The sequence below is a fragment of the Haliotis rubra genome, unplaced genomic scaffold (assembly GCF_003918875.1).
Source record: "Haliotis rubra isolate DU_JTF1 unplaced genomic scaffold, ASM391887v1 Scf185, whole genome shotgun sequence".
In the NCBI taxonomy this organism is placed as follows: Eukaryota; Metazoa; Mollusca; class Gastropoda; order Lepetellida; family Haliotidae; genus Haliotis; species Haliotis rubra.
Genome location: NW_025765836.1, coordinates 1229212 through 1301300, shown reverse-complemented (window position 1 = coordinate 1301300; position 72089 = coordinate 1229212). Strand labels below are relative to the sequence as shown.

The 72089-nt window shown below is 40.6% G+C and overlaps 1 protein-coding gene and 1 pseudogene across 20 annotated transcripts; both read left to right on the top strand.

Annotated features, from left to right (window-relative positions):
* The first annotated feature begins 20648 nt into the window (after nt 1–20648).
* LOC124273868 (collagen alpha-1(I) chain-like) lies at nt 20649–45682 on the top strand. Of its 20 annotated transcripts, none has more exons than XM_046709196.1 (57): nt 20649–20903; nt 23336–23542; nt 24797–24819; nt 26131–26569; nt 26700–26717; nt 26832–26918; nt 26949–27026; nt 27063–27179; nt 27210–27270; nt 27343–27638; nt 27869–28012; nt 28064–28602; nt 29560–29622; nt 30095–30139; nt 30346–30399; nt 30746–30799; nt 31107–31160; nt 31498–31551; nt 31712–31765; nt 31986–32084; nt 32240–32338; nt 32547–32690; nt 32894–32992; nt 33148–33255; nt 33605–33658; nt 33974–34081; nt 34349–34393; nt 34853–34906; nt 35131–35229; nt 35612–35719; nt 35911–36063; nt 36331–36429; nt 36740–36793; nt 36992–37045; nt 37284–37499; nt 37896–37949; nt 38117–38170; nt 38444–38605; nt 38791–38898; nt 39087–39194; nt 39349–39456; nt 39782–39889; nt 40010–40063; nt 40259–40312; nt 40641–40694; nt 40925–40978; nt 41276–41329; nt 41660–41731; nt 41947–41982; nt 42228–42272; nt 42729–42788; nt 43018–43032; nt 43334–43472; nt 43734–43837; nt 44008–44085; nt 44650–44853; nt 45077–45682. In XM_046709196.1, the coding sequence occupies exons 1-57, from the start codon at nt 20846–20848 to the stop codon at nt 45227–45229; spliced, it is 5916 nt and encodes a 1971-aa protein (XP_046565152.1). In that variant the 5' UTR covers nt 20649–20845; the 3' UTR covers nt 45230–45682. The 20 variants fall into 20 exon arrangements, with proteins under 20 accessions (XP_046565152.1, XP_046565150.1, XP_046565149.1 ...); XM_046709194.1 differs by having other exon boundaries at nt 27343–27752; nt 27956–28012; nt 28073–28602; XM_046709193.1 differs by having other exon boundaries at nt 27343–27752; nt 27956–28012.
* Nucleotides 45683–49243: 3561 nt separating this feature from the next.
* Nucleotides 49244–70004, top strand: LOC124273870 (annotated as a pseudogene).
* The last annotated feature ends 2085 nt before the right edge of the window (nt 70005–72089 follow it).

Genomic DNA, 72089 nt, shown 5'->3' with positions numbered 1-72089 from the left:
TGTTGGATACTATGGTAACGTGAATGCTACCGTTGTTGGATACTATGGTAATGAATGAATGCTACCGTTGTTGGATACTATGGTAACGTGAATGCTACCGTTGTTGGATACTATGGTAACGTGAATGCTACCGTTGTTGGATACTATGGTAACGTGAATGCTACCGTTGTGGATACTATGGGATACCGTTGTTGGATACTATGGTAACGTGAATGCTACCGTTGTTGGATACTATGGTAACGTGAATGCTACCGTTGTTGGATACTATGGTAACGTGAATGCTACCGTTGTTGGATACTATGGTAATGTGAATGCTACCGTTGTTGGATACTATGGTAACGTGAATGCTACCGTTGTTGGATACGATGGTAACGTGAATGCTACCGTTGTTGGATACGATGGTAACGTGAATGCTACCGTTGTTGGATACGATGGTAATGTGAATGTTACCGTGAACTACCGTTGTTGGATACTATGGTAATGTGAATGCTACCGTTGTTGTTGGATACGATGGTAACGTGAATGCTACCGTTGTTGGCTACGTTGTTGGCTACGATGGTAACGTGATAACGTGAATGCTACCGTTGTTGGATACGATGGTAATGTGAATGTTACCGTGACTGGATACGATGGTAACGTGAATGCTACCGTTGTTGGCTACGATGGTAACGTGAATGCTACCGTTGTTGGCTACGATGGTAACGTGAATGCTACCGTTGTTGGATACGATGGTAACGTGAATGTTACCGTGACTGGATACGATGGTAACGTGAATGCTACCGTTGTTGGATACGATGGTAATGTGATACTTGAATGGTAACGTTACCGTTGTTGGATACTATGGTAATGTGAATGCTACCGTTGATACTATGGTAACGTGAATGCTACCGTTGTTGGATACGATGGTAATGTGAATGTTACCGTGACTGGATACTATGGTAATGTGAATGCTACCGTTGTTGGATACTATGGTAACGTGAATGCTACCGTTGTTGGATACTATGGTAACGTGAATGCTACCGTTGTTGGCTACGATGGTAACGTGAATGCTACCGTTGTTGGATACGATTATGTTATATTAATGGTAACGTGAATACCGATGGATACTATGGTAACGTGAATGCTACCGTTGTTGGATACGATGGTAACGTGAATGCTACCGTTGTTGGATACGATGGTAATGTGAATGCTACCGTTGTTGGATACTATGGTAACGTGAATGCTACCGTTGTTGGATACGATGGTAATGTGAATGCTACCGTTGTTGGATACTATGGTAACGTGAATGCTACCGTTGTTGGATGCTATGGTAACGTGAATGCTACCGTTGTTGGATACGATGGCAATGTGAATGTTACCGTGACTGGATACTATGGTAACGTGAATGTTACCGTTGTTGGATACTGATGGTAACGTGAATGCTACCGTTGTTGGATACGATGGTAACGTGAATGCTACCGTTGTTGGATACTATGGTAATGTGAATGCTACCGTTGTTGGATACTATGGTAACGTGAATGCTACCGTTGTTGGATACTATGGTAATGTGAATGCTACCGTTGTTGGATACGATGGTAACGTGAATGCTACCGTTGTTGGATACGATGGTAATGTGAATGCTACCGTTGTTGGATACTACCGTTGACTGGATACTATGGTAACGTGAATGCTACCGTTGTTGGATACGATGGTAACGTGAATGCTACCGTTGTTGGATACACGTGAATGGTAATGGTAATGTGAATGCTACCGTTGTTGGATACGATGGTAACGTGAATGCTACCGTTGTTGGATACTATGGTAATGTGAATGCTACCGTTGTTGGATACTATGGTAATGTGAATGCTACCGTTGTTGGATACGATGGTAACGTGAATGCTACCGTTGTTGGATACGATCGTAACGTGAATGCTACCGTGACTGGATACTATGGTAATGTGAATGTTACCGTGACTGGATACTATGGTAATGTGAATGTTACCGTTGTTGGATACGATCGTAACGTGAATGCTACCGTTGTTGGATACGATGGTAACGTGAATGCTACCGTTGTTGGATACGATCGTAACGTGAATGCTACCGTGACTGGATACGATGGTAATGTGAATGCTACCATTGTTGGATACTATGGTTATGTGAATGTTACCGTGACTGAGTACTATGGTAATGTGAATGCTCCCGTTGTTGGATACGATGGTAACGTGAATGCTACTCTGACTGGATACGATGGTAACGTGAATGCTACCGTTGTTGGATACTATGGTAATGTGAATGCTATCGTTGGATACTATGGTGATGTGAATGTTACCGTGACTGGATACTATGTATTGTGAATGTTACCGTGAATGCTCCTGTTGTTGGATACGATCGTAACGTGAATGCTACCGTTGTTGGATACGATGGTAACGTGAATGCTACTCTGACTGGATACTATGGTATTGTGAATGCTACCGTTGTTGGATACTATGGTGATGTGAATGTTACCGTTGTTGGATACGGTGGTAATGTGAATGCTACCTTTGTTGGATACGATGGTTATGTAAATGTTACCGTGACTGGATAAGATGGTAATGTGAATGTTACCGTGACTGGATACGATGGTAATTAATGTGAATGTTACGCTGGTAGGATACGATTGTAATATGAATGTTACCGTTGTTGGATACGATGGTAATCACGGTAAAGGAAATGATCACATTTTCTTACACGTTAATTATTACACATGTTCTTATATGCATGTTACAGTAAAAATAAACCACACGTTCACAGAATTAATATTACCCGGTGAACCTGTGCAAGACATACCCGCTCAGATATTTGAATTACTCGGAAATCAGATCAAGGGGTATGCATTTAACTCGGGAACACGCATAATGCATATCGCAAGCTCAAATGTTTATAACCCTTTTGGGGGAAATAAGCACGAGGTGTATCACACGTTCACAGATTTGTAGGAGTGAGTGAGTGAGTGAATATTGCTTAACGCCGCATCAGCAGTGTTGCAGCTATTCGCGGCTAGAGATTTGTAGGCTGGACCACTGGTTTGAATAGAACTGGGCATTTTTCACATTCATTTCTTCTTAAACTTTTGAAAGTACCCACGTTTGCATTTTGATGGTTTTGTTAACATGGAGACAACAAACATGATCACATTTTTCAATATGCACTTCGTGTTTTTTTTTAATAACAGGATGAGCACGTCGAGTTGCGGTCAAAGGGAGATAACCACAAACGATCTTCAGGTATGTTCGGTCATTTCCTTTCAAAAGACAACGCACATTGTTTTTCCCCAGTGTTTCTTTGGAAGGAAGGGATGGAATGGATAGGACACGGTTACCACAAGTCTACAATGCCACTGGCCCTAAACCGAGTGGGCTTAAGTGATAACATTGAGAAACGAATCAAGCACTGTTCGTTTGGGCTTCGTTCGCGGTCAAAGGGAGGCAACCATGAAAAACTGTTAAAACTGGTATTCGTTGTCTGTTGGGTATAGTTGCGGCAAGATGACGGGAAACCAGTTTAATGCAGGCACAGTTATGTCCCTTTATTAGGTAAGCTCCAAACAAGCGGCTCTTCACATTGCGTGCCACGAATATCCAAGGGAGATAACTGCGACACGCATGTAAGAGTTATTTCCCCTTGATGTAGGTAGCACACAGTGTACAGAGTTTCGATAACTATACACTGTTTGGAGCTTTTAAAGGACTCTGACACGTAGCATGCAATGAAAGGAGTTTGTTCTGTGAGACCCTGTTTGGAGTGTCTGATAAACTGGTTTTCTGTCGACAGCTGAAGAAAACCTGACCGCTTTTATCAGGACAGGACACCAGTCGGCCTTTTGAAGGGACATAACTCTTAATCCATCCGATTATCTCCCTTTGACCGCAAAATGAAAAGTGTGATTTCAGGTATTCATGTGATTACACCTGATTCCTTCGGTGAAGATAAGGTAAAGGCTAAGAATAGTATAAGGTTTGAGAAATAAAATTTATGCCACATAACGATCAGATATAATTCCATTTTTAAACCCTGAAAATCAGCCGAATATAATCGGAGCATGCATACACTTCTGGAACAACGTCTCATGTCGTGTAAAATAGTTCCAAGGGTAAAATGTAGTCGTGACCCAACAGACAGGTGCATCATGGCACTGGTATTGAAGTTATGACTTTTATTACGGTTTGATGGCAAAACAATTTTGGGTATTATGGTAAAATATCACAATGCACCTTGACCAGTGTGTAAACCGAAAAAAACATTGTCAAGGGGGATAACTCGTGCAACCTTATTGTTTCCAGATCACAGAATTCAGGGCTCAGAGTTCGGCAGACAGAATATCATGACATGTTTTCGTGTAGATATCATGACATGAGACCGATACATGTGAGTTACACCACCTGGCGACCCCGTCGCCAACAAAGTAACATGTTTGATCTGTAATGTAGCGCCCAGTTAGCTCACAGTGACTTTTATTACGGTTTGATGGCAAAGCAAGTTGGGCGAGTGATTGGAAGGATTTCGCCCGTCCGTCCGCTGATCTCAGTGAGGACACGTTTTCTCAAAACACCTGTTTAAGTCAGAGAACTGATATTTTACACACTTACGTGTACTTGTCACGATCACAAATGAAATTAGTATCTTAAATTATTTTACAGTGGTTCAGTTTGGTATATACATGTACTGTGTGAAATTGGAACAAGTTTTCTCAGAAACATCAATTACATCACTGGAACTTTGCAATCGTATCTGAGTAATACTTATCAAGGCCGACTGGGTGGTTGAGTCGGGGTAGGGGGCTATTAAGGATTAAATTGATACAAAACGAGCTCACACCTACAGACAGTTTCCAGTGGGTATAGAACCTGCCCCCAACACTCCATCTTGTCTCTCTATACTACCCCGGTGGCTGGGCAGGCGCCTATGTCAATATTCGATAATATAGCACTAATATTATGTATCTGTTTCCTAAAAGAATAAACGAACAGGGACGGATGTGTATGTTCTACTTAAATCAGAAACATAACACTGGAATCTGAATCCAGCAATGAAATCTTTATAAACAGTTGTCCCACATCCCATGATTTACATATTGAAATTATTGTTCGTTTAGGAAAGGGCAATGCTTCTACCATAACAATTAGCTCGCTCAAATGTTGTTTCTGAAATGGCCCAGTATTTTCGAAGATTTACTTATCACGAGATATGATAAAGATGCGTTACAGCAGATTAGGTGTTACCAGATAACCTTACTTCCTGTTGAGATGGGCTGAAGTTTTCCTGGAGTTATACAGAACGACACTACAAATAAATAGCAGATCTTTACGCCCCCGTGGATGAATCACCCGTGTCCTTACATATGCTTGAAAACAGTGACAACTTTTGTCGCCTCAAAGTGCACACTTGCAGCTGCACATGCACATGCATGTACTTGCGCATGGTCCTGGTTACTCTGTGTTTTCACACAATGAAAGTTGCAACCACATTAATAACTACATATGGATATGTCGGATGCACTCAGTATTAACACCTCAACTATATGTGAAAATATGACCGTAGGGTTACATGACCAGCACCCAAAATATATGACTGACATATACTCTGTAAATATATGGCAATCACACAAAATATCAAAATGTGGCACGCACTGAATAATGCGAGGCATGCACCCAGTTGAGTCTGTCTCCCAAGCCCGAGATGTCAGGGATGATTTGGCAAGTCCAGATTGCCTCAGCTCTTGGCTAGACATTTAGGATCGTCCTTGGCTCCATTTGGATTTGTTTTATTGATGAATGTATCTTTCAATATTTCTTTTAGGTAATATAACTTTATTTCTGGGACTAAATGTCCTTCGGGCCCTCGGTGTCACGATCCACTTTTTACCTATAGGAGACTTTAGACCTTCTCTCTCAGCCTACTGACGATATCCTTAGTCAGCATCTTGGAGAGTTAACCAAACCCTGAGAAAAGTGCAGACACATGTCAGATACTCAAAACATTAACATGTTCTTAAACTTTGTATCGTGTAAAATATAACTAATTCACAAGATGTACAATTTCCATGACCCGAATATACGCCAAAACAATTATATTTTTCAAGCCAACAGTGTTATTTAAACGGAACGGGCGGTACCAGTGCACACACACATACCGCATTGCTATTGTAGAGTAAAACTTAGGAAATGGTTTTTAACTTGCAAACTCATCAAGATTGAAATGTCCAAAATATTGTCAGCAGTAAATTGTCCCCAGGATAAAGTCAACATATATCTCAACCTACCAGATGACGCCCAGACCTAATGCTGAACGCTAGACAAAACCCCTCCAGATGCCGAACCTGGCGTAAGGTGCAGGGTGTACGTCTTGTGACAATACTAATGCTATGCCATCTGTAGTTTATTACAATTGACTGGTATTCACCAGCGTCAGGTTATGTATGTAAAGCGGGATGACCTTCGTAGCGTTTCATATTTGGAAGACAAACACTTAAGATGAATCCGCCCCCAGTTCAATTCCAACAATGTCGTAGGACGGGAAATAGTTTAGGATCACGATAGAACTTATTCACAAATCAATTGAGTTATGGGTATTCATTAAAATCGTTTATGTTGTATCATTATCTCAGTATGTTGCAGGTTTTAATTTGTATCGGTATTTTTAGGAGCATGCAAACCAACGTGTTTTTAAAGTTGAGCACGCACAATTGCAGTTCGTCAAATATGTGCATGTTTTCATTCAACACGTGTTTCACATGAAAGCAGCTGAATCCGTTCAGACCTCGCGGTCACTTCGACCCCAGACACAATGCAGGTATTTCCACTATTTCAGTTCAGCTACGTCTTCTGGCCGGGAGAAAAAAACAAACAAAATGAGTAAATGGTTCAAAAAGTTTACAACCCACAGCCCTCCATCTCCAAACTATACATTGTACTTAGTACAAGAGTGTGCAGTGTGCAGGGGCAGCCATCGTATGTTTAACGATATCAAGATGGCATCAATGAAACCAGTTATAACCCAGGACAATTACGTCATCATATTGAAATGCTTTCAAATTCTCCTTCACAGTTCGAGTTGGGAGTTCTCGAGTCATTGTGGTGTCTGGTAAAGGAAGCGATTAAAACACTAGAGTCTTTACCGAAATAAACAGAAAGGCCGTTGCCTGCACCATGCCCATGACGTCATAGGAAGTATCCAAGACGTAGACAGTCCGCCGACTTCGTTAGACCGTTGCGTATGTACTGTTCTTTCTTTTAATCATTGTAACGTTGTGTTGCATTTATGTAAATATTGATAAGTTCGTGTAAACGGTTGCCACTGAATTTAGTTCGTGGTCGTCAGAGGCTGAGGAGAGAGAGGGAGGTGGAACATACACTGTCCTTTAGAAGGCTGCTGACACGACAATGTCCTTTGAACCTCTGAGAGTGAATGTTTGAACCCTGTAAAGGACACTACGTAATTAGTCCAGCTAGTGAGTGTGAGTGTCAGAGAGGAAGTTCCAAGTCTTAGACGTTTACCGTCTTGTCGGAACCCACGTCTACTGTTATCATTATCAAACCTTCGGATTCTGGCACACCCAAGGCACGCAACTCTGCACAACAGATTGCCGATCTTAGGCGACTTGACCACCCATGTTCCTAAATAAGGACAATTAAATCAAATTGCAATTCTTCCTAAAATGAACACATTTGTTATCTGTATACAATGTCCTCAATAGATAATCCTGTAATTTGGGTTCGGTGAAAAGCTTGGGATCGTGAAAGTGAATTTTAAAATGTAAACAACTGCGAACCCTCGTTACCCCAAACTCCCTCCACACGTTGTATTGTTTTAGGATGAGATGAGCTCGTCAATAAAGCTTTCACTTGTCAGGCCAAATACCCGGATTTAATCTCCTCGTGGACCAATGTGAAGTCAATTTGTGGTTTTCCTGTCGCGACACTGCTGTATTAATGCTAAAAGCGGTGTAAGACAACACCGACACAGTCACTGAGGTTGAGATGACCTAAGGTTCCGGCCGAAATGCCTCTTGGCAACATGGTCTAAAATCAAGACTTTTCTCAAAGTACTTCACTTCTCTTATATAAATATTGAGGCGTCACTAGTCATGCATGTACATATTACCTCTACTTAACGGTTAGTCGAGTCACACGTATCCACGTTTGTTTATTTGACATGACCGTGATAGATTCATAGGGTCCTTGCACAAGAATCTCGGTGGAAACGCGTTGAAATGGTAAACCATTGTGCCATTCTTCAGTATTCAGTTTTAGTTTGATGATGCATAAGTGGTATGATCCTTATTAGTGTTGGTTCGATTAATTATTAGATTTCAACCAATTCTCAACCCTCACTCTTATTCTCTCTGGCAATGGTGATGTTCCACTGTATCGTTGGTTAGAAACAAACTCACAATCAAACTAAAATTTGTTAAAGTCAGTGCTATGCCTTCATGTCACAAAGCCGGCTTTGGTTCGAATTACGCGTGGGAATCGTTTAAGATCGATATCTTCTTGATTTTATCGTACTTGAAAGCACTTGAGTCAGTTATAACTTGAAATAGCATATTCAGCAAAATGTGCTATACTACCCATCAGAAGTTTAGACTCACTTAAAGCACTCACTATATGTTATGTATATATATATGGTTACATCGAAGATGAATTTCTCTACTAACTTGGGGGAACCACCTGCAAAGCTTATGCGGATGAATTGCACGAGGATCATGTATCAAATTGCTGAAAAGCTTGTGCAAATATCGTGCATGTGAACAGTTGCGTTTTAGTGTAAAGTTTTGTTAAGAAATCGCCAATTTTCACTGATTTTTATCATTTATTGAACCCATGACAATAATCTTTTCAACGTTACAAATTTGTTTTACAATACATCAATTCATGTGTAAACAGTACCTTTAAACAGTGTGGAATATTTTGCAAAATCTAGTTTCGAACAGGTGACTGAAGTAAGTGGCTACATTTACACTAGTGAGTCTAAACTTTTGATGGGTAGTGTATATATTACTTTGTATGACATTGAGTTGTCCTCATGAACATCACCATCTTCCTGGTCTGGTGGATAGACTGTCTGTCCGGAGAGCGGAAGGTCCATGTTCGAACCCCGGCAGCTCGGTTTCGAGTCAGTTGAGCTGCGGCATGGTAATCTCAAAGCAGAATGATATGATCAAAAGGTATATTGTGATAAACAGATGCAGTGATGAATTCTTAAACGCCAGTGCTCTCCCCTTGATTGTTACACGTCTTCATGTTGTTCCAGTAATCAACGCATGGGTTCGATCCATTGAGTGAGTGCGTAAATGTTGCTTTAGTAACATTGCTGCTTGGTTAGGCGCCTTGACTGTCACGCCAGTAAACACGAACACGTGGTAAGTGTTGTGTCTCTGCCTGGCGCTCAGTATACAGGGCATAAAAGCTGGTCACTCTCATTTGTCTGAGTAGGATACCCATGTTAATCTCCCGCATGGTATCTCAGTGTGCTAGCACTATAATGCCGGTATTATAGTCCGAACTCAGACAACCACACACACGTACGCACGCACACACACACACACACACACGTGCATCTACAATGCAGTGATGAAGTATGTTCATTATCATTTATTTTTGCATGCATCAATACACGATTCTCTGCAAATACCTTCTTGAATCCTCTTCTTTCAGTACGTGCTATTGATATATACTACCCATCAAAAGTTTCGACTCACTTAAAGCACTCACTATATGTTATTTATATGAATGGCTACATCTAAGATGAATTTCTCCACTATGTTGGGGGAACCAGCTGCATACCTTATGCAGATGAACTGCACGAAGATCATGCATCAACTTGCTGAAAAGCATGTGAATAGCGGCGTTTTGGTGTAAATTATTTTTAAGAATTCGCAAATTTTCACTGAGTTTCATCATTTACTGAACTCATGACAATAGTTTTCAATGTAATAAAGTTGTTTTACAATACATCAGTTCATTTGTAAACAGTATCTTTAGTACGGAATATTTTGCAAAATGTAGTTTAGAACAGTTGACTGAAGTAAGTGGCTACATTTACACTAGTGAGTCTAAACTTTTGATGGGTAGTATATACCCAAAGATATACGCACTGGTATCTCTAGGCCTTTACAGTGACAACTTGTCTAGACGCGGCAACATTCGACTGAGTTTTTAACACTCCTTATAGTCAATCTTTGTACAGAAGAAATTTGGATTTAATTATGCATAAGCTGGGCATGTGTGGGTTGTTTGTGAAATCAAGTTGTCGTTTTCAAGGTCAATGCAAAGTGCAAATGGAGCCAAATGATGCTTACATTCTAGGAGTGTTCTTTAAAAATGTTTAAGTGATTAGAATTTTACAGCAAAAGAAATAAATGACCACCTGTTAATGACTTCAAGCCCTGCTACTCTTGGGTAATTGCAGAGTCATCAAATCTGTTAAAGCGACCCTGCACCAGTTTAAGACCAACGAAATGTCTCCAAGTACCAACACATTAAAAACCAATATCGCGGTTTTGGCCATCGACAGGTGCGTCTCCAGGTGGAATATAAACGTTTCCTATTTATTGGACAGAATCCATGGCTGCACAGTGCACCGAACAGTTCACGTACTGCAAGTTACATAAACACATAAGTGATGTAATCGAGTACAAAAATATAACCTTGATTGCGCAGAATGCAAAACAAATATCTTGGGATAGGAGCTGGATAGACACAGTTACGTATTTTTAAACGGTAGTGCTCTCCCCTTGATTCCTGAAAGCCTTCACATTCAGCAGGATTAGGGCGCACTTCTCTTTATTAGGCCGACATGTTTATAGTGTTTGTGGTGTAGTGGATGGAGTCTTTGCCCAGAGGACGGAAGATTGATGGTTCGATCTCCGACTCTGTTAAATGATGGCACTTGTTACTTGCTTGATTCTAGGCATTAAGCAAGGCATTTTGAGTGCAATGGGTCTGTTTGGTGTGTCCTTGTTAAACTGCCGCATGGTATCTCAGTGAGCTAGCACTTTTGGGCATCAGTCCCAATTGCACACACACACACACACACACACACACACACACACACACACACACACACACACACACACACACACACACACACACACACACACACACACACACACACACACACACACACACACACACACACACGTGTGTGTGTGAATGCACATGTGTGTATAACACACATCCTGACGTTAAACTGCATTTCAGCTCACCTTAGTTATTTCAAGATGGCGTCTAACTAACTTTGGGCATGTCTTCACTGTATAACAGAGACCAAACTACCTACACCTGATTTGTAACAAAGTATGATAATAACTCCTTGTGGTGCACTACACGTACATAAGGTATTACAAACACCTGTTGAAATTGTCATCATATTGATATGAAAGACAATTACACCTTATCTGAACGTAATGCTGTGTCTTAATGACACAAATTGCAGTGCTTTGTGACAGGCTCTTTTTAAACAGGTTTTATAGGATACTGTTACCATGGTAATTTCTAAAGCTGGCTGTCTTATTACACGAAAGGGCTATTTTGTATCAGCAATCCCTTTTGTTCATCAGTGCAAGAACCACCTTTGAGATTTCTTCTCTTTGAACTTCAAGACTTGTAAAATCAAGAGGTAGAGGCCATAATGACTTAGCAACATTAAATATGCCCATTCTTTGTAATTCGTTATTCAAACGTAAGTTTCAGTTGAGCAGTACTGAAAATAGGCCATACAAAAAACTGCGGATTGTTTTTGCCATCTGGTGCTTCATCGTCTCAACGCTGAATGGCCTTGTCGTATATTCAAGGCCGCAGGTTGGCAGCCATGGTGACACGTTAGCGCTGTCGCGACAGACACATAAAACAACGTCTGATCACTTCTACAGACAGCTGGTGAAACTGCTGACGACCTGGGAATAGTGCACATTCGTCAAGAATTTTTATGCGCTGTTTTCTTTGTTTTTTCGAAGAGCTGACAAAACCAGTGAGACATGGAATCTTATCGGTACTGCTGTTAGAAATAAAACAAAGTGGCATTAAAAGAGTTTAGGAAATTTTATAAAGACACTTTACTTGACTACCCTTATCCAAAACAAGTATATCACAACTACTGGTGAGATAAAACTGACGTTTGGTAGAAGACATTCCCATGAAAAAAAATGACATCTTAGAAAAATGTCGTTTGTTTTCTCGAATAACAGTTACTAAACTTAACCAAGCATAGATGACCTGCTCGTGTCTTTAGTAGAAACCAACACTGTGGGAATAGATCCCAGTAGCCCCAGTTTCCCACTGAAACAGATGGTAAGATGGCTTAATCTGGTAGAGTGTCATCATACGTACCCCGACCATATGGGTCGTTGCTCTTTCTTACCATCATTGGTACTCTACTAACTTGACAGACCTCAACCAGGACCTAGTAAAAACAAAGTAACACTCTGTCCTCGAATCTGTTATCTGTATTGAGAATCCGTATTCCATTGATATTTGAACACAAAACACGATAAATGTAAATAGATTACATGGAACCCCCTCCAAAAAAGCAACAAAAACCCCAAAACAACAACAACTGTAACAACACAAAGGAAGAGAAAACAGTGAAAAAGACCAAACAAACCAGAAACAAAATAACCCTCAAAACAACACATCATTATGCTTGAACACCCGGTCAGTCATACCACAAATTAGATTTAATGTCATCCTAAAACGTGCCCTGTGGGTCCTGGTTCTGACCGACTTTCTCGATGGTTCAGTACATAACCAACGCCATTATTACAACATGACGCTTCTTATGTTGCATGCAATATTTGTTTTATTATCCATAAGCAATTTGTTCCTGGGCCACTTTCTGACACTGATTCTAATACACCGTGCAGATGGAGTGGTTCTTGTCGGTTTTTAATATAAAACAGACTCAATACAGCCCGTGATCATAGTGTGTTCTGATTATTGCAGGTTGTCACCTTCACCAGACAGTAATGATGGTGGTTGAGGTATTGAGAAAGGTGTTTTTGGGCGGAGTTTGACAGACATTTTTGTTGATACAGGAGAATACGTACTATGTATGTCTGGTCTGGAAGGTATTTGTTGATGTGGAGGAGACGTGGAGAAATGTTTGTGGATGGACGAAGTGATATAAATGCATGTTTAGAGACATGAGATGGGAGATACATGTTTGTTGTCGGTTAGGGATATGGAGAGATATGTTTGTAATTGGTTTAGGAGATAGAGAGAGACATGGTTGTTATTGGTTTAGGAGATAGAGAGAGACATGGTTGTTATTTGTTTAGGAGATAGAGAGAGACATGGTTGTTATTTGTTTAGGAGATAGAGAGAGACATGGTTGTTATTGGTTTAGGAGATAGAGAGAGACATGGTTGTTATTGGTTTAGGAGATGGAGAGAGACATGGTTGTTATTGGTTTAGGAGATAGAGAAAGACATGGTTGTTATTGGTTTAGGAGATAGAGAAAGACATGGTTGTTATTGGTTTAGGAGATAGGGAGAGACATGGTTGTTATTGGTTTAGGAGATGGAGAGAGACATGGTTGTTATTGGTTTAGGTGATGGAGAGAGACATGGTTGTTATTGGTTTAGGAGATGGGGAGAGACATGGTTGTTATTGGTTAAGGAGATGGAGAGAGACATGGTTGTTATTGGTGTAGGAGATAGAGAGAGACATGGTTGTTATTGGTTTAGGAGATAGGGAGAGACATGGTTGTTATTGGTTTAGGAGATGGGGAGAGACATGGTTGTTATTGGTTTAGGAGATGGAGAGAGACATGGTTGTTATTGGTTTAGGAGATAGAGAGAGACATGGTTGTTATTGGTTTAGGAGATGGAGAGAGACATGGTTGTTATTGGTTTAGGAGATAGAGAGAGACATGTTTGTTATTGGTTTAGGAGATGGAGAGACACATGTTTGTTGTTGGTTTAGGAGATGGAGAGAGATATGTTTGTTATTGGTTTAGGAGATGGATAGAGACTTCTTTGTTATTGGTTTAGGAGATGGAGAGACACATGTTTGTGGCCGGTTGGTGAGATGGAGACATAAATGTTTGTTTTTGGTTTAGGAGACACGGATATAATATAGAAACAGAAGTCCGTCTATATTCTTGGACTAACGTCATCATGAGACGATCATTGCTTGTCATGGACTGTATTTGAAACTTATAACGTCTTGGCTTGAAGAACCACTGGAAGAACACATGTTGACATGTGCCATACGATACGCCGATTACAAACCTACAAGTTTTGGAATTCTAAACATCGTTCGAAACACAAGGCGATTGTCAGTTCAATTTCGAATTCAATGCATCAAGATACCCCGATGCACGTTGCGCATATCTATGTCATGTTTCGTTTAACTGGAACGTGCATAGTCCAGAGCATTCAGAACGCCCCTTTGTAGAGCGGTAATTTATCGTGTGATTGTTTTAAACCTTGCATTGTTTCAACAATATCTTTTCCTGCGCTATGTGTTCTTTTAATGGAATCTGCATAAGTTGAAAACTTGAGCAGACTGAATTCCATGCTCTCAAGCTGGTAAGGTGAAGGTCAGAAAATTGTTCAATCCCTACTTATGGTTTCTTCATTGAACTTGCTGCAGATGTATTATCAATGTGTCTAATGCCATTTCTCCGAATGCTTCAGTTCATAGAATCCCATACAACCCGTTTGTGGCACATCTGATATTTAATCGCTCTGGATCAGTGCCCCTGTAAGGAACCTTTCGTTATTTCACAAATTGTAACCAAATTATTTCTATTCTAAAGCGCTTCTGTCGACATATCCAAACTGCCCATTCTTCAATGAATTATATGATAGGGAAAGATGTGATGATTAGAAATTGCACGGAGAACATACACTACAAATGTTTACATGAAACTTGTATGTGGTCAGTTCTACTCAGTTTTAGAAACGTAAGCACTCACACAAGCAAAAACGTATGCACACACACGCGCGCACATGCACACGCACACCAACATTAATAACATAATGTTACGCAGTAAACTAAAAGTAGTCATTGCAATAACAACATTATTTGCAAAAAGGAGTACTCAACAATCTCATTATTTGTATAGATTATTGTCAATTGTACTATCCACTCTTATATTTCACGACATCAGTATCGTAGGGTAATACAATTTTTACAACTGTGTCTTAATAATCTTATACTGCTAGTATGCCAGTTACGAACTCGTGTCCACATATGAGAAACATTACCGAAATCATGATGGGCATTACTGACCACAACCATTATGTTAGACGTGTGAACTCCACATCATTGTCTCTCTATCAAGTAACGTTAAGGATGCATATGTGTAATGTTTGGTATTTGTAAGCCTTAAACAACGACGTTTTCCCTGTCACCGTGAAGGTGGCACGGCCTTCTCATAAACTGCACAACTGTAAAATGGTGAGAAGTGGTGCGATATTCTCTTTGTGGATTTTTCCATGTTGTTTTTATCCACGGTCTCGATTGCAGATATTCTGATAAAATATTTAAAAGGCGATCAGCCATCCAAATAGGCAGATACCGATGATAGAAGAGAAACTTTCAACACGATGGTTATGAATACACAGTACAGTTCCCACGATGCTTTGTCTGTTTTTGAAAATATGTGCCCTCGCCGTTCGTTGTGGAATAACTTCGTGACTCGTTCATTCGGGTTTCCTGCGATTCCAGCCTAGTCCTCGACATGTAGATACTTTTTATGTGGTTTTTGAAATGAAACTTAAGCATTGTTTGACAGCTACACCCCAGTCACAATAGTCGCGTGATGCCGTACAAACGTTTAATTACCCACAAGAGGGACAGATCCGTTTCAAGGTCTGCACCACAACGATGTGCATGTTAGAGCGACATTGTATATTTTGCCCAGTCATATTTACTGCTTTCATTTCTGCATTAGCAATCAAATGTTTGGCTGATGAGCATGTGAGCATTGCTTGATGCCAGCTGGAGAAATGTTAACAATATAAAAATATTCGAGCTTTGGTTAAATTCTATTCCGTTAATAATCTGCTTTTTCGGGAGGCATGCAGTTCCGAGGGGAAAATACTATTTCATTTCCCTATGTCGCTTCTTGTTAGATTTATGAATGAAACAGCTGCTGGGTTATATACAGCTATTGTGACGTGTTCATAAAATATACCAGTAATAAATGTGTCATGCATGACACAAAATGGTAAACGTATTGGACCGTTCACTTTAGACGCCTATCTAAGCTAGCAGGCTCTGATTTTGCTGAGGTTCTGTTGAAACATGCGTTAAATCAGACTGACTCTTATTTCGGTAACAGACCGTACTACTTATGGATGTTAATATACCGACATGAGATATATGTTTACATCCTTGCACATAATACTATGCAGCATTTCCTGAAGCTTTTATGTTGCAGGCGGTTTCAGTTCCCGAATGGGTACAAGGTACGAAACCCATATGTGACGTTCCCCGTCGTAAAGTTGCTGGAATAAAAGCGGCATAAAACCATACTCACTCTGTCAAGGTTAGGATATTATCAGTCTATATAAAACAACTGATAAAAAAGGTATCTAATCTGCACGCAAAAGGTGGTCCTGTACGAACATCCGGTTGGGACCTGTAAATGGTGAACCCAAACGTGGAGAGGCATTAATGGCTGTCTGTTAGATACTTATGGTCAAGTGTTTATCGCCAGGGCGAATTCATGTTTACACCGACTAATCGCCTGACCATTGCCATGGATGCGTAACCACTCTCCGGTCAAAGTTCACGGGGGCATGTATAATTAACTCTGCTGACTCAGCACATCTGTTTCTGTCTGTTGCTCCTCGCGGTTATCTTTCCTTGGCAAAATAAACAAAGGTTTAATCAATTGGAATTGGTAAAAAGTCTCCATGATTCTTCAAGCTGAATAATTCTTTAAAGGGATGAAAATACTTCAACTGACGTTCAACCCACGTCCAAATTTCTTAGGAACGAAAATAAAGATGCGTAGTTATATGTTTATGTTATGCCTATGGGGTCAAGCGGTCTGCATTGAGATAAGTGCCTTTGGTGCGCAGATAAATAAATTAACAGTTCAAGGGGATATTCTGGTTCTTTTACGCGAGACATATGTTTTATAACGCTGAATACAAATACACATCACATGAATAACACAGCTATTACTTATGCATGAAGATACAATATAACTGTACGCGTTCTTTCAATCATGTTAATCTTTCTCCAGCAAACCTGCAGACTATGATATGAAATGACTATGAAGATGTATCTCTATTTCAGTTGGTCTGCACCACTGGCTACCTTTCACCGATGTCACAAGTGTCCTAAATACTAATGCAACTAATACTTTTGTCCCGTCAGCGAGATTCTTTTTATGACTGTTTTCTTCATTACCCTGTAGCAGAGTGACAAAACACGTGCTTAGTACATGCTGCAGGTCAAAGAAAGCATAGACTTGAAAGCTAGATTTGACCGAAAACTTACAAACGTCATCAAAATATCACTAGGCTGAAAGACTTCAAACTCACTTGGTCCAATGGTCCAAAGCGCAACTATGATAATCGTACCAATTATAGCACAATCAAATAACAGTTCTTTGCATGTTTCAATTAAGCAAAAATGAAACATCCGCCTTTTGAGCGGCAGATGATCCATATAAATCATACTGATTAACGTTCGCTGTATATATCCATGGCATGATTATTAAGAAATGTAAATGCTACTATTTTAAGTTAACAATTCCACCTTCTAAAATACAATCAGATAAACAGATGGGATTAATGGAATGGTCATATAATGGACAATATATACTTGGTCACTGGGTCAAGGTTGAGGTATCTGACCAGCGGTACCCACTATCATGGGTCTTTGTTCCTCTGACCATGTTCGAATTCCACAAGTGATTTGTGTCTTTAACACGATAACAAGTGTCGCTTGGGGGCCTTCAAAACGTCCAGCATGGCAGGGTCCTCGCCTGGGAACAGCTACATATTGGATCCAGCTGCAGGTTTTCTACGGCGGACCAACCGGGCCATAATCGCTGCTGTGCAGCGGGTCCCGTGACGGCACATCTTACTTTCAGAGGTTTTAGGAAAGTTTGATAATAATAGAGCAATGTGGTTGAGGAAACAAAATAATGCAAATTTTACACACAAACACACATTAACAAATCAAGTTACATATACACAATATTGTATATTACATAAAAAACTAACACACATACACACATGCACACACACACACACACATCCATCCTCTTATCCATCCCTCAATACACACACACAAATACATACATACATACATACATACATACATACATACATACATCCATCCATACATACATACATACATACATCCATACATACATACATACATATAACATACATACATACAAACATACATACATACATATAACATACATACATGCATGCATACATACATACATATAACATACATACAAACATACATACATACATACATATAACATACATACATGCATACATACATATAACATACATACAAACATACATACATACATATAACATACACGCATGCATACATACATATAACATACATGCATGCATGCATACATACATATAACATACATACATACATACATATAACATACATGCATGCATGCATACATACATATAACATACATACATACATATAACATACATACATACATACATACATACATACATACATACATACATACATACATACATACATACATACATACATACATACATACATACATACATACATAATGATATAATATGAACACATATCTTCACACTTGGGGACATCCTAACATGTTTTGTGTGAAGGTGATTCGTGTTTGCACTCGGATGTGACAATACTTAACACGACATTGAATACAGTACTGACGCTAATCACGCCAGGAGTGCTGCTCTCCATCTGTTTCACATTCATCATTATATGTCATTTTCAGTCAACTACAAAATAATATATTTAACTTTTGATGGTAAAAGTTATCTCCTGCAATTGTTTGTCGATATGTGGTGCAGCGGGGTCAAGTAATTACCCCAGTGTGACCTAGCTGTGACCTGAACTAGAAAGGAGAATAGTCCATACAGACATGCAGATCTTGCAGTTTCTTCAAGTCATGCTAAAATCACATACTAAAAGTCAATTCATGTTATCAGCCAGACAGTCACTGACTGTCTGGTCATTGACCGGGATTTTTACAATGATTGAAAATTATATTCCATTTGTAACATTAATAACCAATATAACTACTCTCCTCTTTATCCATATCAGTTGGTCCCTTTGTACAACATAGTTTCAAAACGTTTTCTTTCAAATAACACTAAAATATTACAACCCTTTGCACAGTGTGTTCAAATGGTTCGATGGTTTTCTTGCCATCTTGAATGATGAATCCTCATTTGCAAATATTAAAACATTTAGTTATGCACTGTTTAATGGTTATTAGCGTTAGAACAGTTAGTAAAAGACCACGAATGAAACATACTTCACAAGTGACGCTATATCTTCCCATGCTTGCTTTTTCTTACTTGGTATTCAAATATATTCACACATGCATACCACATATCAAGTTTACAAATGAAAAACAAAGTATACCCATGCCAATAATGGTTGTCACCCCTCCCCACCCCACACCCCACCCGCTCTCCAATAAAAAAAATTGAAGGGGGTGACAACCATTATTGGCATGAGTATATTTGGGAGAAAAAACACATTCTGTCACAATTAGCCTTTCACGACACATAATTGAATGTGCATTGCTTACTCAGCGAAAATTAAATGGAATTGTTTAGTCAGTAGAAATAAAAATATGAACTTGGTAGAACTAGTTCTTCGATGAGAGGATGGTGTGAAAGTAGGACGGTATCATGAGTCGTATTGCGGACAATTATAGCAACGTTTGATGGTCACAGGGGGAGGGCTTTAGGCTTCTCAGGTCACCATGATAGATTTGCATGATGCTTAACATACGTGACCCAGATTTTGTTTCAGGTCAAAGCAAGACATTACTACTCGATAAATGCTTAACACTTAAAGAAACTCATTTATGTTAGTGAAAATATTGAAATAAAATTAACTTTATAATGCAATTAAACATTGCTTTCAAGAGAGAATACATTGTTCAATATTATTCTGTTTTAATAAATGTATTCCCGTGTTTTGACTTTTGGTCTTGGCTTTTTGTCAGTATTTGAAGATTTATGTTAACAAATACAAGTGAATACGGGTGTTTCTGGAATAAATGAATTAACTGCATATTAAACATGACTTTGCATTTAAATTGGTTGGTCGGTGAAACAAATCAGAACTTTTTAAAATATTTTAATAGACATATATTTTAAATAATATATAAATGAATAATTTAGAAATATGAAAATAAGTTTTCTTTTTTCAGAGATTGTGCATACATTCTTATTCTTGTTCTTATTATTCTGTTATTCAAAGTACATTATCGTCAACAGTTGAAAGATGCTGAGGCGAGAACAATCCATTGTTTAGGTATCGGGTTACATTTAGGCAGAGCTGCGGAGTTTGGAGCTGTGTGGAGGCTGGAGTTTCCAGGCTTGCACAGAGAGAGGGTCAATTCTCGCCTTCCCGATTGGTCCATTTTTTATGCACGCCATATAAAATCCCTGGTCTGGCAGACCGGGTTTGTTGGCAGCTTTCACAAGCCTGCCAGACAATATTGTATCCAAACTTCCTAGGAATCCGTTGTTGAGCTCCAAGGAGTTCAGGCTCGGCTCTTCCTAGTAGTAGAAGCCATTTTCTGGCTTCTAAAACAATCTTGTAATTTTAAAGTTTGTCTGTGAATGTCTTGACGTTTTGTCGGACTACACATCAGGATGTGGAGAGAGGCTTTGATAGCCCTATTGGCTCTTGCAGCCGTGATACACGCTCAAGGTGGGTTAATTTCAATTTCTGCACGTTTTGATAAGTTTTATTTCATAGAGAGGTCTTTAAAGTAACTGTACACGTCGAAAAGTGACAATGCGGCAAACGTATTTTGTTGCCGTGGCAGGTTTCATTCAAAAGTCAAAAGATATGTTAATGTAGTCAATTATAAATGTCACCTCTTCGGGAAGATATTGGTATCTATTACTTTTGCGTTTCTTGACATATGCCAGAGTATTTAGCAGCTTGTAAAATGATTTTTTAGAACAATTTTCAATTTCTATTTAATAACTCAAAGGAATTTTTAAACAATAGACATAACTATTTTAGGATTGAAAAGAATTGTCCGTGTACTTGAATTTCAAATGTATGTCGAACCTTTTGCAAAGCTTGCTAATCTTACTTCGCTTAACTCTCTTAGAACCAAAGCGCGGCCCTTGAACGTGAAATGTAAATTAGGATTGCTTATTTTACGCAGGGCTTTCACCATGCATGCTCTCTCCTAGCTGGTGCCATAAAGCTGCTGGTGCCGTGATGTATATATGAATAGTCATGTCACAGAAATATACTTGGGTCAGCAACCAGCTTTCAGTGCAACAAGTTGTCAGTTTAAAATATTGACAATAGTTCACGTTAGGCAGATCACATGGGACTTAAGTGGACCAATGAGATTTCATGACTTCGAAAATTTGCATAATGGCTGAGATGAAGGTCATGACACGTTGCCGAATGACACGTTTACTATGCGAGCTTTCATTCTGCTTAGCTTCCCTTGCTTGCTTGGTAGGGTGGTAGGTCTTTTTAGGGTTTTGTTTTATCTGCCGTTACAAATGATTAAATGAAGCCGCACTCCTACATTGAATTATTATTAATTTGTTTTAATAAGAGCCTATCATGAAAGCTAGTTTTCTTATTTAAACAAAACAAATCATCAGTTTACCTCTGAAGAATGTTTGTTCAACTTAAGATACATTGCCCTAAAGTTTAAAGCACCTATAGTCGCCATCGTTAGCGACCGTAAATGTATGTGTTCATGGAGGTTTGACTTACATTTTTTAATAATGAACTATCTATAATTTATGGACTATATCAGTTAACATAGTAGTCAGGTCATCATTTAAACAAGGTAATGACATAAAGTTGTTTAGTGTTCAGATATATTTACAATTTTATATGTGTGTCCTGTCTTTTAGAAAGTATTATTGCACCTTCTTGAACCACTGCTTATCATTGCATTTGATGCATACAACATATATTTTTCTTTTACTTAATTGCAATACGGTGCTTAAATCAATCTATTATTCGATCCAGCTGATTTTTTCCATGCTGTTGTATTTTATACATGGTGTGCACATATCCGCATTCAAAGTTTATGCGATCTGATTAACGCTATATAGCAGGCTTCGCTTACCGCCTGAGGATAAACATGCTGTTTCATCTATGCTATGTAAAACAATTATATTTTCACCTTTGAGCGAAAATGTTCCAGAATGTCACGATCACCTGGTATTTATTAAAATATCATGTAGGTCAATGGCTTTGTCTGAACTTTAAAGAGTGTAGAGTCATTTCAATAATGTTTACTTACCCTGAGCTTACGAGAAAGTGAAAAGCCTGAAAACAACAGTTTACAACAGTTCCAACAGTTTATTTATCCTGTCTCTCGTCGTGTTATGTAGGGTCCACTGGAAAGTCGAATGCCATATAAACAATTGCTAATTTGAACAATAACAGCGTTTCAAAACAAATATCATGACAAAACAGTGAAATGTAATGCCAAACAAATAACTGGGATCTGAAAAAGGGTGTGCCCTTTGTCTGTACAAGAAGTGTTTCCCAGACGTTGTCTTCCTAGAATTCGTTTTTGGGTTGAGGATTGGGATGTCGTAGGGTTCTACGAGATGGCACCTTATTTTCACATCTGATGTTATTTGGTACGCGCATAGAACCCAACTACACCATCATTCACACCCAACAAATGAAATTATACTTTGTCGACAACGTTTGAGAACCCCTAATTATAATGTGATGACGAATGGTATGATAACATGTTGAGCTGGAGGAGCAACTAACATTTATAATGGCGCGTTATTGTGTATGTCTTTTAGAGTTGTTATAGGCAGAGGGGGCGGTGGGGTAGCCTAGTGGTTAAAGCGTTGGCTCGTCACGCCGAAGACCCGGGTTCGATTCCCCACATTGGTACAATGAGTGAAGCCCATTTCTGGTGTCCCCCGCCGTGATATTGCTGGACTATTGCTAAAAGCGGCGTAAAACCAAACTCAGTCAGTCAGTCAGTGTTATAGGCAGACCTCATTCCCCTCCTGTACTGTGATTGTACATGTCCGAAGTAGACCACACCCATTCTTTACCTCTATGACTGCCCTTACTACCACGACACTGTTACTTTGTAAACATACTTTATATTTGTATATCATTTCCAGGTGTTGAGAGCGAATGCTATGATGAAGCGGGTGAAGAAGTTGCCGATGGCGACAGTTGGATTCCGGACATTACTGACCCATGCTACGTGTGCACATGCAGTGGAACACAGGCTATCTGCAAGGACACAGCCTCTTCCTGTGCGTCTATCGACTGTGGTGATGATGAGCCTGTGAAGCCTGTTGGTGTATGCTGTGCCTCGTGCCCAGGTGGGTCAACATCATACAGTCATGCGGAGCAATGTATTTAGAAGACTGCACCTTCCTTAAACGCATACTATCATCAATGTGTAGAATGTATATTTTATTACATTTTATGAAAAAACCTAGCTGACGTGGGACATTTGTTAATTTTCGAAAGAGGACACATTTGGTTCTTCGAGAAACAAGAACCAACGATGCGGACTTTCCCTTACAATTGTGAAAACAATATATTATCTTTTATGTGGTGAAACAATATGTATTCATAAAGTGCGCAATGTATCATTCATGTTCTACAATAATTTCGGCCTTTGACCAACTGACATAATAATATCACATACAACAAATATGAAGTATCCTAGGATCGTACAGAAACGTCAGCGTTTATTATGAAAATACAATGTACGATGTTACCACTAGATGAGAGGACCAACAACTTGTCGGGACTGATAGAGATTTTTTAGTCTTCGTTAAGTCACCTCATGACCTTACACAACAGCTGGTTTGACAATTGGAGTAGCGTATTTGGTATTCGACCGAGCAGTGGTATTTGCAATGTCTACCAAATGTTCATGGCGACACAATACTTCGCTCTGAGAAAGGACACATTTGTAGACGGGGCCGTATCCTGTTCACAGCTGTTCCGTGTTGACAACATGTGTCATGTCGTTAACTCGGCCAAATAATGCTTAGCCAGTGAACTATATTCAACCAAATAGTGCTTAGCCAGAAAACTGAATTCGGCAAAATATATTTTAGCCAGCAAAATGAGCCTATGACAAAATGAGCCGTTGTCAATCCTGAACTTGGAAATGACGATGATGTTTTGTTATTCTGTGATACATTATGTCATACAAAGGTAAAAATCAATCTTTTCCAAGTATGATTATTTGTATACTAGACATAGTGATGTCCGATTGAAAGTAGCGTTCAACCTCAGTAACTGGTGAAACCCAAACATCAACTGAGACCACGACCTTACGTCACTGGACTGACTGACTGAGTTTGATTTTACGCCGCTTTTAGCAATATTCCAGCAACATCACGGCGGGGGACACCAGAAATGGGCTTCACACAATGTACCCATGTGGGGATTCGAACCCGGGTCTTCGGCGTGACGAGCCAACGCTTTAACCACTAGGCTACCCCTCCGCCCTTACGTCACTGGATAAATATAGACCTAAGCTAAGTTTTCAAAGAGATGTACAATATTCATCTAATATCTCGATTAATATTTAATAATGAAATATATTTCCATTTCAGATAAACCTTCAAACACAGAGCAGGTAGGCGTATCGGCGTTACCTAGACGCACGTGCACCAGGCGGCAACTGTTTAGCTTAGTTCATAGTATGCACGTGCATGTTCCTTCATGTTTGTGTATTCACTCTGAGAAGGCATAGAGTTCAATATCAAGGTGTTATACAGGTCGATGCCAGCACTCATAATATTGACTTCGAGACTTTAAACCTTGGCCCCAACACACAGGCGTGCATCTTAGCCAGTTAATTCTGTACCTTGTTCGGAAACGGAAGTGCAATGCCCAAGTCTCCACGCAATGCGATATTACATATCTCTTATTCAGTGATCTAAGATTGCATTTAAACTGTCTTCTTTGCTACATAAATACATTTAAACAATTTAAACTTCAAATGGATCAATTTGAAGCAGTGGACGATCGGGTGTTTCAGAGAAGGAAATGACAGAAATAAAAAGGCCACATGATGGCCTGGTACGCAAAGATGCAGGCGTTGATATGGTCATTTTTGTTTCAAAAGAAGAGGTAGCAGTTATTAGTTATAGAAACTCGGGGATTATGTGCTTCAGCTTTGTAGCAAATTGCTGATTGAATATACATATGCAGTGGATTGCAAGTATGTTTCGATTTTTCAGAGCTTTCGAGGCCCAAACTGATAAGCGCACGCGAGAATGGGAGTGACATGTGATGGCTTACGAAGATTACGCCTCTATGTCAATTTCATCTCTGCGCATGTGCATCAGGGACTTGAACGCTGAAAAATCCAAATTACCCGTGATCCACTGTATGTAAATGATTTATTTCTTTACATCTAGTATACCTCTCAAAATTGTATTGCACCCTTGTGTGCTGAGCCAAATCATGGCACATTATTTTAAGTGATGACCGGTTGGTGATGTTCAGAAATGTATTTAAAAATTCAAATTATGTGAATTTATATTCATGCTTTCTTTATTAAGTATTTATCATTAACGTCAGCATGATGATGTAAGTTCGATATTTTTTATTATGGGCATATTAAACATGCACCACATAAATAGGGGGGATAACTCCTGCATTAGTCCCCAAGTGTCTTGTTTTGGTTTGGCTTTTCAAGACAAGACGATCTTTAAAATTGACGCGAGCAAAGTTTAAAGTCTCTCTCAGAATCTCTGACAAACGACAACCCATCTTTTGAACTCTCAGCCGCTCAGAAAGTTCCAATCGTCAGAGCTTACGTCACTTCCTTTCAGAGATAACCCTCGTCATTTAACTCTTCGATGCACGAGTTATCTCCCCTAACATTTGCACAGACTATGTATTGATGCTTACTTGGTATTTGTTGATGTCTTGTCTTCAGGAAATGCTCGGTGATGAAGCATCAGAGGGGGGATCTGATATAGCTAAGTCACGTATGCGTAGACAGGCAGGAACAAGAAGTGCAGGAAGTCGACGTCGCGCTAGTACCAGAAGACCTTCTAGTAGACGTACTGGTAGCTTTAGTACTAGAGGTGGCGCTGGTGGCGCTGGGGGGGCTGGTGGTAAACGTACGGGTGGCAGTAGCTTCAGTTTTAGTTCAGGTGGCGGTGCTGGAGGCGGTGGTGCCGGTGGTGCCGGAGGAAAACGAAGGGGTGGTGGGACTGGAAGTAGCTTTAGTTCCGGATCTGGTGGTGGTGGTAGTGCCGGTGGTGCCGGTGGTGCCGGTGGTGCCGGAGGAAAACGAAGGGGTGGTGGAACTGGAAGTAGCTTTAGTTTCGGATCTGGTGGTGCCGGTGGCGGTGCTGGTGGCGGCGCTGGAAGTGGGTGGTGGTGCTGGTGGTGGCGGTGCTGGAGGCGGTGGTGCCGGTGGTGCCGGAGGTAAACGAAGGGGTGGTGGAACTGGAGGTAGCTTTAGTTTCGGATCCGGTGGTGCCGGTGGCGGTGCTGGAGGTGGTGCCGGTGGTGCTGGTGGTGGCGGTGCTGGAGGCGGTGGTGCCGGTGGTGCCGGAGGTAAACGAAGGGGTGGTGGAACTGGAGGTAGCTTTAGTTTCGGATCCGGTGGTGCCGGTGGCGGTGCTGGAGGTGGTGCCGGTGGTGCCGGAGGTAAACGAAGGGGTGGTGGAACTGGAGGTAGCTTTAGTTTCGGATCTGGTGGTGCAGGTGGCGCTGGTGGTGGCGGTGCTGGTGGCGGCGCTGGAGGTGGTGCCGGTGGTGCCGGTGGTGCCGGAGGTAAACGAAGGGGTGGTGGAACTGGAGGTAGCTTTAGTTTCGGATCCGGTGGTGCCGGTGGCGGTGCTGGTGGCGGCGCTGGAGGTGGTGCCGGTGGTGGCGGTGCTGGAGGCGGTGGTGCCGGTGGTGCCGGAGGTAAACGAAGGGGTGGTGGAACTGGAGGTAGCTTTAGTTTCGGATCTGGTGGTGCAGGTGGCGCTGGTGGTGGCGGTGCTGGTGGCGGCGCTGGAGGTGGTGCCGGTGGTGCCGGAGGTAAACGGAGGGGTGGTGGAACTGGAAGTAGCTTTAGCTTCGGATCTGGTGGTGGTGGCGGCGGCGGTGGTGGTGCTGGTGGTGGTGCTGGTGGTGCTGGTGGTGCTGGTGGTGGTGGTGGTGGTGCTGGTGGTGCCGGAGGTGCCGGCGGTAAACGAGGGGGTGGTGGAACTGGAGGTAGCTTTAGCTTTGGGACCGGTGGCAAAACAGGCACAGGGGGAAAACGTACAGGTGGAACAGGTGGTACAGGAGGGACCGGGGGAACCGGTGGAAAGACCAGTGGAAGCAGTTTCAGTTTTGGTACTGGTGGTACAGGTGGTACAGGTGGTACTGGTGGTACAGGTGGTACAGGTGGAAAAACTAGTGGAAGCAGTTTCAGTTTTGGTACAGGAGGTAAGAGAGGGACTGGTGGAACCGGTGGTACAGGTGGTACTGGTGGAACAGGTGGAAAAACCAGTGGAAGCAGTTTCAGCTTTGGCACAGGTGGTGGAACCGGTGGTACAGGTGGTACAGGTGGTACGGGTGGAAAGACCAGTGGAAGCGGTTTCAGCTTTGGCACAGGTGGTGGAACCGGTGGTACAGGTGGTACAGGTGGTGTGGAAAGACCAGTGGAAGCGGTTTCAGCTTTGGCACAGGTGGTGGAACCGGTGGTACAGGTGGTACGGGTGGAAAGACCAGTGGAAGCGGTTTCAGTTTTGGCACAGGTGGCGGAACCGGTGGTACAGGTGGTACAGGTGGTACGGGTGGAAAGACCAGTGGAAGCGGTTTCAGTTTTGGTACAGGTGGTGGTGGAGGTGGCAGGTGGTACGGGTGGGTTCAGTGGGCGGTTTCAGGTGGTACAGGTGGTTCTGGCGGTTCAGGTGGTACTACTGGTAAAACCAGTGGAAGCGGTTTCAGTTTTGGGTCAAGCGGTAGTAGCGGAACAGGAGGAAAAACAGGAGGAGGTTTCACATTTGGCTCTGGGACAGCTGGCTCAAAAACAAGTGGTTCTAGTGGTTCTAGTGGTTCTAGTGGTTCCAGTGTTTCCGATAAGGCTTTGAATATTGGTTCAAGATCCGGTGCCGGAGGTTCTGGTGGTAGCTCATGGAGCAGCTCTTCTGGCAGTAGTGGTTCGTCAGGAAGTGGTGGTGGGGCTAGTGGTACTGGTGGTGGGGCTAGTGGTACTAGAGGTACAGCCGGCACAGCAGGTACAGCCGGTAGAACGTCATCTAGTGGAACACGGTCATATGGCACATCTGGAGCGTCAGGTAGTCGAACTCGTTCAAGTTCCGGTTCCAGTAGGTCTTCTTCCTCTAGAAGCAGCAGTCGTTCCTACAGTTCTTCTTCCAGGGGTCGTTCTAGAAGTAGTGGTGGTAGCGGCAGACGCCGCACTGTGAGTCCTTCTCGACACTCTTTCACCCGTGTCACTAGAACATTCAACATCAAAACGTGGCCCAAAGTGCCCTTTCTCAGGCGTGGTCACTCGCATCTTACTTGACCAATACGTCTATCACATGTGTAGTTAGCCTTGTCTGTATAGTTTAGTTGTGGTGGACGCATTGATCCGGTAAGAAAACAGTCATCATTATCCGCCCCTTGGAGCACGTTTTGTAAACATCATTTCTCTGACTGTAACCCAATATATGTTCTGGTGACATGATTTACCATCAAAGACACCTACGTGTTTTTTCCATTAAAAGAAAACGTTCACGGCTTTTGAATGGACTATACTCGAAATGCTATATTTTTGTCTAAGAAGAAACACGTGGGTGCTATCACTGCACATTTATCCTTCACACTGTACGTAAGTTCATTGTATTGACGCAGATTAAACAACACGTATCTCCATCGCATTGTATGTCAGTTCAGAATAATAATGTAGATTACATAATGTATTTGTAATGTACTGCACATTTGTTATGTCTTCGCTTCTGTGTTGTTCTCCTGCAAACGGAACCCTGTAAATCGTAATCCAGCTTATTTGTATTGCTTCGTGAATGATCGTGAGTTAATTTGAACTATTGAGACCTCGACGACGCATATACTTTGTAAAACCAGGCGACACAATGAGTAACGTAAGAATACACTGATATAATGAAGATAACGGCACTATTGTGGCGTTACCACTAATGCATGGAGTCAGGATATAGTATCCATTAGCTGGACTGATAAACACTTCGAAAAATTCAGATTTGATAAGATGTTCATTGATGGTATATGGTTGATATGAAGGACACAATCAATAAATTTAAGCTGTGATTTTAACACAGTAACATAGCACTGCCTCTGACAGAGTTAGAATTGATGCCACACTGTAACCACAATGTTTATCTCCAGTACAATATTGCAGGCCCAGAACACACAAGGCAATGTCAAAGCCGGACCCGCCTACTCTCCACAGTACTATTCACCAGTAAGTGAAGCATGCTAGAGATCTGGAAGACAACCATGTCTATCGCCATTTTAAGTTGAAGATCTGGAAGACAACCATGTCTATCGCCATTTTAAGTTGAAGATCTGGAAGACAGCCATGTCTATCGCCATTTAAGCTCAACTTAAAGTGACAAAACTCTTTCCATAATTTTAAGAAATCTCCATTTTCCAAAAACTCATATTCTGATTTGATATATTCTGATAAGCACGTGTTTATGGATCATTATCATATGGTGATGACACCAGGTGTTCGCGTAAAGACGCCTAACGTTAAACAATGATGGTGCTGATCCAACTAAGATTTATAGAGAGAATTCGCTACAATGAAAGAAGCAGTTTTAACAATGAATATGCTTCAATTTTGTGAAAGAAGTAGGCTGTAGCTTCGTTGTTTATGTTTTAAACTGTACATTTTGTGTTCGTGAACATAACTGTTGTATTCTCCATTACAGGGTGCACCTGGCCCACGTGGACCTCCCGGCCCTCCTGGACAACCCGTAAGTAGCATTAGTACATTAGATAACGCATATCTTCAGTGTGTTAAAATTATCATACATCACTTACGTAAAGAGGATCAAGCCTTTGCCCGGAGTTTTAAAAAGAAATTTATATTGAATAAGTAACTGACTTTATTGTTTTACTCTGCTTATACACTTGATTGTACTGACAGTGAAGATAATGACTCCTCTGTGTTGATATTCAGGGACCCCAGGGATTCCAGGGAATGCGCGGAGAATCTGGCGATCCAGGCCCACCCGTAAGTTGTCAGTCTATCTGAGGCAGGGTTTAAGTGTCAAAGTGGAACAGAAGACAACGTTACCATGTCTGGTCGTTAGAACCGACTGAATGAGGATTAGATGGCCAAAATGTAGGACCTGGCATTGTCAGTGTGTCATCAACGGCATACATAAAATGTGTCATGTGTCATCGACATGTAATTTTAAAGACTGTAAACACATAGTATATTCAGTATATATTTAACAAAACAGCGGCATAATACTAGATCTTGTGTAACTAATTATCATTTTCTGTCAGTTATTTTTTTAAATAACATCTCTGTACAAATTACACTTGTTTATTTATTACGATTTATCAAATTTCAGGGTTCCTCTGGACAACGTGGATTTGCTGGCCCACCTGGCCCCCCCGGTCTCGATGTGAGTGACTCCCAGCCCGTCACTCTCTCGTAACAAATAACCCACATCGCCAAGATAATTTGACTCAACTTCATCACTACATTATACAAAGATAGTAAATAATAAAATGACATTACACCAAATGTTTATACCCCAGTCAACAAGTTATAAGATTGTCTTCTACTTCTCCATACGCTACAGATGCGTATGTAACATACTGTATTTTAACATTTGTTTCTATTTACTGGAATGTGAAACCTGTTCTTTATGGCATCTTCCTGCATCTCCCGTGTAATGGCTATTTATTCACTGTTTCTGTCTGATACAGGGTGAGGAAGGTATGCCTGGAGACCCAGGTCCAGCCGGAGCTCTTGGATCACCTGTAAGTAATGACCGACCAACACATGACCGTCATAGCACTCATTTATAGAATCTAAAAACTTGAATGTTTCACCTTACGGACATATGGTTAACTAAACTAAAATGGTAGCTACCTGGCAACCATTTATACTGGTTCACAACCTTAAAAGCTTTATAATATATATAACACGAAAGTTCAATGCAACGTTTTCATATAATTTCTCTGTTACCATTTTACGCCTAAGTTTACCCGGTAATGTTTATTGCACAAAGTGATCCAACATACTTCGTCTTATAGATGTTATTTTCATATGTATGTTGTCATGACCTTCTGATGGACCGCCTTCTCTGTTCTGTAGGGATCATCTGGACGCCCAGGAATGCCAGGAATGCCTGGACCCAAAGGACACAGAGTGAGCAAATATAATAATGTCATTTTTCATCGCCTGTATTTATTGTGTAACTACGGGTAGTGTCAACAATAATTTTGAAGAGTTTTAAAACATTCTGTGCTTCTACTTCAGAATATTTTTTCACCAATAAATTAACTAATTTGTGTATTCTATGTTACAGGGAGCTTCTGGTCGTCCCGGACGTGACGGAGAACAAGGAAAGCAAGGAGAGAAAGTACGTATTCCTGCACAATGTTCATATGTATACATTCCTGTACAATACATTTGATATATATTTCTTTACAATTTACAATTCTCTTTAAGTCCAGCGAGACATTCTCTTCCATACAACGGGTCATCGCGTTTGACTTACAATGTGTCGTGTGCAGTGCAACCTATACTGAAATGATGGGAGTCGTTGCCTTTTCCACTAACGTTTGTATTCCATACTTCAGGGTATTTCCGGTGCATCTGGAGCCCCAGGATCTTCTGGACCTCAGGGACCCCGTGGATCCCCCGGAGAGAGAGGCCGTGACGGAAGTCCCGGAGCCCCCGTAAGGACTAATACCTTGTCGTTTATATAAAGTTACTGTTTTAAGGATACAAATCCACTTAAAAAAATATATCTTGAACTATTTGCGTTTTCTGGCATCTCCATGTAAATTATATAAACAATCAAATGGCTGATGACGTCGTATTTGTTGTGAAGGGTATCCGTGGAGAAGATGGTATGGCTGGTAACGCTGGATCTGTAGGACCTATTGGACCCCCCGGACCCCCTGGATTCCCCGGATCATCTGGAGCTAAGGTAAAATACATTTCTGGCAGAATTACGGTCAAGGCGAACATGGGGATCAATTAGGTCATTCCGTTCAAGTTTTAAGATGTGTTTTGAAATTTTCTGAACAACCGGAGTTTGCATTATAAATATATTAGTAAGAAATAAGGGGCTCATGAGACAGTCATCTTGTAATGACTCTTTCACGATACAGTCAACATACTGACTTGCTTTATAGGGAGATGCTGGTCAATCTGGAGATCGTGGCCCATTGGGAGCACAAGGTGCCCCCGGAAACAATGGCGCCGCTGGTCAACCTGGTCAACCTGGAAGGCCTGGTTCCCCTGGTGATGATGGCAATCCTGGTACTAAGGGCGAGATGGTGAGCTTGGATCATCACTTATGATAAACCTTGTTAGAAAGGGAAGTTGTTGAACAGTTGTAATCTAATACAACTGATTACTCTCGATCAGTAGACAAAATCTTTGTCATTGTGATCATTTTAATTATAATCAAATTGTTCTTAATTCAAAATTTACTGTTGTATGTTTGCCATATCTACCATGTATGAATTCCTTATTACAGGGACCCGCTGGTGGACCCGGTTCTCCTGGCTTCCCCGGTCCCCAGGGACCTCCCGGAGCCGCAGGTGCCCCCGGTGCTGTTGGAAACAAGGGAGATCAGGTCTGTATTTCAGTTATCCAATCTCGAGATCAGTTAAACTGATAAGTACAGTGTACATTTAACAACTGTTGATTGATTTGTTGTCAAATTTGTTGTCCAGCTAAATACCAGGTCGTTTCAATCAATCACCACGTGTAACATTGATCTCGGTACAGGGACGTGATGGAAGCCCCGGAAGCCAGGGAGAGGTTGGAGCTGCTGGTCAAGCCGGTCAACAAGGAGAGAGAGGTCTGCCTGGACTTCCTGGTCAGGAGGGAAAGAGGGTAGGCAAAACATTATAACCTCCCACTATAACCTAGTATGTACCACTTCTGCCTGTGCAGTCAATTGAAAAATGATGAGATCTGTAGTTAAATAGGGCATCATGTCTTCACTGCTCTAATTATGGCACTGCATTGCAATGTCCTGAAATTATGGTTCACATGTATGGAACCAATTCGAAGCTGACGAGCGATTGGTCACACATTGTTCAACATATTACTATATTTTTAAAGCAATATTGAAAATTGATTTCCAGAGATGCTTTTGCCCTTTGTAAACTGCTGACATGTATTCCCTTTATTCATTAATCAGCATGAGTTTTGCAATTAATAACATTTTCCTCTCCTACAGGGAGCCACTGGAGCAGGTGGACCCCCCGGTTCCTCAGGACCAAGCGGTGAAAGGGTGAATACTACTTTCCTTTAATAGTATTAAACTGCCTTACTTGTATTTTCCCCTGTGTATAAGTATATAAACATGATTTAAAAACGTCTAACATAGTTGTTACAATGAATAAAGCTTACATTCAATGATTTTTTTCTGAGGAAATATTAGGTTATTTATAAATGATGATCAATGAACTTTTTAGGGACTAATAATAAAGACTATGACTTTCACACTTTAAACACATAAACATGACTCACAACGACATACAGTTTATATCCAGTAATGTATTTCAAGGAAATGTAAATTATTAATGATGATGTTTGAACTTGTCAGGGACTTCCCGGAACCCCCGGAATGTCTGGACGCCCCGGCGCTGCAGGAGTTGCTGGAAAGGATGGAGCACGTGGTCTCCAGGGAGAACGCGGAGAGGCTGGACAACAAGTAAGTACTACGTAATATCATCTTGTGGCACTGTCATAGATAACTGTAGACACTATCATTGACACTTCCTGTTATCGATCATATGTTCACTGTCTATGTCACAGCAAACAAAACCTACTGTTTCGAATAACGTATAATTTCATGTTTCCCATAGCAACTAATTGATCACTGAAACGTCACCTACGTTGTGTTTCTACATCTATGCAGAATAACCATTAAGACATGACGCGTTAATCAACAATGAGACAATGTTACTTTGTATTGCAGGGTGTAGCTGGAGCCCCAGGAAGCGCTGGACAAACCGGAGCTCGTGTGAGTAACCTTCCGTTCAATGACGTTACCTGTGAGGACAGCCATGCATTTCGTGAAATCACACCATTATGACAAGAAATCGTACTGAACAATGATGACTAAATATTCACATTTTATTAATTGAGCTGGTTTCCTTTAAGGTGTGACGTAGCCTCGACTGACATGTAGTCCCAGAAGTTAAGTTAATTATTTAAAATATATGTCTACAAAATATACAATAAAATTCAAACGGAGTTCAAACCGATGCTAAATGAACAAAGTTGATCCAATCTGGACAAGCCAAATCATGATACTTGACTTGAGTTGGATTCATCTCTTAATATGTTCCCGAGAGCCTGGGCACGAGTACACGCCCTTTACGCTGAGCGGCCCGTACCAATCTTAGCTAATAATCAAATCTATTGATTATTATTTTCTGACATTATCGTGCATTGAGTCATTATGTTATCTTCCATACAGGGTGCCCCAGGATTCCCTGGTGCTGACGGTGCCCCTGGCGAGCGTGGACCCGCTGTGAGTACAACTTTAACTGGTGATAAACACAAACGTCGAAAATATTAACAGAATACCATTTACGTGTGGAAGTGACATTTCTACAGCCAAAAAAATATATTAATTATTAAGTAATTATCGGAGGTACATCGATCAAAATGAAATCGAAATCTGACTTCTTTTATCAAAATAAGTGATTCGAAATACAGCTATTCTCGCCCTTCAATGCAAATATCTTGTTTCAGGGCAACCCCGGAGTTGATGGTAACCCAGGAGAACAAGGACCCCAGGGCATCCAGGGACCCCCAGGTCTTCAGGGCCCCTCTGGAAACAAGGGAGATACTGTACGTACTCTTTACAGGTTGAAGTGCAGTCAAACACCGTTGAAGTGAGACCTATACAAATACTTCGAGTTATCCGAGGTTCGAAATAACAGTAAAATTGTGCCCAAATATGTAAAACGCGGGCGCCCTGCTTTTACTTCAAGAAAGCTGTGAGCAGCAACGTTCGACATAACGATGTTATGATGTACAAGATGATAAAGATGATTTGGCCAGCTGATGACACTGATAGCACTGCACTCCTTATATGCTGAAGGACGTAATTCTGTGTTTGTATCCGAAATGTAATACTGAGATAATGTTCTGTATCTTGGATACGTCAAGCTAACATTGTATGATGCACCCATGACGATACTGCAGTTTGCGTTATTTTCACTCACATAAGGGCTCAGCAGGCAAGGACGGTGATGTTGGCAGACCAGGAGCACCAGGATCCCGTGGACCCAGAGGACCTGCCGGAGAGGCTGGTTTGGAGGGACCCCCAGGATCACCCGTACGTCATGAAAATCTCTTACCGTAACTGATTTCGTTGATAATTGTTAAATACAAATAATCATGCATATATTTGCATAATAATTGATTATAAGTTACAACAAAAGGTTACACGACAATCAAATTTATATGCCCACTAGAATGTATTCCATGAAAGATTATTTCACAGTGTGTGTGTATATATATACATAGGGCGCTGAAGGAGAGATTGGATCTTCCGGCCGTCCAGGTGAACAAGGATTCCAGGGACTTCCCGGTCCCGCTGGACCCCCCGGCGAAGCTGGACGCTCAGGACCCCCTGGTGAGACTGGAATCCCCGGAGAGGTTGGCGCAAGCGGAGAGAGAGTAAGCAGCATTCTCAATTGTCCAATTTGAGAGCAGGGTATTGAATGATACAGCATCATTCTTGAAAGAAAATCAGCGTCAGGCACCGATAGAACGATTAATAATGAATATCTCGAGATGGTTCATCTGTAGTTCTGTTCGATGCTACCGATTGCATATATGTGACGAAAAGCATTACATTCACACATCATTGTCATTTGACCTCAGTACACAATCCTTTATCAATACAACATCTTAAGTGTGAGAACGTTGTCTCTTGTTTCCTAGGGTGAGCGTGGTGCCCCCGGAGAGGTTGGAGTTGCTGGATCACGTGGTGCCCCAGGTGAGAGAGGACCAAGTGGACCATCTGGAGAAGTCGGACAATCTGTAAGTAATCCACAGTATGACTTAATTCACCAAACCTTTCAGTGATGAAAACGGGAACATTGTTATAATATAATTGCTTAATGCTTAAATTCGCACTTCAGATGCCTATATAACACTTGTTACGTCGCAGACCGGATTCGATTCCCATATTTGATATAATGAGTGAACTTTGTGGTGATATGGGTGTCGTATTAAAACACTACTGGGGGGTATATCGATTGCCCCATGGCTGATGCTGATGCGATGTAGCAGTATTAGTTTACAAGTGTATCTAGGTATTGGTAGCTTATTCCGATTACCTTTGTTTCAGGGACCACCCGGACCCGCTGGAGCTAGAGGAGATGCCGGCGCTCAGGGTCTTATCGTGAGTAATACTTTGTTTACCAAAATGACAACCATGTCATTGGTGTTTTCTTACGATCCAACCAACTATTAGATACCATCCTTAAACCCTGTATCCTCAAGAGACTGTATTACATACAAAGGTTTCATATTGTCTTAGTTCTAACGTAAATAATAAATTGATTATGTATTGGAATCTCATCATGGTGGTCTGTTTCAGGGTATGCCTGGCGAGAGAGGTCCACTTGGACGTGTCGGAGCACCAGGAAACAGGGTTTGTTTGTTAAACATCATACCTACAAGCGAGTGAATTATATAATATGTAACTTGACATTTGCAATGTTATGGCCGTTCAGCAAAGAAAGTAATAAGATACATTTATTGACACAACTTTGTTGGCAATGTAATGGTATAGAAATTATGTGTTTTAATGATAAAGATGAAGCGAAAACTGATCACCCTAAACTGATTCTCCAAGAGTTTTCACAAACGTGATTTGCTGCTTTGGGTAGGGTCTCACTGGCGAGCGTGGACAGGATGGAGAACCTGGTCGCCCAGGTGAGGCTGGAGCCCCAGGATCACCCGGTCAACCCGGACCTTCAGGACTTGTTGCTGCCAAGGGAGACCGCGGAGAAACTGGACCCTCTGGAGAGCCTGGTTCACCAGGTTCATCTGGACAGAGAGGACCTGCAGGAGCCCAGGGACCACAAGGACCAACTGGACTTGCTGTAAGTGACGATCTAGTGACCTTGTCTGTAATGTGTAACCTACACCTGAATGATATCAACAGAATGTTGTTGCATTGATAAAAAATTTGATATAGTAATTGTTCATCATAATTGAAAGCATCTTTGTACTGTACAGTATGTAGTCGTTTTCTAATTTAGTATCATAATGTTTTATTATATGTTTCCATTCACTGATCTGTATATTTATGAATGATTTAAACCACAATCGCTATTTGATGTAGTTGATGCTCGTAATATACTTATTATACCATTGATATTATAAATGGTGCCATTCAGTACTCTGACCTGGTATTTGGTAGCTGGTATGTGACAATGCAATTATTTCTAACCACCGTACTTTCATAAAACTGCAATGATTTACTTCTACGTATTCAGGGACCTACAGGAGAGATGGGACAACCAGGAGACGACGGACAGACTGGTGCCAAGGTAAGATGTCTTATACAGCTGTATTAATAGCACAATATAATAATGTGGTCACACAAACTTCAATATCATGTTAATTTGTTAGGGCGTTTAAAAAATATATGAGAATAACGATAATAGCAATATGAATGTTAGTTAAACTAAATCGCAATAAATCATTCTTCATTCAGGGCGACAACGGAGCACGTGGATACCCTGGCGAGGCTGGACCAATCGGCGCACCAGTACGTTCACTTCTGTAGATTTTAATAGAGCCACGTCATTCAGTGTGGCTGTTACCGTTTCCAAACGACGTCTGATATAGTTCGTATTTCGATTTTTTTAGATTAAAATGGTTAACGCTCTATGAAAATTGTCGATGTTATCGTAAAAATGCATAATTCTGAACGTTCGGGCATTTATAATATTAAAGCGTGCGGCAGGAATTCGTAGTTAAATCCGTTTTCGTTGCATTGGGGTTTCCAACCTACCAGCTGTAACTATGCGATTATTTTCAGGGAAATGAAGGACGCGAGGGCAGGAAGGGCAACCGTGGATCTGGTGGTATTCCCGGCAATTCTGGTACCCCAGGCGACCCAGGACGTGCTGGACCCCCTGGCTCCCCAGGCGCTCAAGGACCCCCCGGACCCTCAGGAGCTACTGGATTGGCCGGAGATGGCGTATGTGGTTTCTTTTAGACTGACTCGTTTTCATATTTGTTTCCACAATGCTAGAATTTGATAAAGACCAAATTGAAATGGTACTAGCTGAAACTATTGTTTGCATTATAAACATTATGGTAGAATATAGATATATCTATATCTGTATAGACACGCGTTCAGTATTAACGTTATCTGCTATTTAGGGCGAGCGTGGTGAGACTGGACCTCCCGGTCGTGCAGGTGAACCTGGTTCTCCTGGCCTTCCTGGTCTTGATGGCGCCCAAGGAGAGAGGGGATCTTCCGGACTCAACGTAAGTAAACTACCTTCCATTGATGTTCATAACTATATGGCTGTGTAAGGGCGATGTTTAAGCCCGATAAATTGAAGATACAGCGTCACAGTGTACGGTATGGCAAAAGCCTTGGCAGAAACTGATCAGCTTTAAGGCTTGATTAACAGATACTCCATGTATTGAACAATCGTATTGTTTTGATGCAGGGACCATCTGGACCTCCCGGACCAGTAGGACCCCAAGGAGAGCGCGGTGCCAACGGATTCCCAGGTTCTCAGGGAGAGGCTGGTGCATCTGGACCCCCCGGATCTGCTGTGAGTTCTTAGTCACCTAATCTATAATGTGCGGCAATGTGATGTTTAGTTTAATAGTCGTTTACACGAATGCTTTACCCAAATTGAACAAGCCGTCATATAGGATTTTCCCCTTCACAAATACTAACGTAATGACGCCCAAAAACTTTTGTAGGGAGAGCCCGGACTTCGTGGAGAAGATGGAAATGATGGTGCCCCAGGACAAGCCGGACCCCCAGGACCTACCGGACCTGCCGGTTACCCAGGAGAGACTGGACAACCCGTAAGGATTCTGTCATCGTACCTGATATTCACCTTTAGTGCAAAACGTGAAACATACAATAGCACATAAACATATCTCCTATATAACTAATACACCCACTCACGTACGTGGTCATTATACCAAACAGGTAATAGCGCTTAAGTATCTTCTGAATAAATGATGACATCAGAAACAGAAAATAGTGTACTCACTTAATGCATACGCCTTTGTATGCAGTTGTCTCCGGTCTTCTTTCTGATGGATAATGAACCTAATATTTTTCATGAAATAAATTAAATATATTATTACCTGCCTACACCAAATGGATCATGATCTTTTGTCTCAGGGATCTCCAGGAAAGGATGGACCACTCGGACCTGTTGGACGTTCAGGAGCTAAGGGATCTCGTGGAGCCGGTGGAGCCACTGGACCACCAGGACTGAATGGACCTGTCGTAAGTTGTATTAACATGTTGTATTGATATATTCTCTTCTCTCAAAAGTGAAAATTTCAATTTAAAACGTGTTCTATGAATATTTCCTGAACATGTTTTAATAAACTGTTTAAATTCCAGGGCGCACCAGGAAACTCCGGACCTCCCGGACCTCAGGGAGAACGTGGCGAGAGGGTGAGTTTTATATGTTAAATGTATATGCTATCTATGGTAAAGTAGAGCTTAATGTAAAAGCTATATTATGGTTTTGTTTTGAGAGATACTATTTCACTAATGGTACAAACAAGAACTCCATGCATATAAAATCCGTCCTACTGAAGATTGAACTTACGTTTTATGATCCATTATATGTATAATACTTATGTTTAGGGAGAAGTTGGCTCCAGTGGACCTGCTGGATTAACCGGACAACGTGGACCCGCTGTATGTATCTGACATATACATCCCATGAAATCCTTTCAAACATGTAAACAAATAATACGTCAATGTGTTAATATAAGGAGCATACTGCTGTAATACATATAATACATTTGCTTATATTCACCATGTGGATGTATTCATATATACTGGTATTTCAGAATTGCATATAAAATATAATGGATTTATGTCTTACCAACATTACTGTACTAATTTGCTATGCCGTTCCTGGCATATATGTTTATCATCTGTTGAGTACTGTTAAGGTGAAGTACTGTGTTAAATTGCATAATATTTTTCTATACTCTGCTAACGGCTCAATACATCATTACAGGGTGCCCGCGGTGCTGTCGGAGAGAAGGGAGAGAACGGATGGGATGGAGCTAAGGTACGTAATGGCAGAGCTTCATGTGCCTTATATTCTGTCACATATATTGTCCCACAAAGTGAATTCTTTCTTCATTTTCATAATTTGAACCACTTATAAACTACTTTCAAAATTTGTCACGTTTAAACATGTCAGTTTAAATTATTCCCTGCAGTGTGTGCTTGAAAACTATGAATAATGCCGAATGATGACAAGAATGTGATTCTCAAGTTACCATGGATATGTTACAGGGCGACAAGGGCTGGCCAGGAATGCCTGGACCCCAAGGACCACCCGGACCTCTCGTTAGTAACCTTCACTGTTGTCAGATGGGTTATGTCGGTAATGTCGGCTAAACAGCTGATCAGTATATGTACATAAAAACCTTAAAACCATTACAATATTCAAGCTGTTATATCCATTTATGGATAACCAATTCCTATTTGGAATTATCGATTTTCTGGCACCAGCCAAGTTACCTGTTATTGATATCTTTCGGAAACACACAACATCATCAGATTCATTTTTGTAATTGTTTCATAGTAGCGCCATATTTATCGGGTTTAACATATTATTTTGATATTTTTAATGTCTCATTGTAGGGAAGCAATGGAGACCCCGGCCCACCAGGACCTCCCGGAGTTTCAGGCCAGAATGTAAGTAAAGGACATGCCTCATGTATTGCAAGACTTGTACCTTACACTGTAACGACGTACTTACCGTTAAAGAGCAATCATTACTGATGGAAATAAGTCATAAACCTATGGATTTGCACAGGTAGAATATAGCAATTTCTGTTTCTCAGCTACCCATCAATATTTTTTTATTACAGCTTTCTCTTTAACGAACGATAGAATCTGCCCCGTCAGATATCACGACCTTTAGAAGTATTATTTATGAACTGTCAAAATGGATATTAAATGGATATGTATTTTCTTTGACGCATGTTCTGTAACGAGAAGTTGATGATGTTGCTATTTTTTCAGGGAAAATCTGGAAGTCGCGGTCGTACCGGCCGTAGTGGAAGCCCCGGTCAACAGGGACCTCCCGGACCTTCTGTGAGCATTACACTTTCAACCCGTAATATACAATATGGCGCTTATCGCCATTAGGCTCTTTGTGACAACCACCGTTTGTTTCATTGTGACTTTTGAAACCATTAAACTTTAAAATAATGATTTTGATGGAAAAGCACAACCATTTCTAAATGTTATGACTTTTGCCCAACATTTTGTTACATATTCCTCGACATTTGACCTTCTTCTGATTTCAGGGTGCTCGTGGACCATCTGGTGACGACGGACTCACTGTAAGTGGACAACTCATTACTTGACTAGTAAATACTGTAATATCTTAACAAACGAGACGAATACCATTCATATTCAGTCTTGAGTATTTACTTCTTTAAGTGGCATTAAACTTGTTAGTTGTGAAATGCACACTGCAATGTCCGATTTAATATCTTTACAAAATATGTGTTTTATTGAAAAGTTAATGCAATAACACTACTGAGCATGACACTTTGTATTTTCAACGTAAACTGTGATATTATAGGGAGCCAAGGGACCTTCCGGACCTCCTGGACCACCCGGACCACCCGTAAGTACAAACATACTGTTGATTTACTTTCAGTCAGTGGAGTGGCATATAAACCCACCACTCGTATCAGGCTCCATTCCCCTCATGTACGGAAGGTGTCCTTTCATGTTATTTTCAACCTTTGTTTCCTTTCTTTTCACAATGGACTTGTTTCGTCCTATGCTTCTCTAGCCTGGTCGTTCTATATTTAAATCCATTGTATGAACCCTCCGCCTTTGATATGGCTAGAATATTGTATTAAAATGCTCAAGACCCTATTCACTTATCCTACTGAAACGGCACAGTTTTTGCTTTTTTGTTACCTGAAGTATAACTTTAAATTGTTTATATGTAATTGGAATAAAGGGGATTTTAAAGTGTACTCTTAAGCGTGGAATTTGTAGAGTATGTCCTTCATCTCGGCGCTAGCTGTCATGACTGATGGAATAATAACTGTTCATACGTAAATATTTTCAGGGCTACGGACCAGTATATTCACCTCAGCCAAACTGGAACAAGGGACCAGACCCATACCAAGTGAGTCATCATTAACGCCGTAAATTGATACGATTAAAGGGGACTTTTAAACAAAACAGCTGTGGTAGTATTTTAAAATAGTTGAACCCATTTATATCAATGACCAGATTTTCAGTAGAGTGGTTTGGGAAAAAATATTATCAAAAGCTATAAAATATTAAAGAAACTATTTTAAGATATTTGTGTAATGAGTATCAATATCTAATAAGAACCTGTCTTTTCTTTTCAGTATGATGAGCCAGAGGTAAGTGCAATATCAATATGTGATGAAATAGTACAGTGTCAAGAAGACGTGATAAGTGTACACAGCGTTCTGGAAACTTTGGCAGAGAAAGTAACAAAAATAATTTACAAATAACTCAATGCGTTTGATGTTAATACAGCAATACTTAAAAAAACTGCAGTATAAATGGGAGTTATGCTAACTACAGCAAAATAGACCCTCTCACTTAACTGTACAAGTTTACAATTACCCGACAAATGGTTGCAACCAACATCATGTCAGTATGAAGTGTTCCGGTTTCATTAACATGTGTGTCATGCAGGGCGGTATGGCAGTGTATGAGAACCTCAACAGAGTTAGAGAGGCTATCGTCCGTATAGGAAACTCCAGACTCGGCAGCCGTACTTCACCTGGCAAGAACTGCAGGGACATCAAACTCAGCAACCCCGACTTCAAGGATGGTCAGTAAAAACTAACAGGACAGTCATGTGTAACGTTTGGCTGATTCATAAACACAGTCGGAATCGTACCACTGACTTTCATCAGATATTTATAAATGTGGAAATGTTTTTACTAATTTGCTTACATTTGACATAAAGATATCGACCTGAACTTTTTTTGACATAATTAATACAGATGAAAATAACTGAATATTGCTTCAAAAGGAATATAGACAAGATCAGTTCGAAACAGATTTTTAATCAGTGCATTTCTTCTTGAAGGCGAGTACTGGATCGATCCTAATGCCGACTCTGCTCTTGACGCCGTGAAGGTATTCTGCAGAATGGAGACCCTTGAGACATGCGTTAAGCCCAAGCTTACTGAGGTAGGTTATTGGCCACAGCAAGACTGGTCCTTGTCGATAACAAATATCAGAAAAAAAGGGTTCAAGTGGATTCTTATGTACTTGATGTATATATATTTCTGCACATAACGAAGAAGATGCACTGCATTGACATTGAAATCTGTTCTTATGAGTCATTGATGCTATTACAGTACCGCCGTGACCGCTGGACCAAGGACAGCACCAGTGGCCAATACTTCATGTCCGATGTCTTCGGCAAGGTCAAGGAGGTACGTCTCAGACGCTCTTGTTTCATGGAATCGAGAAACAGTTGATTATACATGTATTCGTACTACGGTTGGTATGTACAATACCAGAGAATACAACAAACTATGTTAGATACTGCTTCTTTCCAAGGGCTATAGAATTAGACTGCCTGACTGACTGAGTTTAGTTTTACGCCGCTTTTAGCAATATTCCAGCAATATCACGGCGGGGGACACCAGAAATGGGCTTAACACATTGTGCCCATGTGGGGAATCGAACCCGGGTCTTCGGCGTGACGAGCCAACGCTTTAACCACTAGGCTACCCCACCGCCCCTATAGAATTAGAATGCGTAAAAGTAGGCATATAGTTGACATAACGTGGATCAAATTGGATTGTTCAATTTGTACTGAACAACTCTTATATCATCAGATCCTTTGCAAACGTGGAGATCCATTTCTTATTAAATGTGCTACGTTGTCTAACTTGTAATGAATCTGGTTGAAAACCACAAAGGTAATGCCATTTGACCTTATGCTACCTCACTGAGTGCACATATGAGTGATCGGTGATCTTATTCTATTGCAGTTCAAGTACGACATCGATGTGACTCAGCTGAAGGTTCTCCAGTTCGACTCCCAGAGCGCCAGACAGGGAGTTACATACCACTGCCTCAACTCCCACACCTACGGCACCCGCTTCATCACCGATTCCGGCGACGAACTTGACTCAGCTGAGGGTAGATTCAAGAGGTCAACATACATCGACATCCTGGAGGGAGAATGTGAAAATGTAAGTTATTATCTTAAGACTGAAATATGTAATTCATTAACGAGACCGCAGATTGGCAGACTAATTTTTTCAAATGATATTGGGAGGCGGGGAGTTTGTGACATATTTATAAGAACCACGTGAATTTGTGTAAACTCTGTACTGAAAAGAAAGATGTCTTGGTATACGTTATATCGTACTCTGCGACAACACGCCTATTTACACTAACATTTTTCTCTTCCAGGTATCATCTAAAGATAACCAATGGCATACAAACAGATATGAAGTTAGGACCAACAAATCAGAACTATTGCCTTTAGTCGATGTCTTGCTATTCGATATTGGTGGAGAAAACCAACAATTTGGCATCGACGTAGGAGAGGTGTGCTTCAGCTAAACCGACAAGATACATAGCTAATTTGCATAATTTAATATTTTGGTACTATGGGGCCAAACGTTTTCAAGGAGTATCATCCATGTTAGTGGTCTGTATTTTCTATGCCCAAATCAAATTCCGTCCACATGTTGTATGCTAGTATTTTAAAGATCACGTGAATGTAGGACCTCGTTCTGACTTTGATGACCTCATTGTTACCAAGGCAACTGTGATGCAATCCACCAATGACATTTGGCGGGGAAACAACACTCAACTGTGATGTAAATATTGTGATACAACAACTCTAACACTGCCACGATTGACTCACACCTCGCCAAAAATCTGGGATGAACCTCAAGGAAAACTTATCATTTTATCAAAGAAATATTATCATTTGATTAATCCATGTCCATTTACAATAACATCTTTCATTGTCGGTGCGAAGCTGAAAGGGGAAATAAAATTAAAAAATTATTTTTTATAATGTTGTTTTGTTTGTTTTGAATAATGGAGATTGGAAACAGACAAATGTTTAACGCACAGCTTGATCATAGGTCTGAAAATGATCTGTGCCAATGCTGTCCCTCAGTCAGTGAGAAATATACGGACGCTCGAGGGTGTCAACAAAGTGCTAAACATGTATGAACCATGTCACTTTGGGCCAGCACCATGCTACTCACGAGCCAGCACACGCACATACACTCGCACACGCACACGCACACACCGACATGTACAGGAAATACTTAACTCAGTCGTAACTGAACGTGGGATCTGAAACGTACTGGTTCCATTTTACATATTGTCCCAGCTAGTATGGCAGGGGCACAGTACCGATTCATCGTGTGATTTCATATAAGTTTTGCAATAGCTGTCTCATATCAAATAGAAATCTGCAAACGTCATGTAACGGACGGCAATTAGCTTCCTCTGACTCAAAATTCGTTGCTTGCCGCGATAGTTAAATAAAACAGTACTCTCATGTCAACGGGTTATATATGTGCAGTAAGTGAGCGCATCCTTTTGTAATAACCCAGTAATATCATGGCGGGTTGCACCAGAAATGGGCTTCACGCATTGTACTAATGTGGGGAATCGAACCCGGGTCTTCGGCGTGACGATCGAACGCTTTAACCAGCAGGTTACTCCACCGCCCCTGACATGTTCAGGTGAGGTCATCAGTAAATATAATGTGCAATTGTCTCGCCTACAAGTTGTCATTTACTACAAACTTCTCTCATCCCAAGTTGTATTTTAAGCCAGCAATAGTCAAAGGTCGCAGAAGGTTTAAATACGAAAGCCTTGTTTTCAATGGATATACAGTAGAACATGGTTATAGCGAACACGGATATAGCGAACTAAATTTCTTGGTCCCTTGGAGTTCGTTATATCCGTGTTCTACTGTAGTTGTTGGACTGAAAAGTAAAACGGAAGTTCGTCGTTAATTCACAACACTTTCGATAGACCTTGGTTGCATCAATGTGAAGCACAACATCATGATGACATTCACAATTACATACATGTTTTATCAAATGGACTACTTTATCACAGGGGTTATGTTTTTAACGATTATATTCATTTGTTTCCGTGGCAACTGGTCATTTACAGTGATAAATCAGGCGAAGTTAATTACTTTGGTCGCGGAAAATACTATGTCAATAGGAGGCCGTGTTCAGCTGGACTTCTATGAGGTGTTCGGATTCCCGCATCCCACCAAAAGAATAGGCTTGCTTCTATTGTTGCCTAGTCTGTCTCACAGTCCCTGAACCACATTATTTTCCCTACAGCCTAGCCTTCCCTGTAGTGCTAAAGCCCTAAACGAAGCAAGTCTAGATTTCCCCAGGTTCAGGATCTCTGGTCTCCTTAGGGCTCCTTTTCAATTTAAATGGGCTTGTTTGTTACTATCAAAATTATATATATTCAGAGACTAAGCCTTAGTCTAATTGTTGCCCTACTACGTGAATGTAATTTTCCATAGTTTGTGTAGCCAGCAAACGAGCCTTCTTTTATGCCCCTGTACCACTACTACGGCAAAGGCCGAGGTGTTTCTGTAAGGTGCTACAGGAATGTCATTACACAATGATACATGACTTGACATGTAATGTACACAGATATATCATGCCCCAAAGTTAATTGATAACTGGCTTCTTCCAAAACACAAAGATAGCAGGCCAAGAGGACAACCATACTATGAATATTTGCAAATAAATATCAGAAATCATTTGATGATTCATTCCATGGCACATGACACATCCCAGCTTGATTTGTACCTGAAACTCCGGTGTTGCATGATACCGGCATATACAATGTTCCATTGGGCTGCAACCGTCAGCACCCCAAAAATATCCATTTTTCTGGTGGCGTGAGCACATTAGCTGCTTTTGTAACTATCTAAAATATTCCGATTATTAATATTATACATACATGTTAAGTCTGGTCAAACGGAACCTTGTTTAGGTCGCGGGTTCGATCCCCGACTGCGTCATACCAAAAGACGTTAAAATATGGTACTTGTTGGTCCCTGCCTGGCGCTCGGCATTAATGGGTACAACAAGGACTGGATGGCTCGGAGTCAGTATAATGTATCTGAGTGGGGCATTCATGCTTCACTGCGGCATGGTATCACAGTGGGCTAGCACTATAAAACCAGCTTCAGTCTGGGCTAGTACAAGCAGCCGCACATACACATACACACGCATGCACGTCGTCATATGAGCGAAATATTCTCAAGCATGACGTTAAACCCAATTCCACCACCAAACGGAACCTGATGATCATATCAAAACTGACGATGACGGTGACCAAAATATACTGATGTGACCTTTCGCGTCCGTGTCATCACACGCGTGACATTACACCTCGGCCAGTACGTGGAAGTGGAACAGAAATTGTCCCTACAGTAGTTAGTATTACGTACCATTTGGTTTCTGAAATGAACATATTCTGTAGTAGTTTCTTCAGAAACAGTATTAATATTTGCCTCAAGGTATGTATGGCACAATACATTTCGTTGCAGAGCTACGGTTGGTGCGTTCGTGCTCAGCAATGGTAGGAATGTTTTATAAAGTTACCAAACCGTAGCTGTTCTAATGAAAGTACATTTTTTATTCTTGCCACTATACTTTGTTCTGTACCATCGTTTGTAGATGCATCAGCTACATTTATATATCGACTTGTAGGTTCCAAATGTATTAGAAGCTATGGTGGCTGAGTTGGTTAGGCGGCTGTCTTTGTGTGGTGGCGATTATCTGCCTGACTCTGAGGGTGTGGATTCGAATCCCGGATGGGACTCAACCCAACAAAAGTACTGGAATCTGTGCTTTACTTAGAAAGTGTAATCCGAAATATAACATTTGTTCCAAATTTATTGTAAAAAATTTAGCATTACATGAAGAAAAAAGTCCAGTTTCGAAAATGTACTCCTCTTACATCATTTGAAAAGAGACAATGACATTTCACGGTATGACGTAAAGGCGTACCACAAAGAATTCGTGAATATGCGTGCAAGAGGCTTAACAGGCATATCAGGCTTAACTAACGTGGTCGCATGGTCAGGTTGACTTACTTGCTTGTTGCATGTGCTCGTACTCCAACACCATGAATCGATGCTCATGATGGTAATCACTGAATTGTCTGGCTCAGACTCACACAGTTGGAATATTTCTGAGTGCAGCGTTAACAACCAACTACTCAATAAAACTTACTCACCAGATACAGTCTTCAGCAGTACTCCAGCATCAGACACTCACTGTCACAAAATCAGGCCACACACAACCTGGGCCTAGATTTTCGAAGCTCTCTTTGCGCTAAGATAGTCTTAAGTTAATGTTAATGTATGGCACTTACGACTATCTTAGTGCTAAGAGAGCTTCGAAAATATAGGCCCTGCATCACAATCAAGTGGGGAAACAAATATTACAGCCGGGCACTAGTATTCACATTATATCATGGCGAGATACACCTGACATGTGATAGTGGCAGAGATAATTTTGCGCTGTTCTGTTGACACATCTAATTTTTGATATAACACTGTTTGCATTAGTATGCAAACAGTCCACGCGTCTCTTATCTTGACCCGGTTTCGCTGTTTTAAAGGTCATCCATACATAATTGAAGCGGAATGTTACTGTCCTGACGACTGCTCAAAGGTCACACCGGCGTTATTTAAGAGGCGTAACTGATTCAAGGTAAGAACGCGTCTGTCACGTACACAAGGGTAGCCTGCAGTCACACACGCATTGACGCAGCGTCGGGGACAACACTTGGTGTCGGTAAGCAGACGGCTTATATGAATATTTTCACACGCTCAGTTTTAGTATACCAAGCATACCCTGGAACATGTAATTTCAACACAGTGTGTGCAATTATAGCTTTCATTATTCACATATAGGAAAAAATGTACTGACTCTGCCGACTCACTGTCCCTGAAAGGATCAATACACACAGAGGCGTGGTGTTACCTGGTGGATGCAGGTTGGACAGAGACAGGTGTTGTACTCCACACAATAAGTCCGGCTATAACACGGTAGCACGTCTGCTTTCACGCCGACCTACATTACCCATAGAGATTGGTGTTATGCAAGGCTATGCGTTATTAATGACAATTTGATTATCTTCTCCGGAAAGCTGCAGCCATGGTCATATAATTTTCTCCATATATCATGTATATTTATAAGGTATATACCGTATTACGTAAACAGTTCATTCTCCAATGGAGGGATAGACCAACTATATGTACATACACTTATATCAAGTTCCACAATAGGGAGTATATATAAAAGCACGGGGGTTAAGCTTATGTTAGTGCTCATATCGCTTTCCGGAGAGTGATTCAAAATCTTAATTTTTTTTCTAACATTTTCTTTTTGTATCCTACTTCTTTTAGCAGAGACAACATAATATGCTGAGTATGTTTATTCGCATTAAAAGCCATACGACCCATTGTACATATTCATTAAACATTCAAAGCAATTTAACAGTAAGTTAGAGTTTACAGTGCCCCTCGTTGTTTAAACACATGGAAAAAATATTTAGCTAAATTATTAATGATTTCAGTGTTTCGAGAATTGAAGAACGAATAAATAGATATGTAATGTCCATCGTTTTTCTTTGGAATGAGTTCTTTTCTTATGTCCGTAAATATGGTGCAGTCCTACAGTATATGACTCTCATCTTCGAGGGATAAACAGGTCCTACACAAAATATCGAGTGAGTGAGTGAATGAGTGAGTTTAGTTTTACGCTGCACTCAGCAATATTCCAGCTCTATGGCGGCGGTCTGTAATAATCGAGTCTGGGTCAGACAATCCAGTTATCAGCAGCATGAGCATAGATCTGCGCAATTGGGAACCGATGACATGTGTCAACCAAGCCAGCGAGCCTGACCACCCTATCCCGTTAGTCGCCTCTTACGACAAGCGTTGAATAGGCGTTGAAATTGCAAAAACGTAAATTCGAATTTCTAATGTATCTTTGAAACACGAATTTCGGATAATGGGTTCATAGATATGTAAGCACCTGATAGTAGACATGCGTTGCTGTAATAGTGATGACTGCAGCGTTAAAACAAACACGATAACCTTACCGTCACGTGGGTCACTGTAAGCTTCTAAACCGTTGTCGATAAGATACGTGTGTTTGGCGTAATAAAGCTTACTGAAGCATCCCTAGCAATCTATTTTACAGATAACTTATCTCGCTCTTATAATGAGTATGCGGAAAATGAGACTGTGAAATGTGTGAAGGCTCCGACCTTTCTGTAGGATATTACCATAGCGTTAGACGTTTATTGGCATGCGGACGGTAGAGGATGCCGCGGGGCTGAAAGGATGGTAAGTGTTGTTTTTATCGATCAGTGACGTGAAATTCTACACAGTACAACGTACATACATGACTAAAGACGTTTGTTTCGCTAGACAGGCATATGATCATTTCACACTGTTTGCAGCATATCTACTTCAACTCGAGCGGATGTAGGTCAGGCGACAGCATCAGTTGTGTAAAGAATGGCTATCACTGGATCAGTCTGTCCCGCTGTCTCTCAACCACCTTATTTTCCTTCCACCCAGCCCTTGCCGCAAAGCAAAAGCCCTAAATGAAGCAAATCTAGATCGATTTACCTCAGGTTCAGGAATCACCCAGCTCACTTGGCTTCGTTTCAATGTAAACGGAGCTATTTGTTTATATGAAAATTATGTTTATTCAGAGACTAAGTGCTAGTCTAACGCACTAGGTAAATTGTAGTCTGTCGTACAGACCCTGAAGCAAATATATCCAAGAAAGCCGGCACAAGTCTAGAAAATGTGGCAAGTTTATATTTCCTCAGCTTCTGAAAATGAAGAAAGTCTTAGGCTGTTAGGGCTCCTTTTCATTATATTTTATATTTTTTTACTATGAACTTTTTTCAGTAAAATATGTTCATTTCAGAGACTAGTTGTTAGTCTAGGTAAATTGCTGATCGACCAGATGTTGGCGTATTGGGTTAGGTTTTGAATTAGGCATAATACAGTTGAAACCGGGTAAAACTGTCTGTCTGTCTGTCTGTCTGTCTGTCTGTCTGTCTGCCTGCCTGCCTGTCTGAGAGAGAGAGAGAGAGAGAGAGAGAGAGAGAGAGAGAGAGAGAGAGAGAGAGAGAGAGAGAGAGAGAGAGAGAGAGAGAGAGAGAGAGTTCAGTAGTAACCTATGCTTTGGGCGAAAGACAACAGGGGACAGGGCGGCTGGCTCATGAACTTTGTTGATGCATGTAATCGATCCCTAGCTGTAGTCGATTCTCATGGTGTCAATCAATGTTTAGTGGCGATTTCCTATGGTTCTGGGTACAATGTGTGAAGCCCATTTCTGGTGTCCCCCGCCGTACTATTGCTGGAATATTGCGAAAAGTGGCGTAAAACCAACTCACTCACTCACTCTTATGGTTATGGAAATGGTTTTCCCGCTTTGTATTTGATGTTGTGTTTCTATTTGATGCCACTGATGATCTTTGACATAACTAGAACCTGGTTCAGTCATGTATCACATGGATACAATGTGTGAAGCCCATTTCTGGTGAACCATGATATTGCTGGAATATTGCTAAAAGCGGCATAAAAACATACTCACTCACTCACTCACTTATCGCTGTGGTCTGGTCGCCTGCTGTCCGTGTAGATGCAGAGTTAAAGCAAGATAATCTCATATATTATCTAACGTTGTCGACCTTCCCACCCGGACAATAAAGGTAATTACCGTACACCCTTACTCCAGCAACCCCGCTGTCATATATGTGACTGTTATCAGGGTAGACTTACTATTAGCTGAAAAGCTATGTTAAACAGGAAGCTGAATACATACGGTACATACAAATATGTGTATATGTAATATATTTCATTCCAGAATGTATAGTCAGTTTGTGAGGTCTTGTCGAGGAATCAGAGCAGTGACAGAGAACACCCGTCATCGTGCCTTTGTGCTCACGAAAGGAAAGGCAACAGCAACAAGCATGTCAGGTAGGTGGATCGTCACTAAAGCCACGGTGTGGTGGAGTAGCCTAGCGGTTAAAGCGTTCGCTCTCCACGCCGAAGACCCGGCCGGGTTCAATTCACCACATGGGTCCAATGTGTGAGGCACATTTCTAATGTCCCTCGCCGTGATATTGCTGGAATATTGCTAAAAGCGGCGTAAAACCATACTCACTTACTATAGCCACACAAGTATCATTTATTCGTTACATTCACAGTTTTATCTCACGTCTTTGTGGTGTCACTGCATCTCAGCACGTCACATGAGAGGAATAAAGGACACACAGCTCTAAGATGCCATTGCTATTTAAAGATATGTACTTAAAGCACTATCTCTTTCACTGGAAGTATTTGATACTTTAAAACAGCTCTCCGAACGACAACACTTACCGTCAATAAATACCGTATCAAAGCTGGCACAAAAGGACATCGGAAACTTCTAATAAGTACAAACTTGAAGTGTTAGACCTTTCTAAGTATAAAGAATCCAAGGTTCGACCGATATTTACGAGTATCAGCTTGTGAAATGTTCATCAAGAGAGAACTGAACCCCATTACCTTATTCACCTAAGATCAGGAAATAAGGTTCAGTTCACAACAACCTGTTTAACGCCAAAATATACTGAACAAAATAAACTTAACTTTTGCATTAACGTTAGCTCAGCTAGGAGGCTAGCCTGTCTCACAGTCCTTGAACCGCATTATTTTCCCTAGCACTTACTTTAATTGAAGCAAGTTTAGATTTACACAGGTTCAGGTTCTGAATCTCCAATTTCACTTAACTTCTTTCCAGTTTAAAAGGAGTTATAAATTCTATCATATTTATATGTACTAGGATGCCTGTGCCGTTTCAAGTGTCTCGAGACTGTTCGTGTGAAAAAAACATATTTTTTTGCACAGACAAACATGGAATCATTGACTTCATTTAGGGCTGGGACGGGTACTCGGGTACACGAATCCGGGTCGGGTACAGCTGGAATCGAGTCCTATTTCTTGGAATCGAGCACCCGGAAAAGAGAGAACTCTGTAATGACAAGTGCAGATAATAACTTGTCTTTTTCAATGATTGACGCAACACTCATTTACATCATTGGTATTGTCCGATTAATGGGGGTTATTATTAATGAGTGTAATTTACCTGCGCATGAGCAGTGAGTAGTGAAAGTTACAGTTACAGCGGGAACGAAACGTTCTGTGTTTTAACGATAAATGTAAGTAATGGTGTTACTCTTTATATTGGTTTAACAGACGTAAATTAAATAGCCCAAGATCTGTTTTAATGTCCTATTGCCATCCTTTCGAGTTTTCTATCATTATCTCTATCAACTCGTGATTGAATATTCAGAGAGTTGACAGAAGCGCTGTATTCCTTACATTTCCGGGTACTCGATTCCGATTCGGGTAAGTAGATGCGGGTACTCGATTCCACTTTTCCTACCCGTCCCAGCCCTAACTTCATTGTACTTTATCTTACAGTCAACCCGTACTCCGATCCAGAGATAAAGGACTTTTTATCCAAAGTGCAAGAGATCGTTGTCAATGATGCCCTCAGAGACGGTATAGATGGAGAAAAAGTACTAGAGTTCCAGCAACCCGCTAAACTCCAGGTAAGGGCAGTCAAGCAAAACATTCAAGCTAGGGTAATAGTCATTCCTTGAACAGCATGAGTGGATGAATCTTATTTTATGCAGTGATCTAGTGACTCACCTATCGTGCGATCAAACCTCGACAAGATCGATGGCAGGTCCTCAACCGATTAGATTGATTACCCAGAAAAAAGCACTTCTAAATTTGAAGTACTGCCCTTAGCAATGGCAAGCACTTTCTGCTCTAGTGTTGAGATGCAGGAAGAGCCTGACATCAACAAGGAATGTTTGATCAACTATGCATGGTATTAATAGTTAATGGTCAGGTATGTCATGTCAGTTTGATATTGCTCCAAGGTTAACGTCCGTTATATCACGATGCAGCCTGTTCGAATACAGTACGTAATTGGACAGATAATTACTTAAATATTCCAGGCGGGAAAGTGGGTTGTCGACTCATTCTACACGAACGAGAATAACCTGGGCGCAACATTGAAAGCACAGACCATATTTCAACCATACGCACCAGCAAGGCGTCATTTGAAAAAAATTCAGTTGCGCCGTGCATGTCACCTAAAAGTCATTGCACCTGGGAACTTGGCCCAGACCCGCCATTGTGGGTTGCGTTCGGACGACTCGTATATGCGTTGGCGGCATTGTATTTATGTGCCAGGAATTTGTGACTGTTTTCAATTTAGAAACGTACATATCTCAATGTTCCTTTCACAGAACTAACCTTACACTGTGACCCTCGGACTGTTCACATTCAAGACCTAGCATAAACAGCCACCTCTGATTAGTATCTGCATATGCTATATGATATTCCGATCGTACATATTGTGTAAAGTTCCAAACCATCACGCGTGTGAAATCCCTCTGGATTAACCAAAGGGGTTCGATATACTACCAGCTAACGATATGAATAGAGGACAATGAAGAACATAGTAAATATAGAAACTCTCCAACTAAAACACATCATTCGAACATGATCTAAACACCAAATGAAGGAAATAGTTGTGGAAATGCCTCCAATCCTCTGTCGCATGCTAATGTCTTTGGAGAAAAACTCCGTTTCCGGTCTCCAGGCCACTTTGTTTTTATTGACAACACGTGTGCATCTAACGCGTCTTTGTACTGAGACAGTTTGGCTGCTGTAACCGCCTGTCTTAGTGTGAGAAACACAAGCCTAGACCGGTTACATAAGATGTAATTACTTGCGTCCCGTGTCACTGTATCAAGTTAAAAGCCGACTGAACACCGGCATTCCTCTGAAGCTGTGAGGGAGGCTTCGAGGCGGTCTGCATTCAGTTGTTAATTACCCTTGCAGACAACGTCATACAGTCTGGTTGAGGATTGCTACCACTAATGTATGTTGGATGAGCTCTAAGTCACCAAAGGTCCTAACATGGCGACAAAGTGTTCGGGAGTGGTCGTTTGAGGAAAAATATATTAGGGGACCAAACGTAATAGCAGAGACCATATAATACAGGGACGGCCCTCCCCAACAGTTTATCATTAACCATCATCTATTATATGGTCTCTGGTAATAGACAGATTAATTTGGTTAGTCTTTGTCACAGTCCTTGAACCATATTATTTTCCCTACAGCCTTGCCCTTCCTGCAATGGTAAAACCCTAAATGAGGCAAATCTAGACTTCCTTAGATTCTGAATCTCTGGTCTCCCTGGGGCTCTCCCTGTATCCAAGCTTCTTAAGGATGCCTGTTCGGTAATTCATCAGTATATATTAAAGTCAATAAACTTTACGCCTCCGTTCAAATGTATCTTACGCGTGTCACTATATTAATACGAACTATTGCCAGATACAATATGGGCTCTGTTATTTCTGTTGACTTGAACAAGTCTCTTAGGTAAGAATTAATAGTTTAAATAATTTCTACAAAATAATAAATAACAGACGGGGTCCTTACTGTCCGCTTATCTAGACTTGCCTCTTCTGATGACAAAGTTAGTATACGTCTATGGGTTCAGCATTATGTACAGCCTTGGAGCAAGGCTACTACTTTTGCTGCATATAAAGCAGTTTGTAGTCAGCGTAGCAAAGGTAGGTACACCGATTCTCTACGTCTAAAGTGTAGTAATTATTATCATTAAGGCACATTATAGTAGCGATGGGATCACTGGATTGTCTGGTCCAGACTCGATTATTTATAGACCGCCGCCATATAGCTGGAATATTGCTCAGTGCGGCTTAAAACTAAACTCACTCACTCACTAGTAGCGATGTTTGTTCCGAAACCTTGTATAATACAGACAATACCATGACAGGGAGAAAGGTCTTTGCAGGAAACCTGAATACTCTCTGAAATATACTCTGCAATTTTGCCGAGAAGGGAATGAACCTTATTTAACTTTAACGGACGATAAGAGTGTTTGTATTCAGACTGTAAATCACGTGTCTCAGATCCCCCGTGTCAAACGAAACCTTACACAAACATAACACGGCATTTGGCGTGGTGGGCAGTCAGTCAGCCAGGCAGGAACACAGTGGGTCAGGGTAACACGTGTGGCAATCCAGACCAGCTGGTTGTAGGAAGCACATGGGGATCATTCCCACTGGAGCACACCGAAATGCCGACAATGCAAAACACAATGGAAGGATGTGGGCGGGGTTTTTCGGTGGTACAATCACAATACACAAAAAGAATAAGTACACTCAGTGTTGTGAGATTCACTATTTATCAACTGTAGTAGAAGCCTCCAGGGATGCATCTGTGAACCGCTTTCACTGGAGTTGATTAATGCCTCTGATATGAATATGAAAATGAAATGAAAATGAAAGAAATAATGTGTAGTCATTCGTGTGAATATTATTACTAAGTAAGCGAATCTTGAATATTTGCGACATCATAGAGGAACAAAGTGGTCATCTGAAAAGATTACAAATCGTCATTTAAAGCAGTATTATGTTGTACTAGCTGGTCCATAATGATGAAGAAAATAATATTATTTTTCTCAGTTTTACAATGCAATGACATTTTCCCAAGCAACGGACACCACATAATTGATGCACTTTAAGGACATTGGATTTTGACAAAACGAAAGAGATTAGCCTCTCGTTCTACAGGGTATACAGGTGACCCAGTCGTTTAAGGCGATCAGTTGGCTATGCAGAGTTGGGTCCCTTGAGCAAGCCAGAATCCTTTGATCAAGGGTTCGATTTCCGGTTTGCACCGAATATGTTTCTGGGTTGTCCTTGCTATAGCCTTGCTCTTGGTGTTCCCCCAAAGCTGTCTGAGACATGCATCGCTATGTAATTGGAATACCATTCAAAGCATCATTAACGTTTTCCTCAAGACCGCAGAGAATAAATATAAAGGACTTCAACTCAAATCTTGAATATTTTGGCAAGCCTGGATTGCCTTAGCCCAAAACAAATTTATATATCTTTGATCATTTGATCACTTTATTCAGAATTGAAGGCAAGGTGGCCAAGAGTACAACAGACAATACAACATTGTCATGGTGTGTAGAGTTGAAATATAATTCATAATACAATTATTTTAAGGTAGGTTTTGCTTCAGGAATATACATATTCAAGAACAGCGACACTGTGTATCTTCATAAGGGCTCGGAATTTGACAATTGAAGGCGGGCTGTGGAAATAGGCTGGAATACATTGGGATCTGCATCGGTTATAAAATGGACATATTAGCAACAAGTGATATTCGTCTTCAAGCACGTTTAAAGTACATTTGTTACAAACTAATTCTTTATATGGGACAATTATCTTTGAAAAACGTTGTTTTTGTATATTCAAGTTATGTGATTGGCATCGGAATTTGATCAACATTCGCATAAGATCTTTGTTTAATGCGCCACAGGAAATATACAGTTCAGGTTCAAGAAGTGACTTAAATGTACTATAATTTACAAAAATGATGAGTTATATATCTGCCAATTTCTCCAAGTACAGCACATGATGCAGTTTTTTTACTGATTGACAGAAATCTTTTATAGTACTCACTATGAACCTTTTCAATACACTTTCTATAAGTATAGCCCCAAATTTCACTTCCATAGGTTAAAATTGGTAGTATCTTCCTGACAATTATATTATGAGCAATAGTTAAAGACATACTTTGATACTTGGTGAACAGTTGAAACAGAGGGAAACATGCACGTTTGGCTTGTAAAGATAGCGTTTCACATGCTTTAGACCAAACTAAACGAGATGAAAATACAATTCCTAAATATTTATAAAAAGGGGTGGCCTCTACAGGTAGACCTTTAAAAACCCATTTTTCATTTCTCTTAACGCGTCCTCCGTGTCGGAAAACAACCACCTTAGATTTATTCTATTTACTTCAAAGCCCCACGTGTTACAAAAATCTTCAAGAATGTCTAATTTTCTTTGTAAATCAACAATGCTATCTCCTAGTAGTGCAACGTCATCCGCGAACAGTAATATCTTAATAGCTTCTATGTATTCATTTACATAAATTCCACGAGTATTGCCATGATGGAGATCGTCTGCAAGTTTATTGATGAATAGGATGAAAAGTAGCGGACTGAGCATGCAGCCCTGGCGAACACCATTATTGGTTGAAAAGAAATCTGTTCTAGATTTACCAGAACGAACGGAGGCACACACATTTGAGTACATATTCTCAATGATTTTATACATCTTGCCGTGTACACCCTTTTCAAGTATTTCTTTCTATCAATAAGATCGAAGGCCTTGCGGAAATCGATGAAAGCTACATAAAAACGATGCTTTGCTTTACGCAGGTACTTATGAACTAAAGAATGGAGTAAGAACATATTATCTATGGTAGAATAATTATTTCTAAAGCCTCCTTGCCCTTCATTAAGTAAAGCATTAAACTCGGCCCAGCTACGCAATCTTTTTTCAAGAACAATAATTGAAAATTTTACCAATGACACTTAACATGGATATTCCCCGATAGGTGTTGGGATCAGACATATTTCCTTGTTTATAGATAGGTACCAGTAAACCAACATTCCTTCAGCTCAAATCTTAAATATTTTGGCAATCCTGGATTGCCTTAGCCCCCAAACAAATTTATATATCCTGAGATACGATAACTCAATATTTTGGACTAAATTTCAGTGTCCATTGGACCAAACTTACACATACACTAAACCGCTTCTTCACAATTATTTTAATTATTGATATTGTTTAGGAGCTGATGCAACTCCCCATTGGACGAGACCCTGAACCAAGAGAGAAGCTACTCGACCATTGCCGCCGAGTTGTCAAATACAGTGTCAAAACAGGTACGTATCGATAGGAAGCATAATTCGTTACGACATACGTACTCGGTTCATCATCCTTGACATTTAATTATTGCTCATTTTCAGTTTCCCACTCTCAGTGACAATGGTAAAGATGATTTTATGAGTTGTTCCTTTTTGTTAACATTAACACGAGTCTCTTGTGTGACAGGGGCGGTGGGGTAGCCTAATGGTTAAAGCGTTGGCTCGGCATGCCGAAGACCCAGGTTCGATTCCCCACATGGGCACAATGTGTGAAGCCCATTTCTGGTGTCCCCCGCCGTGATGTTGCTGGAATATTGCTAAAAGCGGCGTAAAACCAAACTCAGTCAGTCAGTCAGTCTTGTGTGACACAGGTACAGAGGTTAAACTTATGATGGTAAACAGAATATAATGTTTACACATGAATTTTTGAATGATGTACAGGGGGTGATGTGTTTTTAAAGGACAATAATTAATGTGTGGTATTTGTTAGGAGATATTTAACAAACACTGACTGAAAGCATCGTAATGTTACATGTTTGAAAAAGTTAAAGTTGTTTCCTGTGTGAATCACGAAGTTTCCTGTACAAGGACACCTGTGCTGGTCTGTGGCATTTGAAAAACAGCTCACGATACATCAAGGGTTTTTTCCCTGCGGATAATGTGTCAGTCGTGATATTTGCAAGACTTTCTACTGATGCACACAACAGGGACGTTATCTTCCCTCTTCTAGCGCCTGCGTCTGCCTCTGTACTGTTTTCATGTTAATATCTGTATCCTACTAAAGCTGCAATATACCTGGACTAGGTCAAGCATAATTTCACTTTTGTTACTCATATTTTCATGTTTGACCAATTGTCCATTGCTTGTTTTCACGGCTTGCATAGCTAGCATGCTATATGTTTGTATTGTCGATCAATGTGATTCCGAAAAGTCCTAACAATTATGTTGGAATAGTATGCATGCTTTTTGAGCTATTAATCTCTGATTTATTATATTATTAAGTTTGCATCTGTAAGGTTGGTATTACAAGTGTAATTGGTATCATGATTGTAGGCAACCCTCGGTTCTACAACCAGCTGTATAGTGGAGTGGACCCGTACAGTCTTGCCGGCGCTTGGGTCACTGATGGTCTGAACACAAACATGTGAGTCTCAGATGAAAATCTTGGAAGGCAATACATCGACACATGTTCAGTTTTCAAGACATTATGTGACATTCTTCAAGTGCGTGTACATGACTGCTTGCACTGGTCTTAACGTTGGCCAGTTTTAGCACTGACCCAGTCAGATACCAAGCCGCATATAAACATACATGTACCCTACTCAGACACATCATACTGACTCCGTGTCGACTACACTAGTACTGTATACTGTCCGAAGATCTTGGCGTCATGAGATAATACTATTTGTGTCAATAACTTGGTTACAACATTCAAGTCCTTCGTAAACCTTTCAATTTCTTTTATGGGAGATATATGGTGGACATTTCCAAAATTAGCGCCTCAGTGACCAAAATGATGTCCAGTGTATCTCGTAACACATGTTCCATGTTTGTTCAGAACACCTGACTTGCGTTTCCATGTGTCTACGACCATTGCCACTGCTTGCGCAGGATAAGTTCACCTTTTCGCGAACACCTGGTATAATCACTTCGTGCAGTGGTTCGATAACATAACATGTCAATACCATAGGGTAAGCGATCTGAATTATCTACCTCTTATCTTAACATCTACTGGGCTTAAAATCTATCTTACTGAAAAAATTAATGAATGGATCACGTAAATTCGCGACGACACGAGATGTTTGCGAAAAGGGTACGCAAAGGGAATAGAGTTTGCATAAACAATGTTTCCTTGCTGTGCAATGTCGCGCAGAGCAATACTTTTGCTGTACCATTTGCTTTGAAATTATTGGTTTTGATCTGTTCCAAAACAAACTGACGTATTTCAAAAGAAAACCTGTAGAATTCACACCTGCCGAGTCCCAGTTTATGTTAATGTATAACAATCGACATTTGGCCTTTCATATAATCGTCACATCAAAATCTGACGTGCCTTAATCGTATGGGGGTGTCTTTCGCTCTTTCCAACCCATGGCTGTTTACACGTTTATCGTTGTTTATTATAGATCCAAAAGCCAGATCGTGGCATCGGTATACCTAGGACTGTAATGGCTAACACTGCCAATTACATCTTGTAGTATTACTCCGTGCCTCTTTAACAATAAACATGCATCGTGTCACATTGAATGGCGTTGAGTCATCGTTCAGAATGCAGACCGGTAACGTGATGTCATATCAGACACATACAGACATTCCATTCAGGACGTTCCGGGGTTTCAAAAAATAACATACACATGCCTGTGAGTTTCCGGAAACCTTACTCTGTTATGGATTTAATGGTCAAAGGTATTTCGATTCGACGTTAGCAATGACTGAGACTAATGTCAAAGTCCTTTAAGGCACAACAATCCGCTGTACATGCATACTTCCCCGAGGGGTTCGTTTCCCATTTTCAGCTGATAATGTTTCTAGGTTTGTCGGGAGCACACCATGGCAACTAAATTGATGTTAATTTTTTACTTGCTTAATATATTTACTTCATAGAGACTAAGCTTGCTGAAATCAACTTCAGCATGCACCATGGCTTTCATCAGAGTAGTCATCGCTTCTTGTTTTAGTCCTATATCACCCTGACACAATGCGATAAAATGCTGTTCAAACACACTCCTTTTAGCACATCAGATCCCTTTGAATTTTGACGCATCGTGTGGTTACAAAGTGTTCAGGATTGTCCATGGCATCCCAAACAAACATAAAGATTTACAGTTTCACACAACGGATATTATAGACTATTAATAATTAAATGGAGCTTTACAGATGTAGACCCGTGAAGGTTCGGGTTAGAATACTGATCTTCAGTAACCCATGCTTGTCTTAAGGGGCGACTAACGGGATCGGGTGGTCAGGCTCGCTGACTTGGTTGACACATGTCATCGGTTCCCAATTGCGCAGATCGATGATCATGCTGTTGATCACTGGATTGTCTGGTCCAGACTTGATTATTTATAGCCGGAATATTGCTGAGTGCGGCGTAAAACAAAACTCACTCACTCACTTTTAGATGTAACACGGCCAAGACTTGTCGACTGTGTTACGCATTCTCCGGTATTACAAAGACAGCACAGCAGAATGTATGTTTTTGTATAATATATGTTTTGATCTTGGAACATTAATATTGAGATTAGAACCTTCCAAAGTACAATACATCCAGTCAAAGACTGAACTGAATCTGGCATGTGAACAAAAACACTGACACGCATGAATGTGCCATACATACAGGTGGTGTCTAATTTGTTTTCACTTTCAACTAAAGTTTTCATAGTACCACAAATCAAGTTACTAATGTTCCACGTTATGTGAAAAAGTTTTAACGTAACCGTGAAATGTATTGCTAATGCACTTTAATATATATAATCGACAAGGTCGTTTCAAATTTTCACAAGATTCAGTTGTACGATGAGGATGTTTTTACGAACCTCTATCGAATAGTGGTAATACTAGGTGTTTGGCCCCAAATGCAAAGGTTACTCAAATGTTCATCCGAAAAACAAACACTAGAACATATTGTTCATCTCAAAATAAGTAACCGGATCATCTTTGTTGTCACTGTTGTGTCATATCTGGAATGCCATCTGCGTGTCTTTAAGAACATTACTGTAATTATATTGGAGAGTTTACGCTATGCTGCAGACAAAAGTATTATATTTTCCCGTTTTATTCACAGTCACACTTACGAAGTTTGCCCTGTGTTCGTTGTCATGGAGAAATACCTTATGCAGAAAATATGCGGAATAGTTGGATTTTCAAAAGGTGACGGGGTCATGTGTCCAGGTGAGGTCAACATGCAGATGCCAATTTACGAGTTTCCTCACACTTTGCCAACCGCAAAGTTTATAAAATCTGTTTTGTCAATTTTTAGGTGGATCATATTCAAACATATTAGCCAATCATCTTGCACGATACAAACGTTGTCCGGAAGCGAAGACGAAAGGGATGATTGGAATTCCGAACATGAAACTGTTCACATCAAGTGAGGTAAGGTCATGGTCAAGGTCAAGGTATTCACATTATTTGTACCGCATTCATAGTTAATATTTGTTTTACCCTTAATCATGTAATTATTTTATATAGACTCACTGATACCATATCATAATCACTACGTTTCTCTCTTCCATTGTCAGAGACTGATTTACGACTGATATTACAACTCATACAAAGGGAGTGTTCATTATCTACTGACTAATCACAAGGCATTCGTTATACCGGGGATGCACACACTCAGTGTGTTTTATACCTCGATGACATTTGTTCTAATAAACTTTCATATATCCGTCATCGCTAGGGAATACAAAGTTTGGATTATCCTCTGAAACAGATTCCATTCCGTAAAAGGTGAAAATGAATGTCTGTGAGGACACCAAGTGAAAAACACTGTTAAACACAATATATTTTCCTGTCCTCTGATAGTTTATATTAGCTATAGCTAAACAAGTCCATGACGATGTCCTTTGCTTCTTGTAGGCCCACTACTCCCTTCAGAAGTCGGCCAGCTTTCTTGGGTTTGGCACGGAAAATCTTGTCCAGGTGGAGACGGACGAAAAGGGGAAAATGAGTATAGATGATCTTGAAAAAAAAATCAAGGCTACAGAGGAAGAGGTTAGTGGCATTACAACATTCCCTTGGGGTACAAGAATGTATTCATAAATGATTATATACTCGTCATTATAATTGTGCTTAAGCGGCTTTGAGGTATTGTGGCGTACCAAAAACACGAACATATACCAAATACCAACACGTAAAAGAACTCGTAAACTGTTAATGTTTCATCAAATATGTGTTTGGCAATGAACGCAACTATCTTCACACAATGCATGAACTGAAATTTCAGAAGCCTAACCTTTGTACGAAAATGTTGAAACAATATATTCAAAACCAGTTTCTTAAAGCCCCAGAACTACTTGATCTATACTCAATAGAAGTACTACCGGAGTGACCCTCTTAACTTTGACGGCTTCCGTCATAATCTGATAGCTCCCTGCTGTTTTGATACATGCATATAGCTTTACGGTGGCCATGCTTTTACGGTTGAATGTTGGCCTCCAAAGCTGTAATTGCTTCATGTAGATCTGTATTGTAGGAACGAGCATCTAAGTACAATCACTTATTATTTCAGGGAAGTATTCCTTTGTTTGTGATGGCGACTTCAGGGACCACAGTGCTCGGTGCTTATGACGATCTAGCCGGTATAGCTGATGTCTGTGAAAAGCATGGCGCGTGGATGCACGTTGATGTACGTAGCTGTGAGTGGGAGAGTTAGTGAGTGAGTGAGTGAGTTTTACGACGCTTTTAGCAATATTCCAGCAATATCACGGCGGGGGACACCAGAAATGGGCTTTACACATAGTACTCATGTGGGGAATCGAACCCTGGTCTGACGGGCGAACGCTTTAACCACTTTGCTACCCCACCGCCCCACGTAGCTGTGATGATAGCTTGGGTGTAGTTAGCATAAAACTGCTAATCTGTATAAATGTTACATTCAAATAGTTAACTCGTCATCAATTATTTCTCAGAGGACAATGCTAGGTTAAGTTCAGAGAGCCCATTGATCAGAACTTCTTGACACTATTATCATTGAGGACATTTCTAATTTACAATCTGAAATCTGAAATCTGAAAAGCAGAAACCATTGCCCTATCTCGACCACGTCGTAAGCAGCACATTACCAGTTTGTCTGTGCCAATACAGAGACACATGTGGCTTGCTACAGTGTCTGGTAAACGTGCACACATTAATCGCATGTATCACTACAATCATGGTATTTATCTGAACCTAGGGCGCCTGGGGCGGCGGTGTACTGCTCACTGAAGAGTACAAGCATCTGATGGCAGGAGTTGAAAGGTGAGGTACAATCTCGGCGGATTTCCAATCAATCAGATTGGACCGCTGTAATCTTGGACTGGAGATAGTGGACACCTCTCTATTCCATGAACTACGCTGTCCAATATGGACACACTGACACGTTACATAGAGATACCAGACTTGATGCTGAGTCATGACCATCAAATTGTTTACTGTATTTTATGCGTTTTAATAGAGTTGACTTGCTACCGTTCAAAGTATAAGCATGTTTGATATTTGGAAGGGTATGGAAAGATGATTTAGTGAAAAACGGAGGTTCAGGTGAATGACGCTGGATGCAGAAGAACTACAGACCACAGTATGAATTCTGCCTGAAGCTCGGCTTTTAGATGCTAAAAGAGAGCTAGTCGTCCTGGCGTCAGTATAAAGTGTACAAGTGAGGTCGCCATGTCAAACTGCAGCATGGTAGTTCATAAGGCTCTATAAATAGCCGGACTACGCGGAGTCAAACACGTGCGTCAAATGTCTAGATAGCCACACTTTCAGTCTGAAAACGAAGAAAGTCACAGGTCTCATTTTCATTATATTTTATTTTCATTATAAACTGTTTTGTCTGTATGTTACGTTACATCAGTAACAGTAGTAGGTTACCTCCTTTTGACCAGGATTTGTCACATTAGGTTTATAAAAAATTATCTCCCTTTGATTATGTTCTTCAAAGGCATATTTAGTTTTTAACACCGGTCTTATTTAACGTTAGAGGTTTAAAGTTATCGCGCTTGTCAAGCGAGCGGCTCCGGCCATGCTTTATGGGCAGTAAAAAGGAAAATTAGGAAATAATAGGTCATCCGATTGCATCGGAAAATATAGGACAACTAAGGTGTAAGTACTCTTTATTTCTTATGTCTAGAGTATTGTTATTCTACATTTATGTACCTCTTAGGGTAATTATAGTGTAAATTAAAGTGATTTCATCTATCGGTAAAATAGCACAGGTTTTGGTCACACGCTTTATCTACATATAGGCTCAATTGCATTATAATTTGCTTACATTTAATATAAATTTGTTGATATTTACTCTGTAAAGTGTATCTGTCAGGAAAGATACATGTAGTTAATTTGTGTGTATGTTTTACCTAGGCTACAATGGAGATAAATTTGATGTAAAGGAAGCTTTTGAATTTCGTCAATTTATGTTATTGTAAAAGGAGGTTTGTAATTAGGACATATTTCACCTTTCAACCTGTATCAATTACTGAAGTCTTATATTATCCTATCTGCTTCATGTTATAAGGTACAATTACTTTGAAATAGGATATAGGATTTTATAGGATCTATGATATGCGACATAGGAGATAGGATTTATGGAACTCCATTGTAATTCAGGCTTTTGTTTTGTTTACAGCTTTTTACTATATAAATGATCAGTGTAATTTCAATCTGAGGACTGGAATAAATAACGACACTGACTAGCAGTTTGCGTTGGATTCATTCTACCAGAGCGCAGACAGCACACTGTAACATATGTTTATTTCGAGTCCAGTTGTTCTTCCCAACTCACTTTCCCGACATCGCCTCTTACGCGAGTTATTTAACCTATACCCACCCGTTTAGGTTACATGGGTTATAAAACGACCCATAGATGGATATATCACACAATGACAACTTTCAAATATTTCCAGCTACACAGTATCTTGTAAAGATGAAATGATAATTATACTTTCAGTAATACATTATGAAGTCACTCCCGGCACATGAAAGAGCTTCGGAGCTCGGCAATTCTTGTAAACAAACCAACAGTGGCTCAACTGGTCAGAAATTTCAATCAGGGAATGAAAAGCAATAGCTTCCACGATAACACCGTCGGTAACAAGTGTATTCGTTCATTCCAGGGCTAATTCTGTTGCATGGAACCTTCACAAAATGAGTGGTATACAGCTCCAGTGTTCTGTGCTCGTGGTCAGCGAGAAGGTAAAACAGTGCAATCAAATCATACCAGCTTGTCATAGCAAATGGCTATTACAATCAAGTTCAAATCCTTGAGATGTATTTTATAAACAGATTTTCACTTCAATTTCCTTTCAACGAGTTACCAGGCAGAACAATTCTAATCTTATAACAAATGATGGGATATAATATTTTAGAAACTGTCGTTCATATGTGTCAAATGCCAAATACAAAAATAAGAACATTAGGTGCTTCCAAAGCACTTCAGCCAGCATTCTGATTATTTAAACAACACAAGACTATTAAGGGCTGTTTAACATGATACCTTGTTATGTTGTGTAAAGTACTTGTGTTTGCTGCAAGTTTCCTTTGAACACCCTCAGGGTCTTCTGGAGGAGTGCAATCGAGGTAACGCTGAATACCTCTTCCAACAGGACAAGAATTACGACCCAACTTTTGATATTGGTATGTAATTATCGAAACAACAAGGTACAAATGTAGTTATTTACATAAAAACATTTAGAATTATGGGGAATGATTCATGTACGTGTTCTGTCTAGAAAGCGTGTAATATTGTATGACCAAATTGATTTCATTTTATTTCGTCAAAAAAGAGCGTAACATCAGAATCAGAAACGTCATATAGTTAGGTAAGTATGACATGTATGACCACTTTACTATTTCTACGATGGTATGAAACAGCACATTGTGTGGCTTATACATACATGTAAGAAATATGTACATTGCTTTGTCTATATACATTTCCTATAGAACTATGTATTTCCAACAACAGGAGATAAGACCATACAGTGCGGACGTAAGGTAGACGCCATGAAGCTTTGGCTGGCATGGAAGGCGATGGGCGATAAAGGCATGGGGGGACAGGGTAATCCGGACGTTTGACAGCGCAAGGTATGTATCGCAGTTTTCTCCCAAACAGCAAAGTACAGCGTTCATTTCCCATTCATTTGTGTGTGTGTGTTATCATGTCGGTATCCATACCATGTGGTGATGCTACATTCGCTCTGAATAACACGTGGTGGAGCTACGTTCGCTTTCCATACCATGTGAATTGCATAACTGGTGATGATGTCGGTTAGTTTGATGATATTATGATAGATGTCTTGATGTTATTATGTCAGGGGATGATGTCCATATTTCATGATGTCCACTCCTTGTGACTATGTCGTGGACGAAGTGATGATATGAGGTGTTTTCGGGAAAGGGAGCGTATCCTGCAACAACTGTGGCATGCATCGTTGCTTGGATAAAGGACAACAACAATATGTTTCCCAATAGGAGTAATTAAAACTATAAACTCATACAACTACACCGAAACCTAGTTAAACATTGTTCTATCTAAAGTAACTTCTTGCCTTCGTTTTACTATTGAAACAGGTATCTAGCAGAGCGACTTCGAGAAACAGAAGGATTTAGGCTCATCATACCCGAGGTTTGTATTTCACAATCTCAGTTTCGGCTTGATTATGAATCTTGTTTTGTCAGCAGCATTCCCATGTTTCCTGGTTTCAATAAAAGGATAGATGTATGACACCTGATTCACTGTGGACCCACCTTGAGCTGACACTGTGTACCTAATCGAAATGCTGGTCAAAACTGCACTATACCCACTCACTCAGAATCTAAACGATCTTGAAACAATTGTTCATAGACAGTAAACGACTAGTCTATGTTTAATACCATTACCATAGCCTCATGGCATGGGTTGCACGATGTTGATACACAAGGCTGCTGTTGTTGTCGCTTCAGTTCGAGTGCACAAACGTTGGGTTCTGGTACATCCCTCCAAGTCTGCGCGGCCAAGAGGAAACGCCGGAATGGTGGCAGAAGGTTGGGAAAGTAAGTGGAGTGATATGCTCATGAATAACCCCAATCGGACACATGATGTCGAAATAGTAGCTGGTCATATAAAGACACACTTTATACAGTTATAGTTGCCCAGACAGTACACGTTAACTAGAGCCGACACATAGCTGGGAGATCATAGACAAGTTAGGCTGTTTGAAGATTGTGTGATGACATTGAATCTGCAAATTCTGGATAAATAAACATGTTCACAAACAAAGCTGCTATTCCCTAAAGGTCCTGGATGATTACATATGAAAGGTTTGGGCTGCCAAAGTAGTCTACTACAGTCCACACACAGTCTCCGATAATCTATTATATTATTTTCTTTGTTACAAGGTGGCTCCCAAAATCAAACAACGGATGATGGAGACTGGCAGTATGATGATCGGATACACACCTCTTTCAGTCAAGGGATTTGTCAACTTCTTCCGCATCATCATCACCAACCCTCTACAGGACCATGCTGAGATGGACAGAGTCCTAGCGGAGATAGATAAACTAGGAAAAGACCTCTAAACTGGACAACAAACAAAAAAGAATGAACCCGACGACGTACAGAGATACAAGTATTTAAGACGTAGAACAAGCATCGTTTTGAGTTTATTAATGATGTGATTGGACACTGTCATCGGTTTGTATGATGGAGATGCGGAAATGTCCCTTTCCTGTGGCATCAGTCCGTCTGTTCATATTGTAAATGTATTTGTGCTGATTGTGCAATAAACTGATATAGCTTATTCGTCTTTTATGTGTTGCAATGTTTATAAATATTTATGATAGTGTGTATGTCATACTGATTTTAAGAGTACCAGAATTCTTACACGAGGTACCTAATATCAGTATGACCTACCTGCGAGTGTAATATATTCTTAATACTTACGTTTTATTAATCCATTTCCTTCCCGCCCCCAAACTCTTGTCGTAAAATGCTATAAGTGTGAAAAGTACAATTGTTGAACGATCTTCAGCTATGACGTCGTTTCTAATGTGACGTCATTCCAGCCGGGAGCCAGAATAAGATACGAATGACGTAAAGATTATACTGGTACACGTTAAGCGATAGTGCACTCATTTGACTTTCATGGACTTGGTAATTTCAAACAGATTATCGCACTAGTGTGATTTGGAAAGGCTTCATCGCATTTATTTATCCTGAATTGGGAATAAACTTTGTATGTGGTGAGCCTTGGTAAGCCATCGGCCCGCTCACGAGAGTAACTGGCCTTTAACACAGTGAACCTACTCTTACCCAAGTCTGGGGAGGTTTAAAGTGTGCCTGCCCTGTCAAAATGTTCGACGTGCAGAGTGAGATGTACACACAGCGACAAAATATAACAAGGTAACAATATCAGACATATTTCGTCGACACCCACCTGTTTTAAATTAGGAAAAAGATCCCGGTTCTACAGGAACAGTAGACTAATGCTTAGTAAATTGAGAAGGAGCCCAAGGGAGAGATGTGTGTGTGTGTGTGTGTGTGTGTGTGTGTGTGTTCAGAAACTGCGGAAATCTAGACTTGCTTTATTTAGGGCTGTAGCACTGCAGAGAGGGCTTGGAAGTAGGGAAAATAATGTGGTTCAGGGACTGTGAGACAGACTACAGGAACAGATATAATCTGCCTCACAGTCCCTGAACCACATTATTTCCCTACTGCCTAGACCTCACCAGGGGACTGCAGCCCTAAATCCAGAAACAGATCTAATCTGTCTCACAGTTTCTGAAACACATTATTTCCACACACACACACACACACACACACACACACACACAGCACACATGAAGCACACACACACACACACACACACACACACACACACACACACACGCACGCACACACACACACACACACACCTCAATTTAAATGGGTTTATTGGTTACTATCAAAATTATATATATTCATAGACAAAGCGTTAGTCCAGCACAGATATGGAAACTGATTCTGTTTGGCTTGGGTTCGGAGTAAACTTTTCGCAATATATATGTTTTCAAAGTTCCACAAACTGACGTTCAGTAGTTTTGTTCTTATGATGACAACAATGATCACATAGGTTCTCTATATTCCCGAGGGTAACCTTTGACCAGATCGCCGAATGACTAGGACAACGCCATGTTTGTTTGTAAACACTTAAGTAACACCTCGCTGAGTAACAGCAGAGACCATATAATATATTATATGGTCTCTGGTAACAGTGAGAAGGTTGAAGTTATTCTCCTTACGGTAATGTCACATTACATTACATAAGAAGTTTCAACAAAAAGCAGAGTCAGTTGCATGAATCAGATAGTATATATATGTGTATATATAGTGTTTTGATACGACCCCCAACAAATTAAACGTCAACGACAGAGAAAGTTTCTGATTAGTCTAGGTTACCCGCCGTGAAAGCATATTTTCATTTTCAATTACGTTTAGCCCATACCAGCCCAGGTATTTTTAACAAACACGTTTTTTTATGTAACATAGTGCGTGTGGGAATCTTTGACCATCTCTATGTATGTTTATTTACGTGTATGTGTGAACTGACGTGTGTTTAGTTCTCATTCATACCTGAAACCATTCAAAACATGTTGTAAGTTTTCCCTCAATTCTCACAGCACACAGACAGCGTTGGTCAAAATCTTGTTCTTTTCCGATGTAATTGAATGGCAGCTGCTGTGCACATTTGGTGTTTCGATGTTTAGTTCTTAAAGTGGCATTACAAAGTTGTTATCTATGTTCATTATAACCTGCGTGTACGTTTCTCTTAACAATCATATCGTGTCTCTGCCGATGCTACAGTTTATTTGCAAAATGATTTCGCTCAAAATCATACAACTCCTCT

Excerpts from the sequence above, each read along its gene's own strand:
- LOC124273868 (XM_046709188.1), top strand. The coding sequence starts at position 20,846 with ATGTGGAGAGAGGCTTTGATAGCCCTATTGGCTCTTGCAGCCGTGATA. Across the intron at positions 26,919-26,948 it reads TGGTGGTGCAGGTGGCGCTG|GTGGTGCCGGTGGTGCCGGT; the intron begins GTGGTGGCGGTG and ends GCGGCGCTGGAG. Across the intron at positions 39,195-39,348 it reads CTGGACCCCCCGGATCTGCT|GGAGAGCCCGGACTTCGTGG; the intron begins GTGAGTTCTTAG and ends AAACTTTTGTAG.